Genomic DNA, 69,832 nt, shown 5'->3' on the forward strand with positions numbered 1-69,832 from the left:
CTGCACACCGTTGCTGGGAAGAGGCCGTTGTGGGGTGGAGGGGGAGGCAGGTCAGACTTTGAAGGGCTCAAAAAGTCAAAGCCAGATTCTGTCACTCTCGAGGGCCAGACTAGGGCAGGGCTGCTTTCCACACAGGGCCCACAATGCTGTGACCTGTCTGACCCTGTGCTGGCAGGGCCCCGGCTGCCTGGGGCTGGAGATGCAAGCCCGGTAAGAGGGGCTGGCAGGGCACCGTGGGCACCTCCCCTCCCCCAAGCAGGAACCAGAGAAGTGGGAGTGCCACGGCAGTTGTTTCCTGGAGGGCCTGAAGCAGCCACATCCCCCATTTCCTGAAAGTGAGACAGGAGGCCCCAGAGCCAAAACCGAGTCTCTCAAGAAGCCCCCCATCCTTTAGCCTCTTTGCTGGGCACACAGGTGGTGGTGGTGGTTTAGCCGCTAAGTCATGTCTGACTCTTTGCGACCCCATGGACTGTAGCCTGCCAGGTTCCTCTGTCCGTGGGATTCTCCAGGCAAGAGTACTGGAGTGGGTTGCCATTCCCTTCTCCAGGGGGTCTTCCCAACCCAGGAATAGAACCTGGGTCTCCTGCATTGCAGGCAGATTCTTTACCAACTGAGCAACAGGCAACCAGGTGGATGAGTTAAAGCTTAGTTGGCAGTTCAAGGCCCTTTAAGGAGTGGGTGCACTTTCTCGCTCATGCTTTCCTTAAGCCTGTGCCGCAGAGTATCTTGCCGGAGAACTGGCCTCTCTTAAGGAGCTAATGATTACACAGCACAATGTCTTACTCATGGAAATACTTTTCTGAGTCTCTATGTTAATGCTTATTGAGTCTTGCCTGGGAATCTATTTCTCAAGATTTGTATCCCTGATTACACAGCAACAGTATATATCTTGCCCAGAGACGTTGCCCAGAACTCCCTGGCTAATCTCGTACTGAAGTTATCTCAGGACATATGCCTTGCGAAAGGGTCTGGTGGAACTCTTACATCCTTGAGGCATGCTTCTTGCCTGTTCTCAGCAGCCAGTTGAGAGTATTTAGCTAGGCCGGTACTCTCCTACCCTCTTCTGATGTCTATGTCAGAAGCTTTTTCTGTCACTTTCACTTTAAATAAAATCTACACAAAGCTCTAGTGACTGAGACTGGCCCCAGAGTTAAATCTTCCGCTTCAGAGACCACAAAGGAGACCAGCAGCACTGTTCACCAAACACTTTAAGCTGTCACAGGTCACCTTTAAATCCAGCTACAAAAACTACCAGCCCTTCTCCTCCGGGCACAGGGCCCAGGCTCTAGTCGTGGCCTCAGCTGGACTCAGACACAGAGAGACTTCCCAACATGCTGTCCATTCACACCCTCCCTCAGCAAGCCTCCAGGGCACGGTCACTCCCCCTAGTCCCAGCCATATCTGTGCCCTTCTCTCCCACCCCCAATAGTGGTCCAAGGGCGAGCATGCCCACTGTACTCACACCCGCCCCCCCACCCCGAGGGCCCATACTTGGCACACCCATGGGTCCTGGCACCCCGGTTCCAGCTCTGATGCTGTTGAGGGCAGAACTCTCCCCTTCAGCACCCAGGGTGCACTCAGGTCTGGAGCGGGAGCGATCCTGTCTTTGACACCATCATGCCCCTCCCCTCACACCTGCCTGCCTGCCGGGGACATTCAGAGCTGAACCTTCTCCCCGAGGACAGCAGCCAGAAGACATAGCAGGCCCCAGTCCTGGGGGCACCCCGTGGTCCAGCATGAAGTGCAGCCCCAGACCCTGGACACCGCTCCCATGGAGACCAGTGAGAGGTGGAGTTAATAAGGGGCTTCTGCCAGCTTCACAGCCATGGCCAGAGAGCCATGGCCCTGACAGACTCCTGGGGCCATGCCGTGGGGACCAGCCACCAGAGGGCCAACAACAGCCCAGGCCTGCCTCCCGCCCACTGCCCCTACAGGCCTTTCTCCAGGTGAGAACACAGCTCCAGTGCGGGTGGACGCAAGATAGCTCTAATCTGCTCTCATTTCCAGAAGAGAAAGGACCAGTGCAGGCCGCCTTCGGCACCAGGAGGGTCACTGACAGTGACAGACTCTGTGTGCCCAGTGCAGGAGTGACCGTGGGGATCAGTGGGCAGGGCTCTCAAGGGGCTCCATGGCCGACCCCCCCACCCCCGGTCCCAGCTCGCCCACGGCCAGCCCTCAGGGTTTTGGCCGAGCCAGGAACCACAGTGGAACTGGGTGGGGCCACAGAGATTGACAACTTTACAAAAATCCCTGAGCAGAGCGGCCCCAGGGAAGTCGGGGGTCTCACTCTGAGCGTTCCCTGTCAGGGCACATGGGGTCAGGTCAGCTGGGAGCCTGAGGCGCTGAAAAAGACCCACCTGGGCTGAAGGTGGGGGGGCCTCCCCGGCGGTCACGGAGCAGGGCCCGGCCCAGCCGAGGGGCCGGCTCCCCAAGGCCTAGGGTGCAGGGAGCCCAGGGAAATGGGGCGGTGAGCCTCGGGAGGGGCAGGGAGCATGTGACCTCACAGGAACAAAGCAGATCAGGGGTCAGCAGACGGTCAAATCCTAGACCAGGGGCCTGAGGCAAGCAGGTGCTTGTGGGGTGGGGGGCAAGTATCTTCAGGAAGACAGACTTGCAGCTCCTGGGGGCTCCCTGGGGACGCTGGGTGGGTTTCCATGCCCCCCAGTGCAGGGCCAGCCCACTGTGACTATGCCGACTTCCATCTTGGGCCAGGGTGCCCTGGTCACCGTCTCCTCAGGTGAACCTGGTTTCCAGAGTCCGGGGACAGCGGGATGTGGGTGGACTTGGGATGGGAGTCAGGACGGAAAGGAGGCAGGGTGTGTTTTTGTATATAAGAAGCAGCAGAGGAGAAGCTGTGTTGCTGGGACTTGGAGCTCTGGGGCCAGCACACCCCGGTCGCCATGTCCTCAGGGGGCGTCTCCCTTGCAGCGCAGCCTGGGCCTCGGGCAGTTCCCTGGGTTCCATGAAGCCCCACTGCACCCTGAGCAGGGCAGGGTCCCAGTCCAGCGGGGTCCTGCCCTTGGGTCTGCCTGAGCCCCCGGAGGTGAGCCAGCTGAGGCCTGAGGGGAGGACAGGAGCTGGCTGGGCAAGAGAAGCAATGGGCAGAGCCCGGCGGGGCCGGGGTCTGTGCGGTGAGGTCAGGGGAGCCCCCAGGCCTGGCCTCCCGAGGGTTCATGTCTTGGGGGCAGCCGGGACTCCTTCCCTTGGTGATGCTTTTAATCCCTGGGGCCAGCGTGCCCCGGTCACCATCTCCTCAGGTGAGACAGCTCTCTGCCCGCTCTGTCCTGGGCTGGGGAAGAAGTGTCCAGAGGACCCTTGGTCTGTGGTGGACCCTCCGTTGTCCCTAGGGGGTCTGCGTCTGAGGCCATTTGCCTGTCTGCCCTGTTGAGGCGGGGCCTCTGCCTGTGGAACGCAGTCAGGCAGAGTGGGCTCTGTGGACCTGGGGGCCTGGCTTTGCCTGCGGGCAGAGGATGCCAGGCTGTGGGTTTTTGCACAGCCCCTAACGGGGCCCATAGCACTGTGACTATATCGATAACTGGGGCCAAGGAATCCTGGTCACCGTCTCCTCAGGTGAGTCCTCACCAGCCCTCTCTCCTCACTCTCTCTCAAAATTTTGGTGCACTTTGGGGGAAATCAAGGGTCTCTGGTCCAGAGGGCCTGGGGCAGCCGGGGGTCTGAGATGGGGAGGGCCCAGGGGCCCAGGCTTACAGCGGCGAGGAACAGAGGCTCCAGGCACCCTCTCCTCCTGAGCTCTGCAGACAGGCCTTTCTCTGGGGGCCTCAGGCACCCTTGGGCTCTGGACTCCCAAGGTCCCAGCTGTGTTGGCCTCATGAGGGCCACAGGTGAGGTGGTCTGGAGGTCCCAGCAGGCCACTAGCTCTTGCCCAGGGTCCCAGCATCAGTGTCACTATGTGACAACTGGTTCAAGCACTGAGTCAGGGGCCTCTGGGCACCATCTGCTCAGCTGAGACCTCACCACCCCACTTCACTGCGCCTGGGGAGACCCGGGGCACTCTGGAGGTCAAGAAAGGGGGCTGGGGAGAGGGTTCTGGTAAACAGGCAGAGCCAGACCTCCCCACCCCAAGGACTCCGCGCTGTGGGTACGAGGCAGCTCCGTTGGCGGGTCTGGCTTTCTGACTTGGGCAGGACTGAGGGGCTTCCATCGCTGTCTGGGGCAGGCGGCTGCTTGAGGCTGGACTTGGGAGTCTGTGGTTCACGGCCAGCTGGCCCAGGCAGGCAGCGGTCCGGGCCTCTGGGGGCCAGAATGGGGTGCAGCGTCCGGCGCAGGCAGGCGGGAGCGGGGCCAGCAAAGGGCCACAGACAAGCGGCTCTGACTGACGGTGTCCCGGCGGCGCCCGGAGAGGGGGTGGGTGCCGGGCCCCCGAGCCTGGCCGGGCCCCCGGACTTTTTGCTGGGCGAGGCTGGAGATGGCACCACTGTGATTACTACGGTATAGACGCCTGGGGCCAAGGGATCCTGGTCACCGTCTCCTCAGGTAAGAGCAGCCCATCCGGGGCCTTTGTTTTCTCTCCTGGTCGTGAGGTTTTTCTGATCATCACTGTCTGGTTCTCCGATGTGTCCGTGTCCCCCCCCCCCCCAGGCCTCAGGGGACTGGGCAGACTGGCCAGGAGGGGACCAGTCCCCCTAGGCATTTCAGTCTCTATTTTCTGATGCCTTTAAAAAATCAGAATCTCGCCGGCATTCAGAGGGGCTTGGGCGGGAAGGGCCACAGTAGGGGAGTCCCAGGACCCCTTGGCGGCAGTGCAGCTTGGGCTATGGTGGAAAGGAACTTGCTGCGGTCCTAGCCTCTATGGAGGAGCGCGTATGGATGACTTAGAACCTCAGGAATACCACACGCGGAGGGCACAGAGAATGCCCTCCTCGGACGAGGTGTGTTCTGCCCTAGACTGTATTTAAAATTCTTTATTGGGTAGGAAGAGAATTGTCTAGGTGAGGACGGGCAAGCAGTGTCCCGATCGTGGCAAGAGAGGGGTACCCCAGCCGCCCGAAAGGGAGAGCCTGGGGAGGTGACGGGCACTGGGCTTTGTGAGGCCACTCTAAGAGAAAGAAAAGCTGTTCACCAGAGGAGGTGTGCTTGCGAATACCAAGGCAGGGAATCTTCAGAGCAGCTCCCGATGGTCTGGAAAATTGCAGCTTTAAAAAGAGAGATGTTTAAAGTATTTTAAATTTTTATCATTTAATTAACAACCGTGAATCATGGCTTTGGAGAGTTGAAATCGGTGCAAGTTTGGCCGAAAAGTAATAACGAGTTTCCATCGGCCCTCAGCCCCAATTAAGGGCTGAGTTTTGAGAATAATAAATTCAGCTTATTTTTTTAATTTAATTGGTGGCCCCGAGTTAGTCAAGATGGCCACAGGCAGGACTGACCACCTGCAGCAGGTGGCAGGAAGCTGAGAGTCTATTTTTGGACTCAAGAAAACACAGTTGGTAAATTTATAGCTTCTGGTTCCCAAGAGGTGGTTTGCGGCTGGTTTTGCGCAGCCCTACAGAACCGAAAGTGTTCCACTGAGCACAACAACACCTGGTTAATTTGCATTTCTAAAATAAGGCGCAGATGCTGACAGAAACTGGAAGCTTCCTCTTTTAACTATTTGAATTTACTTAAGCTTTAGTTTATCAACTGCTAATTTATATTCATTTTCAAAGTAGATGTTTAAGAAATTAAATTGTCTTAGGTGCATTTTATCAATGCATTTGTACACTCTTTAATGAGCTGTTCCTTCAAGGTAGTTAAGCTGAGGCTGTGCATGCGCCGTGTACACTGTGAGTGTGCTCACAGTCTCAGCTGGCCGGCTCCCTCCTGGCGACGAAGCAGCTCTCTCAGTGCAGGTCCTTCACTGCAGAATGGTCAGGGCCGCCTTTCTGGTACCCACCTCAGGACAGACTTGGGGTGAAACGTAGGCATTCGTCATGAGTTACTCTGGCTACACTGCTAGCTGGGGGACTGAGAGGATGCCCCGTGGGGTGGGAGTCAGCAGGGTCCAGGACTGTGGAGGGACAGTCTCTGCTCTGAGTCCCCAGGCCCGCCGAGGCTGGGGGTCTCCTGGGACCACCCGCAGCTGGGGACGTGCAGGCCTGGCTTCTGCCGCCAGGCCAGCGCAGGTCATGAGTTAGCTCAGCAAAGGGATTCTGAGGAATCGGCCCAGGTCAGAGAGCACACGGGACGTGCCAGAGGCCAGGCGCCGGGCTGTGAGAGGCAGGAGCCGGTGCAGCCAGACTCACTGCCCCGGGATGTCTGTATGAGATGTTTTTGTTTCTACTTGAAAGGCAATCTGTTCTTACCTACTGCGTGCAAGGTTGGGGCGCTTCACACCCACAGGGACCACTTCCCGCATCCACACTTAAGTGGTCAACGCGGCTTTGGGGTTCAGATGGTTGCTGTGTGCTAGAGAGTATCCTCTTTCTCAGCAGAACTTTGTGATAAAGACAGAATTGGGAGCAGGTTCAGATAAGATGCATTTCCCATGGTTTTTAATGAGGACATTTGCCAGAGAGCAGTTAGTCACCAGGACTCTTTGAGACTCGGGGCAGGAACTTGGGCCCATGGTGTGTGCCCAAGCCAGCCAGGCCCCAGGGACATGTGCCCAGGCTCTCCTCTCCCAGAGAAGCAGCGCTGCCCACTCAGCAGAGACGGGGCCTCTGTCTGAGGGTGGCAAACGTGCCTTGGCCTGTTGGATGCAGTAGGGAAGCTAAAGTCACCAGCAAGCTTTTTACCCAGAGTGGAGGGTGGCGGTGACGGACAGCTGGGAGAAGGGCCAGAAGGGCTGGGAGAAGGGCTGGGGTGGGAACGGAGGCATCGGGCACCCAGGGGAAGGGGCACGTGAGCTCCCAGGAGGAGAGGGGGAAGAGGCTGGGAGGGACGAGCCCAGCTGTGCAGTGTCCACAGACCAGAGGCTTTAACCGAGGCCACGGGTCCATGGTCCTTTTGCATCAGAACCACTGGGCTTTCAGGTCTGTGAGGGCAGCCCTGGGCCACCCAGAGCAGGTTTGAGCTGTGCTGAGCTGTGCTGAGCTGGGCCAACCGGGTGAGCTGGGCTGAACTGAGCAGGTGAGCTGGGCTGAGCTGAGCAGGTGAGCTGGGCTGAGCTGTGCTGAGCTGGGCTGAGCTGAGCTGAGCTGGGCTGGGCTGAGCTGGAATGAGCTGGGCTGAGCTGGGCTGGGTTGAGCAGGACTGAGCCAGGTTGAGCTGGGCTGAGCTGAGCTGGGCTGGGTTGAGCTGGGCTGGGTTGAGCTGAGCTGGGCTGGGCTGAGCTGAGCTGGGCTGGGTTGAGCTGAGCTGGGCTGGGCTGGGTTGGGCTGGGCTGGGCTGAGCTGAGCTGGGTGGAGTGGGTGAGCTGAGCTGAGCTGGGTTGAGCTGGGCTGGGCTGGGCTGAGCTGAGCTGAGCTGAGCTGGGTGGAGTGGGTGAGCTGAGCTGGGCTGGGTTGAGCTGAGCTGGGCTGGGCTGGGTTGGGCTGGGCTGGGCTGAGCTGGGTTGAGCTGAGCTGGGTGGAGTGGGTGAGCTGAGCTGAGCTGAGCTGAGCTGGGTTGAGCTGAGCTGGGCTGGGTTGAGCTGGGCTGAGCTGAGCTGGGCTGAGCTGAGCTGGGCTGAGCTGGGCTGGGTTGAGCTGGGCTGAGCTGGGCTGGGCTGAGCTGAGCTGGGTGGAGTGGGTGAGCTGAGCTGAGCTGAGCTGGGCTGGGTTGAGCTGGGCTGGGCTGAGCTGGGCTGAGCTGAGCTGGGTGGAGTGGGTGAGCTGAGCTGAGCTGAGCTGGGCTGAGCTGAGCTGGGCTGGGTTGAGCTGAGCTGAGCTGAGCTGGGCTGAGCTGAGCTGGGCTGAGCTGGGCTGAGCTGGGCTGGGTTGAGCTGGGTGGAGTGGGTGAGCTGAGCTGAGCTGAGCTGAGCTGGGTTGAGCTGAGCTGGGCTGGGTTGAGCTGGGCTGAGCTGAGCTGGGGTGAGCTGAGCTGGGCTGAGCTGAGCTGGGCTGAGCTGGGCTGAGCTGGGCTGAGCTGGGCTGGGTTGAGCTGGGCTGAGCTGGGCTGAGCTGGGCTGAGCTGAGCTGGGTGGAGTGGGTGAGCTGAGCTGAGCTGAGCTGGGCTGGGTTGAGCTGGGCTGGGCTGAGCTGGGCTGAGCTGAGCTGGGTGGAGTGGGTGAGCTGAGCTGAGCTGAGCTGAGCTGGGCTGAGCTGAGCTGGGCTGGGTTGAGCTGGGCTGAGCTGAGCTGGGCTGGGCTGAGCTGGGCTGAGCTGGGCTGAGCTGGGCTGGGTTGAGCTGGGCTGAGCTGAGCTGGGCTGAGCTGAGCTGGGCTGAGCTGGGCTGAGCTGGGCTGGGCTGAGCTGGGCTGGGCTGAGCTGGGCTGGGCTGAGCTGGGCTGAGCTGGGCTGGGCTGAGCTGGGCTGAGCTGAGCTGGGCTGAGCTGGGCTGAGCTGAGCTGGGCTGGGCTGAGCTGGGCTGAGCTGAGCTGGGTTGAGCTGGGCTGAGCTGGGCTGAGCTGGGCTGAGCTGGGCTGGGTTGAGCTGGGCTGAGCTGGGCTGAGCTGAGCTGAGCTGGGCTGAGCTGGGCTGGGTTGAGCTGGGCTGAGCTGAGCTGGGCTGAGCTGGGCTGAGCTGGGCTGAGCTGGGCTGGGTTGAGCTGGGCTGAGCTGGGCTGAGCTGGGCTGAGCTGGGCTGGGTTGAGCTGGGTTGAGCTGGGCTGAGCTGAGCTGAGCTGGGCTGAGCTGGGCTGAGCTGGGCTGGGTTGAGCTGGGCTGAGCTGGGCTGGGTTGAGCTGGGCTGGGCTGGGCTGGGTTGAGCTGGGCTGAGCTGAGCTGGGCTGAGCTGGGCTGGGCTGGGCTGGGCTGAGCTGGGCTGAGCTGAGCTGGGCTGAGCTGGGCTGAGCTGGGCTGGGTTGAGCTGGGCTGGGCTGAGCTGGACTGAGCTGAGCTGAGCTGGGCTGGGTTGAGCTGGGCTGGGCTGAGCTGGGCTGAGCTGAGCTGGGTGGAATGGGTGAGCTGAGCTGGGCTGAGCTGAGCTGGGTGGAGTGGGTGAGCTGAGCTGATCTGGGCTGGGTTGAGCTGGGCTGAGCTGAGCTGGGCTGAGCTGAGCTAGGCTGAGCTGAGCTGAGCTGGGCTGAGCTGAGCTGGGCTGAGCTGGGCTGAGCTGGGCTGAGCTGAGCTGGGCTGAGCTGGGCTGAGCTGGGCTGGGTTGAGCTGGGCTGGGCTGAGCTGGACTGAGCTGAGCTGAGCTGGGCTGGGTTGAGCTGGGCTGGGCTGAGCTGGGCTGAGCTGAGCTGGGTGGAATGGGTGAGCTGAGCTGGGCTGAGCTGAGCTGGGTGGAGTGGGTGAGCTGAGCTGATCTGGGCTGGGTTGAGCTGGGCTGAGCTGAGCTGGGCTGAGCTGAGCTAGGCTGAGCTGAGCTGAGCTGGCCTGAGCTGAGCTGGGCTGAGCTGGGTTGAGCTGAGCTGAGCTGGGCTGGGTTGAGCTGGGCTGAGCTGAGCTGGGCTAGACTGGACTGGACTGGGCTGGGCTTGGCTGAACTGGGCTGAGCTGAGCTGGGTGGAGTGGGTGAGCTGAGCTGAGCTGGGCTGGGTGGAGTGGGTGAGCTGAGCTGAGCTGGGCTGAGTTGAGCTGAGCTGGGCTGGGCTGAGCTGGGCTGGGTTTGGCTGAACTGGGCTGAGCTGAGCTGCGTGGAGTGGGTGAGCTGAGCTGAGCTGGGCTGGGCTGAGCTGAGCTGGGCTGTGCTGAGCTGAGCTGGGCTGAGCTGGGCTGGGCTGAGCTGGGCTGAGCTGAGCTGGGCTGAGCTGAGCTGGGCTGGGATGGGCTGGGCTGGGCTGAGCTGAGCTGGGTGGAGTGGGTGAGCTGAGCTGAGCTGGGCTGAGTTGAGCTGAGCTGGGCTGTGCTGAGCTGAGCTGGGCTGAGCTGGGCTGGGCTGAGCTGGGCTGAGCTGAGCTGGGCTGAGCTGAGCTGGGCTGGGCTGAGCTGGGCTGGGATGGGCTGAGCTGGGCTGAGCTGAGCTGGGTGGAGTGGGTGAGCTGAGCTGAGCTGAGCTGGGGTGAGCTGGACTGGGCTGAGCTGGGTGGAGTGGGTGAGCTGGGCTGAGCTGTGCTGAGGTGGGCTGGACAGACTGGGTGAGCTGAGCTGGGCTGAGCTGGGCTGAGCTGGGTCAGGCTGAGCTGAGCTGGGCTGGACTGAGCTGAGGTGAGCTGAGCTGGGTGGAGTGGGTGAGCTGGGCTAAGCTGGGATGAGCTGAGCTGAGCTGGGATGAGCTGGGATGAGCTGGGGTGAGCTGGGCTGGGCTGGGTGGAGTGGGTGAACTGGGCTGAGCTGAGTTGAGCTGGGCAGAGTGGGTGAGCTAGGCTGAGCTGGGCTGAGCTGAGCTGAGCTGAACTGGGCTGGACTGAGCTGAGCTGAGCTGAGTGGAGTGGGTGAGCTGGGCTGAGCTGGGCTGAGCTGGGCTGGACTGAGCTGAGCTGAGCTGAGCTGAGCTGAGCTGAGCTGAGCTGGACTGAGCTGAGCTGAGCTGGGCTGGGCTGGACTGAGCTGAGCTGAGCTGAGCTGAGCTGAGCTGAGCTGGGTGGAGTGGGTGAGCTGGGCTCAGCTGGGTTGAGCTGGGCTGAGCTGAGCTGAGCTGAGCTGAGCTGGGCTGAGCTGGGATGAGCTGGGCTCAGCTGGGATGAGCTGGGCTGAGCTGGGCTGAGCTGTGGTGAACTGGGCTGGCTGAGCTGGGCTGAGCTGAGCTGGGCTGAGCTGGGTGAAGTGGATGAGCTGGGCTGAGCTGTGTTGACCTGGGCAGAGTGGATGAGCTAGGCTGAGCTGGGTTGAGCTGAGCTGAGCTGGGCTGGGTTGAGCTGGGCTGAGTTGAGCTGAGCTGAGCTGGGCTGAACTGGGCTTAGCTGGCTGAGAAAGTGATCTAGCCTGAGAGGGTGGAGCTGAGCTGAGCTGAGCTGAGCTGGGTGGAGTGGCTGAGCTGGGCTCAGCTGGGTTGAGCTGGGCTGAGCTGAGCTGAGCTGAGCTGAGCTGGGCTGAGCTGGGATGAGCTGGGCTCAGCTGGGATGAGCTGGGCTGAGCTGGGCTGAGCTGTGGTGAACTGGGCTGGCTGAGCTGGGCTGAGTTGAGCTGAGCTGAGCTGGGCTGAACTGGGCTTAGCTGGCTGAGCAAGTGATCTAGCCTGAGAGGGTGGAGCTGAGCTGAGCTGAGCTGAGCTGGGTGGAGTGGCTGAGCTGGGCTCAGCTGGGTTGAGCTGGGCTGAGCTGAGCTGAGCTGAGCTGAGCTGGGCTGAGCTGGGATGAGCTGGGCTCAGCTGGGATGAGCTGGGCTGAGCTGGGCTGAGCTGTGGTGAACTGGGCTGGCTGAGCTGGGCTGAGCTGAGCTGGGCTGAGCTGGGTGAAGTGGATGAGCTGGGCTGAGCTGTGTTGACCTGGGCAGAGTGGATGAGCTAGGCTGAGCTGGGTTGAGCTGAGCTGAGCTGGGCTGGGTTGAGCTGGGCTGAGTTGAGCTGAGCTGAGCTGGGCTGAACTGGGCTTAGCTGGCTGAGCAAGTGATCTAGCCTGAGAGGGTGGAGCTGAGCTGAGCTGAACTGACCTGGGTTGAGCTGGCCTAATGGGCTGATCTGGATTGAACTGGGCTGAACTGGGCTGAACTGGGCTGAACTGAGCTGAGCTGGGCTGAGCTGGTCTGGGCTAGCCTAGGCTGAACTGAGGTATGCTGGGTTAACCATGGTAGGCTGAGACAGGGCCAACAGAAGTGGACCCACTGGGCTGGCTTGACTTGGGCAAATTGTTGAGATGCAAAGCAGTTAACCTCCACTGAGGCTGGTGGGTCTAGCTGGACTGAGCTGACCCCACTGGACTGTCCTGGTCAACAGTGGGCTGACCTCAGTGATCTGGTTGTGCTGAAGACTAGGGGCCTGAGTGTGTATCAGTATCATTGACGACCCCAGAACCCCGGGCCAGGCCCCAAGTGGCTGAGCCGGGGGCAGTGACGGTGGGCTGGCAGCTATGTGCCCTCTGCTCCGCTGTCCCAGAAAGAAGGTGGAGTGGCCTGCACCCCCAACCAGCAGGACGCCTCTCACCCCCCTCTTCTCTTGTGTCCTCTCTCGGGTCCCCAGCAAGTGAATCTCACCCGAAAGTCTTCCCTCTGGTGTCCTGTGTGAGCTCCCCGTCTGACGAGAACACTGTGGCCCTGGGCTGCCTGGCCCAGGACTTCGTGCCCAATTCTGTCAGCTTCTCCTGGAAGTTCAAGAACAACAGCACGGTCAGCAGTGAGAAATTCCTGACCTTCCCCGAAGTCCTGAGGGACGGCTTGTGGTCGGCCTCCTCTCAGGTGGTCCTGCCCTCCCCAAGCATCTTTCAAGAGCCGGATGACTACCTGGTGTGTGAAGTCCAGCACCCCAAGGGAGGAAAGACCGTCAAGACTGTGAGGGTGACCGCTGCAAGTGAGTCGGGCTCGTCCCGTGGTTGGGGGGGAGGGGGAGGGTTCAGGCCCCGCTGACCCCTTGTCCTTCTCTACAGAGGTGGAAGTGTTGCCCCCCGTCGTGAGTGTCTTTGTCCCACCTCGCAACAGCCTCTCTGGTAACGGCAATAGCAAGTCCAGCCTCATCTGCCAGGCCACTGACTTCAGCCCCAAACAGATCTCCTTGTCCTGGTTTCGTGACGGCAGGCGAATGGTGACTGGCATTTCTGAAGGCCAGGTGGAGACTGTACAGTCCTCACCCGTAACATTCAGGGCCTACAGCGTGCTGACCATCACGGAGAGTGACTGGCTCAGCCAGAGCGTGTACACCTGCCAGGTGGAGCACAACAAGGAAACCTTCCAGAAGAATGCATCCTCTTCATGTGATTCTAGTGAGTGCAGCCCTGGTGGGTGGGGACGCTCATGCTCAGGTCTGCAGACACTGCCCCAGATATGCCAGCTGCTTCCTGAGCCTTGGCTTCCCAGAGCGGCCAAGGGCAGGAGGGGCTGTGCAAGGCGACTGGGGGCCGGCGCCCCTCCAGCGGGGCCCCAGGCTCACAGGGGACTCAGCCAAGTGGCCCCTGCTCTTTGGGCGCACCTCTTCCTTCACCTGATTTCACTCCAACCAACTCTCTCCCACCTCCAGCACAAACATCTCCCATCGGGGTCTTCACCATCCCCGCATCCTTCGCTGACATCTTCCTCACGAAGTCAGCCAAGCTTTCCTGCCTGGTCACAAACCTGGCCTCCTATGATGGTCTGAATATCAGCTGGTCCCGCCAGAACGGCAAAGCCCTAGAGACCCACACCTATTTTGAGAGGCACCTCAACGACACCTTCAGCGCCAGGGGCGAGGCCTCCGTCTGCTCGGAGGACTGGGAGTCCGGAGAGGAGTTCACGTGCACGGTGGCCCACTTGGACCTGCCCTTCCCAGAAAAGCACACCATCTCCAAGCCCAAAGGTAGGCCCGACTCTGCCCCTGCCCTCCACCCCGGACTCTCCCATGGCTTCCAGGGTCTGAGGACAGCAGGCAGGGCCCGGAGAGGACCTGCTCTCCCCGATCTCACCACTGCGACCCCCCCCCACCACAGATGTCACCATGAAGCCGCCGTCCGTGTATGTGCTGCCTCCAACGCGGGAACAGCTGAGCCTGCGGGAGTCAGCCTCCGTCACCTGCCTGGTGAAGGGCTTCGCACCTGCAGACGTGTTCGTCCAGTGGCTGCAGAAGGGGGAGCCCGTGACCAAGAGCAAGTACGTGACCAGCAGCCCAGCGCCCGAGCCCCAGGACCCCAGCGTGTACTTCGTGCACAGCATCCTGACAGTGACCGAAGAGGACTGGAGCAAAGGGGAGACCTACACCTGCGTCGTGGGCCACGAGGCCCTGCCCCACATGGTCACCGAGCGGACCGTGGACAAGTCCACCGGTAAACCCACCCTGTATAACGTGTCTCTGGTCATGTCTGACACGGCCAGCACCTGCTACTGATGCCTGGCTGCCTGCTCAGGCCGGGTCAGAGCCCCCAGGTGACTGCCGCTGTGTGTGTGCATGAGTGCAAACTAACCATGTCGATGCGTGAGATGTTGCATTTTATAAAAATTAGAAATAAAAAGATCCATTCAAAAGATGCTGGTTGTGAGTGAGCAAAGCTCTCCCTGCTGGGTCCATGGCTGTCTGCCCTCACCTTGCAGACCACCCTCCACCATCCTCACCCCTGCCTCCCCACTCGCTTCCGACCCATGCCTGGGAGCCCCGGTGCTCCTTGCAGGATGCTCACAGCAGGCTGAGCCCATGCTCGCTGCAGTTTGAGTCACTTCCATGGCCACACTGGGGGCACACGGGTGTGCAACACACACATGCACACAGTCACACGCATACACGCAGAGAGATGCATGTGCATACACGCATGCACGGACATGGAAACATGCACTCACATGGACATAGACATGGGCACACGTGACACAGACATGTATGTGATGGACCTGGGTGAGCAGGCGCACACACAGACATGGACACATGAAAGTGTGGACACACAGACACAGATGTACACGTGCACCCACACGCACGTGCACAGTCACAGGCACTCATAGGCACATGCCCGTGGGCGCTCACACACACAGACACACATGCATGCATGAGGACACGTTATAGACATGTAGACACACACGCACAGATGTACACATGCTCGTGCACACATGTGAATACACTGCAAACACCCAGGTTCACACACTCCCAGCCCTTGCACACCCGCGGTCACTCACCACCCTGTCCGGCGGAGTCCCTCTGCCCCATGCCCATGCTCTGCCTGTCCCTCTGTCTCAGCTTGGAGGTGCATCTGGGGGCCGGCCTAGCCTGGACTCCTGCGCAGACCCCAGCCCCAGCCCCAGAGCAGGGTGCGCAGAGGGCCACTCTGGGCCTGGCCAGAGGCAGCTCCTCAAGGAAACTCCCGGCCCATGTCCAGCAGGTCTGCTTCTCCCAGTCCAGGCCCTTGTGAAGGTGGCAGGGCCCCAGCTCTCCCCTTTCCCTGTTAAGAGACAGAGTCAGGCACATCCTGGCAGAGCAGGCCATGCCTGGGAGGCCCTCCATGGAATAGGCAGCTGCAGGGCTACATGTGAACCTGGAGTGGTGGGCACTGAACCGACGGGCGAGTGGGTCTCCTCTGCCAACCACACCAGTGCCCCTTCGGGCTGACTCCCAACCTCCCCTACACTCCTGACTCTTTAGGGACCAAGGGCCCATCAGGGAAGCAGCTGCAGACCTAGGTAACTGTCCTCAGCCTTTGTCCCAGCGCCACTCTCCCTGGGCCTCAGACGTCTATCCGACCTCCTGATCCCACAGCTATGAGTCCTGCAGTCCTGGCCCCAGCCAGGGCCGCACATGGCCTCTCTCATAAGTGCCTTGGCTCCAAGACAGAGAGAGACGGAGGCTAAACGGATGGGCCCCTTGTCACAGGCAGCTATCTGCCCCCAGGGCTTGTCCTCACTGGCCAGGGAGCCCACCCCAAACCACCAGAGAAAGGATGCCCCACTACCACTGTCAGCCCCAAGTGGCCCTGCGTCCTCCAGAGGAGTGGAGGACACTGGGGCCACTCCCCCACCTCCAGCGCGGCGAGATCCCACCCTTGTGCATACGTGTGTGCTCTGTCCTGCTCTCTGCCACCCCAGCGCTCCTAGGGCCAGGCGCTCAGGGTCACTGCTTGGCTCAGCTCAGCCACACTCTGCCCCTGCTGGCCGTGGAATTGGGTGGCCGAGACGCTGCCTGACAAGGCCTGGAGCTCCCAGCCACCCCGGGGGCGCCAGGGAGGCAGGCACACACCCGCTCACCTGCCTGTTCGCTTCTGCCTTCCCCCGGCCCTTCGGGCGGGTCAGCGCAGCTGAAGGGGGCCAGGGTGCGCTCTGCGGGCAGCTCGGCCGCGCTGACCCCTGTGCCCTGTCTCCTGCAGAGGGGGAGGTGAGCGCTGAGGAGGAAGGCTTCGAGAACCTCAACACCATGGCCTCCACCTTCATCGTGCTCTTCCTGCTGAGTCTGTTCTACAGCACCACAGTCACCCTGTTCAAGGTAGGCTGCCTGCCCGGGGAGGGCGCGAACCCGCCGAGTCCCAGGCTGCAGGCCCCCGGCACCCCTAACCCACTCACTCTGCCTCTGCTGCCTGCAGGTGAAGTGACGGCCAGCCAAGAGCACGGGGCGCCAGAGACGGGACAAGAGGGGCTGCCTTGGAGCCGGGGCCCTGGCCTGTGCGGCGTGTCTGCTTGTACTGAAATCTTCCCCGCGTCCTCTCCAGCTTCGAGCTGTAAGAAACTGGCTTTTCTCGGTGCAGCTGAGTGCCATGGCCAAGCCTGGAGCCCACAGTCATATGCTCCACCCGGCCCTGCTTTGCAATGTTGCATTTGTGGCCTTGAAATAAACAAGTATACTTTATCTTATGAAACCGTTTCCTCGTGAAGGTTTTTTTTTTTTACCCCAAGCCACGCTCCTATGTGCTGCATATCCTGAGCACTGAACCATTACTGATGGGAAAGGGATGTGTGTCTCCTCCCAGGCCAGTGGCGATGCACCAGGGTGGCGTCTTGGGGCTGGTCCGGACAGAGGAAGATGGCCGAGTGGCAGAGGATCCCCAGGCTGGTCTCCCAAGGTGGCCTGCGCTGGGGCTGCTGTGTGCATCCGTGAGGACCCTGCCACAAGCCCCACTGACACCCTGTCCCTCTCTGCCATCATTCCTGGCATCCCAACCACGCGAGGGCTTGTCCAACCTTGGGTGCGCATGGTGTGCACAGGAGGGATTCGAGAGGAGGGCTGGTGCATGTGCAGCCACACTGCGCCCTGCAGGAGTGCGAGACCTCACCTGCTGGGCAGCAGACGGTGACTGGAGGGTGAAAGGAGGTCTCAGGTGAAGCTGTAGGGAGGGTGCAGGACTGGCGAAGCACGGAGGAAAGGCCTTGAAAGAGAGGGCAGCTGGCGGCGAGGCAGGGGAGCAGGGAATTAGCCTGCGGAGATAAGCTGCGTGGGTCCAGGTGGGAGCTGACAGGGGCAGTGGCACGCTCAGGCCCCTGGGAGGTCCAGGTTAGCTATGGCAGCAACGGCCAGGGTGGGGTGGGCGGTGGGACAGGAGAGGAGACCCTGGAGGCCAGAGGAGGGAGCCGGGTGAGGGTGACCTGGCTCTCCAGGGAGGTGATTTCAGGGGCTGGAGGGGGACTGGGGCTTCCCAGGATGCCTCTCCTGGGGCTGCCAGGGTCCTGACAGTGACTCTCCCAGGGAGTGGAGGTGGACTTGGTTCCCAGAGAAGGCCACCTCCTGGCAGTAGGCTCCCGGAAGGCATTTCTGATTAAACAGTGTCCTTTGCAGCCCAGCCCATCAGGCAGGGGAACGTTCAGTGAGGGACTCCACGGCATACAGGGCGCCTCCAGCGGGGAGCGGGGGGGGGCAGGGGGCGACAGGGCAGGGGCTCTCACGCAGGCCGAGGGGCTCAGGCCAGGACCTGTGGGGGTGTCTGAGGGCTGTGACAACAAAGAAGCACAGGCCAGGCGCGAACAGCAGGAGCTGGCTCTCTCCCAGTGTGGTGGAGGGACCCAAGGTCAAGGTGTCAGCAGGGCTGTCTCCTTCTGGGGCCCCGCGGGGAGTCCGTTCCCTGCTCCTGGCAGTTGTCAGCACCTGTTTGAATGTATTTCACTCAGAGTCTATCAACTGCTCACTTATATTCATTTTCAAAGTAAATGTTTAAATTGTCTTAGGTGCATTTTATCAATGCATTTGTACACTCTTTAATGAGCTGTTCCTTCAAGGTAGTTAAGCTGAGGCTGTGCATGCGCCGTGTACACTGTGAGTGTGCTCACAGTCTCAGCTGGCCGGCTCCCTCCTGGCGACGAAGCAGCTCTCTCAGTGCAGGTCCTTCACTGCAGAATGGTCAGGGCCGCCTTTCTGGTACCCACCTCAGGACAGACTTGGGGTGAAACGTGGGCATTCGTCATGAGTTACTCTGGCTACACTGCTAGCTGGGGGACTGAGAGGATGCCCCGTGGGGTGGGAGTCAGCAGGGTCCAGGACTGTGGAGGGACAGTCTCTGCTCTGAGTCCCCAGGCCCGCCGAGGCTGGGGGTCTCCTGGGACCGCCTGCAGCTGGGGACGTGCAGGCCTGGCTTCTGCCGCCAGGCCAGCTCAGGTCATGAGTTAGCTCAGCAAAGGGATTCTGAGGAATCGGCCCAGTTCAGAGAGCACACGGGACGTGCCAGAGGCCAGGCGCCGGGCTGTGAGAGGCAGGAGCCGGTGCAGCCAGACTCACTGCCCCGGGATGTCTGAACAACCCCCCTCAGCTTAACATCTGGTTACGTCTTGATAAGCCCAACATAAGTTGAAAGAAGTTTGAAATTCCATTTAATGCGCTTCGCAGGCCACACGCCAGGGCTTGTCCTCATCTGCCTTAAAAGGCTCAGAACACTCACACTAACTGGCACTAGGGCAAAACCATCTAACTCAAGCCTTCTTGTTGCTCCCTTGCTCAGTCGTGTCCAACTCTCTGAGACCCCATGGACTGCAGCATGCCAGGGCCTCCCTGTCCATCACCAACTCCCGGAGCTTGCTCAAACTCATGTCCATTGAGTCGGTGATGCCATCCAACCGTCTCATCCTCTGTCGTCCCCTTCTCCTCCTGACCTCAATCTTTCTCAGCATCAGGTTCTTTTCAAATGAGACAGCTCTTCACATCTGGCAGCCAAAATATTGGAGCTTCAGCATCAGTCCTTCCAATGAATATTCAGGACTGACTTCTTTTAGGGATTGACGGGTTGGGTCTCCTTGCAGTCCAAAGGACTCTCAAGAGTCTTCTCCAGCACCACAGTTCAAAAGCACTGATTCCTCAGCACTCAATCTTCTTTATGGTCCAACTGTCACAACCATACATGACTACTAGAAAAACCATAGCTTTGACTAGACAGAATTTGTCAGCAAAGTGATGTTTCTATTCTTTAATATGCTGTCTAGGTTTGTCATAGCTTTTCTTCCAAGGAGCAAGTGTATTTTAATTTCATGGCTGCAGTCACAGTCCACAGTGATTTTGGAGCACAAGAAAATAAAGTCTGTCACTGTTTCCATTTCTTCCCCATCTATTTACCCTGAACTGATGGGACTGGATGCCATGGTCTTAGATTTTTGAATGATGAGTTTTAAGCCAGCTTTTTGACTCTCCTCTTTCACCTTCATTAAGAGGCTCTTTAGTTCCTCTCTGCATTCTGCCGTTAGAGTGGTGTCATCTGCATATCTGAATTGTCAGTATTTCTCCTGGCAATCTAGATTCCAGTTTGTGAGTCATCCAGCTGGGAATTTCATATGATGTACTCTGCATATAAGTTAAATAAGCAGGGTGACAATATATAGCCTCGACATACTCCTTTCCTGGTTTTGAACCAGTTCATTGTTCAATGGCCAGTTCTAACAGTTGCTTTTTTAGTTTCTCAGGGGCCAGGTAAGGTAAGTCTGTCATTCCCATCTCTTTAAGAATTTTCCACAGTATGTTGTGATCCACATAGTCAATGGTTTTTACGTAGTCAGTGAAACAGAAGTCGACGCTTTTCTGGAATTCTTTTGCTTTTTTTTCTATGATCCAGTGGATATTGGCAGTTTGATCTCTGGTTCCTCTGCCTTTTCTAAATCCAGCTTGTACATGTGGAAGTTCTCAAGCCTAGTTTATTAATGGAAAGTGCAGACCGTCTGGTGTAATTTACTGAATACTGAATGCAAAATAACCAGAGTGGTTGTCAGGCTCCAGCGTGGCCGCGAGTGTGAGTGGCTCACTGTCCTGAGCACTGGAGGTCTGGGCTGCAGCCGCTGCACTGCCCAGCTCCCACAGCAAAGGACAGACTGTGTATTGCCAGGTGGGAAATATCAACATTCGAACTCGAAGTGTGGTTTCTCCTGATGTGTGTTGCTTTCACAGTACGATAAAGTCAAAGAGTAAAACACTGAGTCATGAGTCAGGGACCTTCTGTATGAGATGTTTTTGTTTTTACATCAAGGGGAATCAGTCTTCAACCCCTACTCTGTGAGACATGAGGTCTATTTGTCTGAATTCCTCAAGGGACCACTGCCCAGTCCGCTCAGCTTGACTTTCCCTAAAGAAAGTGGCCAGGGTTGCTCCCCTTCCTTACTGTCTGGATGGCTCAGGCGCTTCACACCCACAGGGACCACTTCCTCATCCACACTTAAGCGGTCAACACAGCTTTGGGGTTCAGATGGTTGCTGTGTGCTAGAGAGTATCCTCTTTCTCAGCAGAACTTTGTGATAAAGACAGAATTGGGAGCAGGTTCAGATAAGATGCATTTCCCGTGGTTTTTAATGAGGACATTTGCCAGAGAGAAGTTAGTCACCAGGACTCTTTGAGACTCGGGGCAGGAACTCGGGCCCATGGTGTGTGCCCAAGCCAGCCAGGCCCCAGGGACATGTGCCCAGGCTCTCCTCTCCCAGAGAAGCAGCGCTGCCCACTCAGCAGAGACGGGGCCTCCGTCTGAGGGTGGCAAACGTGCCTTGGCCTGTTAGATGCCGTAGGGAAGCTAAAGTCACCAGCAAGCTTTTTACCCAAAGTGGAGGGTGGCGGTGACGGACAGCTGGGAGAAGGGCCAGAAGGGCTGGGAGAAGGGCTGGGGTGGGAACGGAGGCATCGGGCACCCAGGGGAAGGGGTGCGTGGGCTCCCAGGAGGAGAAGGGGAAGAGGCTGGGAGGGACGAGCCCAGCTGTGCAGTGTCCACAGACCAGAGGCTTTAACCGAGGCCACAGGTCCAGGATCCTACCCTTTTGCATCAGAACCACTGGGCTTTCAGGTCTGTGAGGGCAGCCCTGGGCCACCCAGAGCAGGCTTGAGCTGTGCTGAGCTGTACTGAGCTGGGCCAACTGGGTGAGCTGGACTGAGCTGAGCCAGGTTGAGCTGGGCTGAGCTGGGCTGAGCTGGGTTAAGCTGAACTGAGTAGGGTTGATCGGGGCTGAGCTGAACTGGTTTGAGCTGGGTTGTGCTTGGCTGAGTTGGGTTATCCATGGTGGGCTGAGACAAGTCCAGCAGAAATGTACTGCCTGGAGTTGACTTGGGCAAACTGATGATATGCTTTGGGTCTGTTTAACCTCTGCTGAGTATGGTGGGTCTAGCTGGACTGAGCTGACCCCGCTGGACTGTCCTGGTCAACAGTGGGCTGATCTCAGTGAACTAGTTGAGCTGAGGACTGGGGGCCTGAGTGTATATCAGTCTCATTGATGACCCCAGACCCTGGGGCCAGGCCCCAAGTGGCTGAGCCGGGGGCAGTGACGGTGGGCTGGCAGGGCTGAGTGTGCCCTCTGCTCCGCTGTCCCAGAAAGAAGGTGGAGTGGCCTGCACCCCCAACCAGCAGGACGCCTCTCACCCCCCTCTTCTCTTGTGTCCTCTCTCGGGTCCCCAGCAAGTGAATCTCACCTGAAAGTCTTCCCTCTGGTGTCCTGTGAGAGCTCCCCGTCTGACAAGAACACTGTGGCCCTGGGCTGCCTGGCCCAGGACTTCGTGCCCAATTCTGTCAGCTTCTCCTGGAAGTTCAAGAACAACACCATGGTCAGCAGTGAGACCTTCCCCGAAGTCCTGAGGGACGGCTTGTGGTTGGCCTCCTCTCAGGTGGTCCTGCCCTCCCCAAGAGTCCCCCCGGGGTCAAAGGACTACCTGGAGTGCAAAGTCCAGCACCCCAAGGATAAAAGTATCATCAAGACTGTGGTGGTGTCCCCCAGAGGTGAGCCAGGTTCCGCCCATGGCCAGGGGTGGGAGTGGGACCAGGGTAGCCCACCCTACAGCCTCCTGTGGCCCCCCACCCTTCCTGTCTACCTTGCAGCCCCTCACCCAGGGCACAGCACATTCTGACCCTCACCTGCTCCCTGCTCCTCTGGTTTCAGCGTCGACCCTGACCCCGACCCCGACCACGTTAGCGCCTTCTATGACACCCAGGTCAGAGGGCTCCAACAAAGTCGTCAACACTCAGAGCAGCCCAGGTGAGCAGCCCCATCCAAGCACACCTGTCTGCCCGTGCCTTCACTGCCACCTTCAGGCAGCCCTCTACGACATCTCTGCTGAGTCCTTAAGTCACACCCTGAGCCAGGAAGCTGGGGCACTGCTCAGAGGCATTGGCTGCAGGCCAGGCCCAAGTTGAGCGCTGGCAGACGCCCCCTCAGGCCCCTGTGTGGCCCTCAGCCCCTCGTGAATGGGGGAGGTGCCCAGATCACACTGGGAGGTTTGCAGTGAGAGGGAGGCCCACAGGCCAGCCCTGGGCTCACCTGGTCCAGCCCGCGTGCAGAACTGAGACCCTCACGGAAATGGTGCCATCTGCAGGGCCGCCCTCACCCCTACCTGCACCTGGCTCCAGCCTCTCCGTGTGCCTGGCGCCCAGCTGTGGGGTGCCCAGAGTCACCCCTCACCCTGGGTATCCTCCTGGCCCAGAGCAGCAGCTGCAGGAGGGAGCTGGGCAGTTCCCTCACTGGCCCCCAGGCCACTGGCAACCCTCCAAGAGGGGACCGTGGCTGTGATGTCTCCCTGGGCAGCCCCCCGCCCAGCCTGTGAGCCATAATGCCCACAGTCCCAGGCAGAACCTGCCACCACTGTGCATGACCCCTGGGTGTGGGGTAACCCGGTCAGGCACACGGGGCAGGGGCGATCAGGAGAGAGGTGGGCCCTGCAGATTAGAGGGTCACCTCGGTGGGGTGGGGGGGCACTGTGCACAGCCCAGTGCTCCCCAAGCATTGGCGGTCAGCCCTGACCAGACTGCTGCGGCCACGTCGCCCATCCAGCAGTCCTGGGGACAGGGGCCGAGCTCCGTGACCACAGGCCGTGCCCTCCTACTCCGGTGCTGGACTGCCCTCCCATGGGGAGTGACCCTCCTGGGGCCTAAGGCCTGCTGACCGCACAAGCCCAGCCCTCTGCTCGGGGCATGGCCCCTGACCCAGACACGGTGCAGCTCAAGCACGGCCTGAGGCCAGATGCACCACGAAGCTGGATCCCTGCCGCCCGGGCTGGCCTGTCCAGCTTAGAGGGACGGACCGGGAGGAGGGACAGACAGAAGCACTGTGTGGAAGCACAGCTTCAAATATCTACTTCCTGGGCCTTTATAGAAAAAGTTGGCTGACCCCTGGCTGTCACAAATCTATGGCCAGTCGCTTGCTAGTCCTTCTCACCGTAAGCTGTCCTGGCGATGGTCATGAGAACAGTCCCCGAGCACTTAGCGTAGATACTCACAACCAGCAAGTGGACAGCCAGGGTCCCACCGGGACCAGAGCACAGCTGTAGACGCTGGCAGAGGCGACCCCTAGATGACGGGAAGGCCGGCAGGCCACCGCTGGGGCTGCGGATGTGGGGAGGCCATGGCCCCAGCCATCTGCGGCGCCCGGAGGAGACCCTGACTCCCCCATTCTCCACAGTGCTGTCCACCAGCCACGGCCAGCCAGAAGCCCAGACACCGGCGTGTCCAAAGGACCCCTGCAGAGGTCAGTCCCTTGGGACAGAGTGGGGGAGAAGGGCGGAGTGTTTTCAGGGGCACTGGTAACAGCCTGCCTGCAAGCGAGACCCCGGCTCAGTGGTGGGCAGACCCCTGCCCACTGCACTTCTGGAAGCAACAAAGGCCAGGGGTCCCTGGAGAGAGGGCGGGCCTGGGGTCACTGGCCAGCCCTCAACCCCGCCGTTCCCCCACCGAGACCCTCACACCTCTCCTCCCCCTCTCCGCAGAGAGTCGGAACCACACCCAGGCCCCTCGCGTCCACCTGCTGCCCCCAACCCCACGGGGTCTCTGGCTCCTGGACAAGGCCGAGTTCACCTGCCTGGCCACAGGGGAGGCCCCGCTGCATGCCCGCTTCTCCTGGGAGGTGAACGGGCAGCCCCACAGCGGGGCCGTGGATGAGGGGCCCACCCAGGACCGCAATGGCTCCTGGAGCCAGAGCAGCCGCCTGGTCCTGCCCAGGTCCCTGTGGGCTTCGGGCTCCACCATCACCTGCACACTGAGCAGCCCCGGCCTGCGGTCGCCGGTGACCCTGATGGCACAGAGAGAACGTGGTGAGGGCAGCCGCGGGCCCCGAAGCATCCCAGCCACCTCCTTCCCCCAGGGGACCCCTGGGCTGCGGCGCCCAGCCCCTGGAGCCCTAGCTAAAGAGCATAACATGGCTTCTCCCTGCAGCTGCCTCAGTGCCCAGCAATCTGACCCTCCGCACTCTGACCACGCCTGGCCCCTTCTCCCCTGCCTGGCTCCTGTGCGAGGTATCCGGCTTCTCACCCGTGGATGTCCTCCTCACATGGCTGAAGGGCCAGCAAGAGATGGAGCCTTCCCAGTTTGCAACGGCGCGCCCCACAGCCCAGGATGGGCATGCCTCGTTCCACACCTGGAGCGCCCTGCGTGTCTCCAGGCCCCTGGACGACGCGGGGGCCGCCTACACCTGTGTGGTCAGCCACGAGGCCTCCCGGACGCTCCTCAACGGCAGCTGCAGCCTGGACGCTGGTGGTGAGTCAGACAGGCCTGGGGCGGCCAGGACACGGGGTGGGGAGCAGGGGGACAGCCCTAAGGCACTGGGCAGTGGGGGTGCGGCCGCTGAGTGTCGGGGGCCCCAGGGCTCTGGAAGCCCGACAGCTGCCCTGCTGGCCCCGGACACACGTCCACACGCCACACACCGGTCCAGAAAGGGCAGGAGGTGTTGCCCGCCCCCCACGATCCAAGCAGTCATTTCCCACCAAGATACGCCCGCCACTGGGCGCAAAGCAGGGGCCTCCCCCGGGCTGGGAGTGAGGGCAGGCACCCTCAACAGCTGCCCTCTGGGGACGTCCAAGACTCCCCGGCTCCCAAGCCCTCCGCCCTTCTGGGAGCCCAGTCAGCACCTGGGAGGCCACATATGCTGGACTTGGGCGCCCAGAAGGTTCTGATCCGCAAGCACCCACAGTGGCCCCTGACCACAGGCCTCCTGGAGGAACACAGGGGCAGATGCCACAGAGGAGGGGGTCTGGGGGCCCAGGGCTCGCCCTCCCCTCTGAGGTGTCCTCCCCCAACGCCGCAGCACGCAGCCCAGCCCCTCAAGACCACAGTGGACACGCCGGTCAGGGAGGCGGCAGGACACACAGGCTGGCAGGCATCCAGGAGGCCCAATGCGGGGACCAGCAGGGAAGGTGTCTGATGGGGGCCCGAGGCAGTGGGCGCTGGGAGAGGAAGGCTAGGCTCGCCCAAGGTCCGGGACCTAGCCTGCAGGCCTGAGATGCTGTGGGCCCCACGCCGAGCGGGGAGGGTGTGCAGACCACAGCCCCGGCCCCGACACCTCGAGAGAGAGCAAGGCCTGGCAGGCAGCGCCATGAAGGCCATGCAGGGTGCCACTGGTGGGCAGGGGGGCCGCCTCAGCATACCCACACCCACCTGTACCACGCACACCCCTGCAGGCCTTGTCCTGCAGACCCAGCCCGTCCCCGCCCCCACCATCACCCCCACTACGCATGCCCCTGCGGGTCTCGTCCTATTGACCCAGCCTGCCCCACGCCCCGGACCAGCCACCTGACATAGCCCAGGCACTGCGCGGCCTCGAGTCACAAGACACTCTGGACCGGCCTCCCCCAGAGCGTTGACCCAAACCTCCCACTTTCCTGAGGGGCCAAAGCTATGTCCAGCAGCCAGGGCCATGCTCTGTACAGGGCGAGTGGCAGAGGCTGCTGGAGGCCTGCTCAGACCCCAGGCCCCTGGAGAGGCAGGGGAGAAGCCCCACTCCAGGGGACCACAGCCAGCACCAGCCCCACCCCAGAGACTGACCAACCACTGGGCCTTCCCTGGTGGGCCCTCCTCCAGACCAGAGGAGGACGGCCAGAGCCGCCCCCTGTAAGGCAGCCTGGCCCTCCACAGCCCAGACGGCAGGAGGAGCTGGGCCTCACTGGGCTGGCTGCCACCGTTCTAGCACTGCTGTCTGAGGGGTCTGCTGCTTTCCTTGAAGGACCCCCATGCCCCCCTCACCCTGCCCCATCCACCTGCATCTGAAGGCCACCCTGCCCTCTCGGTTCCAGGCCCAGCCCACCGCCATGCCCTCTTCTCAAAGGAGGCCACTCGCAGCTCAGCCCAGGCCTGCAGCTGTGGTCATCATTCCACAAAATAGCAGCTGGAAGGCTCCCCCGGAGGCCCCTGGCCTCTGCTTGCTGGTCCTGCTCTGGGGTCCCAGGCTTCTCAACCACGGGCCCCATCTCCTGAGAGCCTGCGTCAGCCCAGCACCCCAGATTGCAGCCAGAGCCCTCCGCCCTCCATCATCACAGAAGCCAAGCCACGCCCAAGTCCTGCGCCCCTCGGATTGGCCCCTTCTGTCCACAGACCCCACCCCAGTCCTCCTGTCCCTGCCGGTCTCACGGCCGAGGGCTGTCCCCTTCAGCCCACCCTCCTCTCAGCTGCCAAAGTGACCTTCAAACACCCGTCAAACACCCGTCAGAACTAAGTGGAAGTTCTGCTTCCACTTAGGATGTAGAAGCTAGTAGGCCAGCCACTAACACGGTAACAAAAGGTCAATGCCAAATAAACCATAAAAATCATATTTATTTAAAGTCTCAGACAAGTCGAAGACTCAGTGTCCAACTGGCCCAAATTCCTAGGTCAGAAGAGGCTGCTGGCAGTTATCCTCATCCTCAACACAGGTGGAGAGGCCTGGGTGTCTGTGAGATGAGAGGGACGTGAGGGAACAAGCCGAGGTTTAGTTCCCACACAGGCTGGCCCGGGTTGTGGGTACAGACAAGCCCCCAAAAACTCCCCTGGACCCGCTGACCCTCCACCCAGGGATTCTGCTACGAGCAGCTTCTGAGAGCAGGCGGGGCCACAGCAGGAGAGGTCCAGGATCAGAGCCTTTCCCGCTGGGAGGAGGGGCCTGACCCCACTCCCACACCGGGAGCCAGTAGCCAAGGAATCTGCCGCCCAGCCCAGCTCAACTCCTAGTGAAAACACAGCTCCTCACCCTCCCTGCCCGACAGAGGAAAGTGTGCGCTCCCTCCACGGAAAGTAGACATGCGTCATCAGCTTCACGCTCACTTTCTGTCTGTGCACCATGTCCGGCATGCAATCAAAATTCCCTTGGCATGCAAAGAAGCAGAAAACCTTCACCCATAGTCAGAATGAAAACAGCAAATAAAGCTAGGCTGCAGGTGACCCAGATCTTGGAGCTGAAAACAGTTGCGATCGTGCTCTCGGCTTAAGCTCTGTGAGTGGCTTCTGTCACCTTGAGAAAAACGTCCTGCCCCACGGTTTCACCGGCTCTTCCCAAAGAGCTGCCCACCGGCACTTCCTGCCCCAGCGGAGACGGTTCAAGGGGTGTGACCTTTCTCTCCTGCGGTTCTTCTCAACTCCAACCTGAACTCTTTCCCAACTTCTCACCCTGGCAGCTCCTGCCTGTCATTCACACAAGCTCTCTTGTGTGTCTGGGACGACCTCCCTGACCTCCAGGGCTGGGCCATGTGCAGCCGGGACTCCTGCTCTTTACCCAAACAGAGCGCATCCAAGGGGTCTTGTCTTCGCATTTAGCTGCCTCACCGACCCCCAGACCACTCACCCCTGCATTTCATGTGTCTAGAACAGGTTTCTTCAGGTTCTCCATGGCAAAGCGCTGCTGCCTTAGAAAATTTTTCCAGTGAATCATGGACCCATGCCACTGTAGAACATGATATGAACTCATTAGTGGAAAACTGAGACAAATGGAAACCAAGATGCATTGGTATTTTGTCATTAGATTCCACAGAGGGCGAGCACACAGTTTCCATGCTCACTTCCTGTGCCATGACCAGTGGTTCCTGGACGGCAGCCCTGCAGACCCCACCTCCCACAGCTCTGTTCAGGCTCGAGGCAGAACCCCAGGGAATGAATGCTCCTGGAAAGAGCAGCTAGGAAGTCTGGGCTGAGTGAGCACTTCCTCCCTGTCCCGGGCCCTCCCACTGGACTGGAGCGCGGCTCCACACGAGGGTGTGGGGCTGGCCAGCCCATCCTGCCCCGGCCCCCACCCCACATCCAGCAGGACTGACTTCTGACGCACAGATTCAGCCCTGGCTTAAAGCCTCTATTCCCAGCCTCGGCCTGCCCTGGCCTCCTGTGCGGCCCCTCGGCCAACTCCCGCTGCAGCCCGCGAGGCTCCTGTCCACTCTCCTGACTCGGGGCCCTCGTGACGCCGTTCCTCCCGCTGGGATGCCGGCCCAGTCTCACACAGCTTCTGCGAGCGGCTGTCGCTGCAGCCTGCGGGGCGGGGCCCATGGATCCACCTCGGCGCTGGGGCCACCCACGCACCGTCTCAGGCCATCTGCCCCGCCGTGCTGTGTGCCCCGTCAGGCCCTCTGACCCCTCTCTGCCCCGTCTGTGCCCAGCAGGGAGAAGGTTGTTCACATGGGGCCCCAATGCCAGTGGTGCCATGTGGGGGGCTGTGGCTGTGCCCCTCGGGCAGACCCCCTCATGGTCAGTGGCCCGCCGCGTGCTGGGGTGGGCATGGACCAGGCCTCAACAACGCCCGCTCCCCCGCAGGTCAGGCCACCTGGCCACCCTGGAGCCTGGACGAGAGCAGCAATGATGGTGTGGACGTGGAGGATGCCAGCCCGCTCTGGCTCACCTTCCTGGCCCTCTTCCTCGTCACCGTGGTCTACGGTGGCTTCATCACCTTCATCAAGGCAGGTGGCCCGGGCAGGTGGCCTGGGCAGGTGGGGCCGCTTCCACGGCCAGGGTTTCTGAGGAAGCCGCCCCTGCCCACTCAGGCCTGGAGTAGGACAGGCGCTAGGACCCGCTTCCCAGGGCCACAGGGAGGCGGGGGTCCCAGCTCAGCTGGCCAGGGGCCCCGAATGTGGGGGCCCCGGCCCCTTCCTGACCCCGGGGCTCTTGCTGCAGGTGAAGTAGCCCTGGAGAGAAGACGCCGGGCTCCGCACAGACAGAACCTGGCCTCCACACCGCCTGCTGCTCCCGGAGGGCAGAGGAAGGAGCCCACGCTGGACCCCACCCTGTGGCCACACCCTCTGTCCACCACAGAGCCCAGCCCCCAGCCCAAGAGGAGGGCATCATGGTGCAGAGAGGGGGCCCCTGGCTGGCCCTGCAGCCCCAGAGCTGGTGGCCCTGGCTGCAGCCCCCTTGCCTCCCCACCCACCATCCGCCACATAAAGAGCTTTGATCCTTCCTCCTGCCTCCCGTTTCTGTGCCCCAGCCCTTGGATCTTCCAGGTGAGAGCACCCAGGAGGCCGAGAGCACACACCGATGTGTGTCCACATACCCAGGAGAGGTGGGCAGGGTCAGGCACGCAGCAGGGGGCTGCCTCGGGAGGAAGATGCCGAGTCTACTGCTCAAAAAGGACTGGGCACGCCAGACACGTGCGTCCACACCTGCACACACGGTGCACACACATGCAGCCCTCACACACAAGCATGTGTGCACCTGAAGGTGGGGCCACACCCTGCACACACAAGCACACACACATGCAGACACACGCCTGTGGGCACACATGCGGAGGTCTGCATGTCCGCACACACATGCACACACATGGATTCACTCTCACAGAGACATGAAAGCACGTGTGCCCATGCACCACTCAGGCGTGCGCACGCACACACACACACACACACGGGAGATGGCCCTAAGTGGTGGGAGTGGGAGAGGTTGGGCACATGGAGCCCCCGTCAGATGGGGAGAAGGCACCTTTCATGGAGGGCAGGGTGTGGAGTAAAGTGCTGCCCGAAGGGGCTTGGAGAAGACGCCGGCTCTGGTCAGCTCCTGGTCACTCCTGGCCCTCCTACCGCTGTCCAGAGTTCCCATGGCAGGCAAGGGTGTGGCCCTGGCCCGAGGCAGCCCCCAGGCAGGGAGGCCAGTGTGGCAGACACCCTTCCTTGGTGCTGGCCTCAGGCAGGTCCTGTCTGGCCTCCCCTCTCGAGCCAGGAGGAGGGCAGCCCGCCTCTGGCAGTCCCAGCTTCGGGCGCAGTGTCTCCCTCCTCTTGTCAGCTCCGGATGCCACACCATTGGTTCCCCTGCTCACCAGCTGGCTCTGGTTCCCCCTGCTCACTGGTTAACTCCCCCCGGTCACTGGTTATTTCTCCCTACTCATTGGTTAGTTCTCCCTGCTCACTGGGTGGTTCCTCTGCTCGCTGGTTGGTTCTGGTTCCCCCTGCTCACTAGCTGATTCCCCTGCTCACTGGTTGATTCCCCCTGGTCACTGGTTGGTTCCCCTGCTCACTGGTTAGATCGGTTAGTTCTCCCTGCTCACTGGTCGGTTCCCCTGCTCACTGGTCGGTTCCCCTGGTCACTGGTTGGTTCCCCTGCTCACTGGTTAGATCGGTTAGTTCTCCCTGCTCACTGGTCGGTTCCCCTGGTCACTGGTTGATTCTCCTGCTCACTGGTTGGTTCCCCCTGCCCACTGGTTGATTCTCCTGCTCACTGGTTAAATCTCCCTGCTCACTGGTCGGTTCCCCTGCTCACTGGTCGGTTCCCCTGGTCATTGGTAGGTTCCCCTGGTCACTGGTTGGTTCCCCTGCTCACTGGTTAGATCGGTTAGTTCTCCCTGCTCACTGGTTAAATCTCCCTGCTCACTGGTCGGTTCCCCTGCTCACTGGTCGGTTCCCCTGCTCACTGGTCGGTTCCCCTGCTCACTGGTCGGTTCCCCTGCTCACTGGTCGGTTCCCCTGCTCACTGGTCGGTTCCCCTGCTCACTGGTCGGTTCCCCTGGTCACTGGTCGGTTCCCCTGCTCACTGGTCGGTTCCCCTGCTCACTGGTCGGTTCCCCTGGTCACTGGTCAGTTCCCCTGGTCACTGGTCGGTTCCCCTGCTCACTGGTCGGTTCCCCTGCTCACTGGTCGGTTCCCCTGCTCACTGGTCGGTTCCCCTGCTCACTGGTTGGTTCCCCTGCTCACTGGTCGGTTCCCCTGCTCACTGGTCGGTTCCCCTGGTCACTGGTCGGTTCCCCTGCTCACTGCTCGGTTCCCCTGCTCACTGGTTGGTTCCCCTGCTCACTGGTCGGTTCCCCTGGTCACTGGTTGGTTCCCCTGGTCACTGGTCGGTTCCCCTGCTCACTGGTCGGTTCCCCTGCTCACTGGTTGGTTCCCCTGCTCACTGGTCGGTTCCCCTGCTCACTGGTCGGTTCCCCTGCTCACTGGTTGGTTCCCCTGCTCACTGATCGGTTCCCCTGCTCACTGGTTGGTTCCCCTGGTCACTGGTCGGTTCCCCTGCTCACTGCTCGGTTCCCCTGCTCACTGGTTGGTTCCCCTGCTCACTGGTCGGTTCCCCTGCTCACTGGTTGGTTCCCCTGGTCACTGGTCGGTTCCCCTGCTCACTGGTCGGTTCCCCTGCTCACTGGTCGGTTCCCCTGCTCACTGGTCGGTTCCCCTGCTCACTGGTCGGTTCCCCCTGCTCACTGGTTGGTTCCCCTGCTCACTGATCGGTTCCCCTGCTCACTGGTTGGTTCCCCTGCTCACTGGTCGGTTCCCCTGGTCACTGGTTAGTTCCCCTGCTCACTGGTCGGTTCCCCTGCTCACTGGTCGGTTCCCCTGCTCACTGGTTGGTTCCCCTGCTCACTGGTCGGTTCCCCTGCTCACTGGTCGGTTCCCCTGCTCACTGGTCGGTTCCCCTGCTCACTGGTTGGTTCCCCTGCTCACTGGTCGGTTCCCCTGCTCACTGGTCGGTTCCCCTGCTCACTGGTTGGTTCCCCTGCTCACTGATCGGTTCCCCTGCTCACTGGTTAGTTCCCCTGCTCACTGGTCGGTTCCCCTGGTCACTGGTTAGTTCCCCTGCTCACTGGTCGGTTCCCCTGCTCACTGGTCGGTTCCCCCTGGTCACTGGTCGGTTCCCCTGCTCAACGGTCGGTTCCCCTGCTCACTGGTTAGTTCCCCTGCTCACTGGTCGGTTCCCCTGGTCACTGGTTAGTTCCCCTGCTCACTGGTCGGTTCCCCTGCTCACTGGTCGGTTCCCCCTGGTCACTGGTCGGTTCCCCTGCTCAACGGTCGGTTCCCCTGCTCACTGGTTGGTTCCCCTGGTCACTGGTCGGTTCCCCTGCTCACTGGTCGGTTCCCCTGCTCACTGGTCGGTTCCCCTGCTCACTGATCGGTTCCCCTGCTCACTGGTTGGTTCCCCTGGTCACTGGTCGGTTCCCCTGCTCACTGGTCGGTTCCCCTGCTCACTGGTTGGTTCCCCTGCTCACTGATCGGTTCCCCTGCTCACTGGTTAGTTCCCCTGCTCACTGGTCGGTTCCCCTGGTCACTGGTTAGTTCCCCTGCTCACTGGTCGGTTCCCCTGCTCACTGGTCGGTTCCCCCTGGTCACTGGTCGGTTCCCCTGCTCACTGGTCGGTTCCCCTGCTCACTGGTCGGTTCCCCTGCTCACTGGTCGGTTCCCCTGCTCACTGATCGGTTCCCCTGCTCACTGGTCGGTTCCCCTGCTCACTGGTTGGTTCCCCTGGTCACTGGTCGGTTCCCCTGCTCACTGGTCGGTTCCCCTGCTCACTGGTTGGTTCCCCTGCTCACTGGTTGGTTCCCCTGCTCACTGGTTGGTTCCCCTGGTCACTGGTCGGTTCCCCTGCTCACTGGTTGGTTCCCCTGCTCACTGGTCGGTTCCCCTGCTCACTGGTCGGTTCCCCTGCTCACTGGTCGGTTCCCCTGCTCACTGGTTGGTTCCCCTGCTCACTGGTCGGTTCCCCTGCTCACTGGTTGGTTCCCCTGGTCACTGGTCGGTTCCCCTGCTCACTGCTCGGTTCCCCTGCTCACTGGTTGGTTCCCCTGCTCACTGGTCGGTTCCCCTGGTCACTGGTTAGTTCTCACTGATCATTGGTTGGTTCCCCCTGCCCACTGGTTGATTCTCCTGCTCACTGGTTAAATCTCCCTGCTCACTGGTCGGTTCCCCTGGTCATTGGTTGGTTCTCCTGCTCACTAGTTGGTTCCCCTGCTCACTGGTAGGTTCCCCTGGTCACTGGTTGATTCTCCTGCTCACTGGTTAGATCAGTTAGTTCTCCCTGCTCACTGGTCGGTTCCCCTGGTCATTGGTTGGTTCTCCTGCTCACTGGTTGATTCTCCTGCTCACTGGTTAGATCGGTTAGTTCTCCCTGCTCACTGGTCGGTTCCCCTGGTCACTAGTTGGTTCTGGTTCCTCTTACTCACTGGTTGGTTCCCCTGTTCACTAGCTGATTCTCCTGCTCACTGGTTGATTCCCCCTGGTCACTGGTTAGTTCTCACTGATCATTGGTTGGTTCCCCCTGCCCACTGGTTGATTCTCCTGCTCACTGGTTAAATCTCCCTGCTCACTGGTCGGTTCCCCTGGTCATTGGTCGGTTCCCCTGGTCCTGGTTGGTTCCCCTGCTCACTGGTAGGTTCCCCTGGTCACTGGTTGATTCTCCTGCTCACTGGTTAGATCAGTTAGTTCTCCCTGCTCACTGGTCGGTTCCCCTGGTCATTGGTTGGTTCTCCTGCTCACTGGTTGATTCCCCTGCTCACTGGTTGGTTCTGGTTCCTCTTACTCACTGGTTGGTTCCCCTGCTCACTAGTTGGTTCTGGTTCCTCTTACTCACTGGTTGGTTCCCCCTGGCCACTGGTTGGTCCCCCCTGGTACTGGTCTCCCCCTTGGCTCCCCCCAGCCCCCCCCCACACACACCTGGCATGTGGCCAGCAGCGCCTGTCCACCACTCCTGCTCGTCTCTCATCCCAGACGTGGACCTTACTCCGTGTGTCAGGCCAGGAGGTCAGCAACGCATCTCACTCCCAACATACCCAGCACCACAGTTCTGGAGAGCAGGCCGACCCACCCTAAGGACACTGGTCCTGATCCCACAGCTTCTGAGTAGGGGCTGAGCTGGGCTCCTGAGATAGGAGAGGGGCCTGGCACCTCGGCCTGGAGCCATCCCCAGGCCCTCACAGGAGGAGGCGGGGGGCTGGCAGAGCAGAAGGCCTATGAGGTGGATGCAGGACACAACCCTGCCGGCTCTGAGGATGCAGGAGGGGCTGTGCGCCGGGTTGCAGCTCTGGCAGGCGGAAGGACCAATGCAGACCCTCCTCAGGGTCTCTGGAGGGCAGGCAGCCTTTACCATGCTTGCCAAGGCCCAGCGAGACTGTTTCAGACTTGTGGCCTCCACACTGTGTAGGGAACAAATGTTTGCAATAATTTGCTGTGGCCACAAAAACAAAGACAGCAACTGTCTCTCCAGGCCAGCCCTTCCCACCCAGGGCCACTGTTGCTCTAGGCCGAGACCGCTGTTCCTCCAAGATGAGGCTCCTCACCCTCCAGGCGAGGCCACGTGTCCTTCGAGGCCCTCCGTCCTCCCGGGGCACAGGTGCAAACCCTGGGAACTGCTTCTCTTCCTTGTGGCAGCCCATCCCAGGAGAGGCGCAGACTTTGCCCTCTGCCTGTAACCTCCACCAGGAAGCCGCACTTGCCGCCGCGGCAGATCTGCTGCCCTGATGAGAGTGGCTGCCGTGTCTGTGGGTCTTCGGTGGCTTCCTCCAGGCGACCACCCACCCACTCCCTCCGTGCCATCTGCAGCCCCCTCCTTCCGGCAGTGAACGGCCCCGTCTCGAGATCTCGGATGAGGCCTCAGCTGGTCCACAGCCGGAAAGGGCCTCACTTTTATCAGAAATTCGCCTGCAGGTCCTGGGGTTCCTTGTGGCGCCCCCTCCCTGCCCCAGCCTCCTGTCCCGCCACCCCTGCCTGCTCCCTTCTCTGGCCAGGATCTCCCCGCTGGCTGTCCCTGTGAAGAGACCCCTTCCCAGGCTCCGGAGGCTCCGTCCCTCAGCCCACTATGTCCGACCAAATTAGAACAGTGACACGCCCTCGCCTTTCCCCTTCCCCACTGAGCTCTCTGCTCCCGCCCTTCCTGCACTTTCTTCGGGTCACATGCTCGTTACACCAGCGGGTTGTCTCTTTATCCCAGAAAGCTAACCCCAAGAGCACAGGGTCTCCCGATGCTCCGTGTGCAGCAGACGCCAGCAAGCACGCCTGGAGAGCCGGAGACCAGGGGCGCCCGGCACAGAACAGGACACAGGGTCCCTGCCTGACCAGACAGAGCGTCCCTGCAGTGACGGCCTTCCTCAGACCGCCCCCTTGCCCACTCTTCCCGGCTCAGTGAGGGACCACCTGCCAAGGGGGCCCCAAAGGACACCTCGAAGTTGTCTCCAGAGCTGGGGTGAGGCTGCTCCCCAGCCCACAGCCTGCAGGGTCTTTCCAACCCTACATTCATCTGACAACCCCCGCTCAAACCCCACCATGTGTTCCTGTGACATCAAAAATGGAATCAGGGCTTCCCTGGTGGCCCCACAGTTAAGAATCGGCCTTGCTTCAAAGGGGACACAGGCTCAACCCCTAGTCAGGGAACTAACATGCCATGCAGCAACTGAGCCCACAACACAAACAGAAAGTCCGTGGGCCACAGTGAAGACCCAAGGCAGCAAAATAAAAAAAATAAATAAAACAAGAGAATGAAGTCTAAATTTTCACATCTGGAGCCCCACGCTGGCCACGCCATCCTGCTCACAGCCGTCCACGCCTGTTGCCCACTTTCCACGTGTGTCCCCACCTCTGGGGGCCCTGGGGCTGCCTGCCCCAGCCTGGACAGCGGGACGGGTGGTTCCAGTGCCCGCAGCCGCTGAGGCCTGCATGAAGAGAGGAAGCAACGTCCTGCAGAGGGCTGAGGGCTCAGAGCCTCCAAGGAAGACTCCCTCATGGGCACCAGGTGGCCGCTCCCCAGGAGCACCTGTGTGGCCACACACCGCCCCCCGTGGCCCCCAGGCCCACACTCCTGGCCCCCCTTCCTGGGGGCTCAAGCCCAGGAGCCCCACCTGCAGGCCCTGGGAGGCCGGGAGGGCTGTGGGGCCCCAAGGCCCACAGATGTGACCCCCTGAGCCTGTGGGTGCCAGTCTTGGCCAGGGGGTCTGGACTTGAGCTCCTTTCTGTCCAGGAAACACTTTAAAATGCCTCAAAGCACAGCATGAAGTGGGCTGTCACCCACAGGCTCCCCACACCCGTCCTAGCACCAAGCTCCCCTGACCACAGCCGGCCCACACGTTCACCCAGTTCTTCAACAGGAAAGCTCATGAGCTGCCTGCCAGCAGACTTCCCCTTTCATCTGCCCGGAGGCCTATCTGCAGGAGACAGGTGCCCCGGGGCCTCTGCTCAGCAGGCAGTTTCCCTTCCCGGCACCACCGCAGCCCCAGGACTGGCTCTTGGCGGGGGCAGTTACACCCTCACTCTGCAGCCTGCCTGCCTGCACACCTTCCTCCCAGGCCACGAATGTCCGTTTCCAGCTGAGGCAGCAAACAGCACCCATCCGCCCTCCCTCACCTAAATCAAGGCCTGACAAGCCTGGTCCCAGGGTGTGGGAGTCACTTCCCAGCCACTTGCATGGGCTTCAACTGCCCACCCATCCCTTGGTGTTTGGGGGTATGGTCTCAGCCAGTCCTGCTCCCCAAGGCTTGTGGACCGAGGCCTCCCCAGATCTGGGCAGGAACATGCTTGCACACCCCAGCCAGGGCCCACGTCTACTCCTGGCCCACAGCCAGGCCCACGTTGTTGGGTTTATTCTGGATGACTTGTGGTGGGACAAGACCTCAAAAGAGAGCCAGAAGATGGAAGAGCAAAGAGTCGGGACCGCTGCTCTCACCGTCAGGACAAAAGCAAGGTCAGGACCAGCACCGATGCAAATCGAAACTCAGACCGAAGGAAATGATGGGAGACTATTTATGTTCTGCTGAGGCAAACAGGCGTTTTCTCAGAATGACACCACAGCCAGGAACTTTAAAAATAACATTGATAGATCTGCCTACAGACAGAAAAAATTTTAATCTATAGGGAGAAACTCACAGTAAGCAAAGTTAAATGCTATGAGAGACAGAGTGGCTGAAGTATGTAACCTGAAAAAGTCTTTATCAGTCAGTGTTCTTCAGAGAATAAATACCTGAGATAGACAGGTGAATGTAAATGTGTACATTGATATAAGGATATAGGGGAGAGAGATTTTTAAGCAACTGGGTCCTGTGACTGAGAAGGCTTGAAAATGGGCAGGCCGGCAGCCCAGAGACCAAGGGAAAAAGTGGTGCTACAGTTTGAGTCCAAAGGTATAATTCCCTCTTCCTTGGGGAACCAACTGATTAGATTAGGCCCACCCATGTGGAACAATCTGTTTTATTCAACATCTACTGATTTAAATGTTAATCACATTTTTCAAACACCTTCACCCTTTCGATTAGTGTTTGATCAAATATGTGGGTCCTGTGATCTAGTCAAGTTAATCCATAAAATTAACCATCACACAGTCCAACTAAATAAACGTTGAAATAAACCAAACAAATGGGACAAACTTCAAGTAAAAGTTTTCAGTGGAAGGTAGAGGGTGGGAGATCATCTCCAGTGGGTTGTAAACAACAAATAACCAGTAAAACACATGAAATTGTTAAAATTCACAAATAACCAAAGAAAATTGACTTTCAACAATGAACCACCCATGCGAATGGCAGCTATTCATGTAGGCCCACTGCATGCTAAGATGAAAACTCACATGGTGTGACCACATGTGGCACCACTATCTGACAGGGTACAAATGATACAATTAGAGATTAATCAATGCCTACGAAGGGCATGGCAGCCAGGCAAGTTCGGGCACCCCGGTGCCTGGCAAGGTCTTAGCAGAGGCAGGTTTTGCGCAGATCTGGGTGGCACATCCAGGCACAAGGACCAGAAGGGGTAAAGGTCGGAGGGAGAAACATCTTTGCAAGTACAAGGTGCTGTGGGAAGGCCAGCAGGGCCACGTGAACAGATAGGAGCCTGCAGAGGAGGGGTCAGAGCAGCCTGACCACGCAGGGCAGCACCAGTACACTTGAGCTTTAGACTGTTCCGAGGTGACAGGGAAGCCCCTGAAGGCGTCTGGGTGGGGCGGGTTTTCCAACCTTTCACTGGAAAGCAGGCTGTGCAAGAGGGAGGGTGAAAGTTCAGGCGCCCTCAGGATCTGTGCAGAAGTCCGGATGGGATTGTAGGAGGAGGCAGAGGGTGCGGAGGGAAAAGAAGCCCTCAGATCAGGTGTGAGCCTGGAGGTTGAGCCGAGGGTCTACAGAGAGAGGACTGCTCCCACTGGGGCTCCTGCGTCAGCATGAATGCAGTACCATTTGCTGAGTGCCAGGGTCAAAAATTCTCCTTTCAGTGATGTGGGTGTGAGCTGCCCATCAGAGGTCCAGGAAGGGATGCTGGGTGGGAGGCTGTGGGAGCCAGGACTTTGGGACTCAGGATGAAGTCAGAGGTGGAGGAGCTGGGCTAGGGCCCTTAGTTCACGGCAGAGTTGACACAAAGGGCTGCCTGGAGGTCACGGGGAGCAGGGGCAGGGGTGGAGGGGAGCCAGCGGGTTGAGGCAGCAGCCTGAGAGGGAAGGTGACAAGGCAAAGCCAGCCCATCCCTGCTCCCAGTGGGTCTGGTCAGAGGCTGAGGGTGTCCCAATGGGCTCCCAAGTGCAGTCTCTATAGCGAGGAGGCCAGGACACGGCTGGCCTGGGCTCAAGACCTGAGAGAAGGCTCTGTTGGCACTGCCTAGCCGCCCCGCTCTCACCAAACGCAGGGCTGGCCTGTAAAGGTCAACATCTGCTGGGCACGGGTAAACTGCCAAATATCAAGGCCGTGCTGCCAAGTTCTCGACAGCACTGCAAATGAGGAAGCTGTCTCAGACAAGGGGATAAAAAAAATACCCCTACATGACTCACGGGTCAAATCAAGAGCAAAATTAATTACTTAATAAATTGATATTGGCAGAAATTAAGAAGTCTGACCACACCAAGTTTTAGGATGTAGATCCACAGAATCTTTCAAGCATTGCTTCTGGGAAGTCAAATTGGAAAAGTCAGTTTGGAAGAAAGCTTACCATTAACTTCAAATGTTGCGTATTTTGCGTGAACCCTTGTGACATTCCAGGAAAGACATACAATGTATAGTTGGGCCAGATGGGGCTCTTTTAGGAGTGCTGGACCACTATGAGCAACACGGAGTAGAGGGTGTAAAGAACTAGACTCTGCACAACTGTGGGAGAAGCTAGGAGATAAAACATCTGCAGGTCCACTGTTGAGTCAGGGAAGTCACCAACCAAAGACCCTGAAGGCAGCTGACGACAAGGTCTGAGGGCTCTTGCCTCTGAAACAGGCAGAGGGTCTGAAGGTGCCACACTTCATCAGGGCCGGCAGTTGGAAAGGAAATCTGTCTAACATAACCATTTGGAATTCTTGGGTCTACTGAAGTCTTCAACTTCCAGATGAAGACCTGGTGGTACACTGTGATGAATTTTGGTCAAGTGCAGAAGCTAGCCAGTCCCCAGCTGTAGCCGCATGGTGGACAGCTGGACGTGGGCTCCTGGAATAACTTGCACACAGCTCAAAGGGGCAGGAGCTGGGCAAAAAGGATGCAGTCCTCCAAATACCAGAGATCTGTGCTGCACTTGCGACTTCCAGTTGCAGTGTGTGTGTGCACTTAGTCCTGCCCGACTCTTCGCAACCACGTGGGCTGTAGCCCATCAAGCATCTCTGTGCATGGGATTTCCCAGGCAAGAACACTGGGGTGGGTTGCCATTTCCTCCTCCAGGGGCTCTATCAACCCAGAGATCAAACCTGTGTCTCCTGCACGGCAGGCAGATTCTTTACTGCTGAGCCACAGGGGAAGCATAGAGGTGCTTATAAAGAGGGCGGCCTCTGTTGTTTTACCTTCCCCCACTGTTTTAAGTCTCTCATCCCTGGCTGAGTTGGCTTAAGGGGCTGGTGCCCTCTTTTCCCCAACCCTTACCTTTATTCTTCCTGTTTACCTTTTGGGAACCATTAAAGACTATGACATTCAAAGGCAACTATGTATTTAGGGAAAATTAGAAAGTGGACATACATGTCCAGGGATGGCACAGGCTCAGAAAACACCTGAGAGGATGGTAATTTACACCTGAGGATAGTCATTGGCACAGAGGAAGCCTGCAATAATAAAAAAGAAAAAACCCAAAACAATAAATCAAAACACTAACAAAAAATTTCAAACCCTGGAATGATAATAAAGGGATCTGATTTCCAGAGTTACCACATTATTATTTTTCAACTGTCAACCTTTCAACCAGAAAATTATAAGGCAAAGCAATAAACAGGAACGTATGGCCAACTCAAAGGAAAAAAAATTAATCAACAGAAAACATTTCTGAAAAAGATTTGATGGCAAATCTACTAAATAAAGTCTTTAAAATGGCCATCTTAAAGATGCTCAAAGAACTAAATGATTAGGTGGAGAAAGTCAAGAAAATGATGTCTAAACAAAATGAAAATGTCGATAAGGATCTAGAAAAACCAAAAAGAAGAAGCTCTGAGGAAGGAATGTAGAGAACAACTGAAATGCAAGACTCAAGACAGATTTGAGCAACGATTCTTTGAGGAAAAAGAATCATTGAACTAGACAATAGGATAATGGAATTACCAATTTCTGTATGAGGAACAGAAAGAACAAGATTGAAGAAAAGCAAACAGAAACGAAGAGACCTGCAGGAGACACTAAATGGACGAACACACACCATGGTAGTCCCAGAAGAAGACAGCGAGAGTATTTGAATAAAAGGACTGAAAACTTCTGAAACTTGATGGGAGGCATGAATATAAATGTCCAGGTAGCTCAATAAGCTCCAAGCTAAATGACCTCAGAGACTCATACCAATACACATTAAAATCAAATTTCAAAAACCAAAGGTAAACAGAGAATCTTGAAAGCAGTAAGACAGAAGCAACTTATCACATTTGAGGGCTTCTCATAAGGTTGTAAACATATTTCTCATCAAACACATTGGAGGTCAGAAGGCAATCAGCCAATATATGAGAAGTGTTCAAAGAAAAAGCCAGGCAGCCAAGAATTCTGTATCTAGCAAAACTGTCCTTCAATAGTGAGTAAGAAGTTAAGACATTCTCTGATAAAAATTGAGTGAGTTGATGACCATTTGACCTGTCTGCAAAAATGCCCAAGGGAGTCCTGCAGAGTACAGTGAAAGAACACTACACAGTAACTAGAAGCTGTATGAAGAAATAAAGATCCTGGAAAAGGTAAATACATGGACAATTGTGAAAATTTGTATTTTTATAACCAAAGTTTGTAACTCCAAATAGTAGTCGTAGTGTTAGTTGCCCAGTCATGTCTGACTCTTTGTGATCCCACAGACTGTAGCCTACCAGGCTCCTCTGCCCATGGGATTCTCCAGGCAAGAATACTGGAGTGGACTGCCATTCCCTCTCCAGAGGATCTTCCCGACCCAGGGATCAAACCCCAGTCTCCTGCATTGCAGGTTGATTCTTTACTGTTTGGGCTACAGAGAAGAATGTAACTTCACAAACTGTTTTCTATTTAATACATGATTTAGGACTAGTAAATTTTAATTAGTCTAAAAACTAATATTACTGCAACTTTGACTTATAATTCCATGTGCTCTTTATCATATAGTTTAAAGGAGTAATTGTTCCTAAACGAATACAATATCATATATCAATTATATCTCAGTAAGGCAGGAAAAAGAGAGACTAATACATTTAAAAGAATTCTTACATTGTGTGTTGAAATATGTAATGTACAAAGATGTGATTTTGTGACATCAACAATCAACTGAGGGGAAGAGGAGTTTTGCATGTTATCAAGGTTGTTGTTATTGATTGTTGTTGTTGTTCATTGTTGTTCAGTCATTCAGTGTATCCAGTTCTTTCTGACCCCATGGACTGTAGCACGCCATTCTTCCCTGTCTTGCACTATCTTCCAAAGATTGCTCAAACTCATGTCCACTGAGTCGCTGATGCCATCCAACCATCTCATCCTCTGTCAACCACTCTCCTCCTGCCCTCAATCTTTCCCAGCATCAGGGACTTTTCAAATGAGTCAGCTCTGCACATTAGGTGGGCAAAGTATTAAAGCTTCAACTTCAGCATCAGTCCTTTCGATGAATATTCAGGACTGATTTCCTTTAGGATTGACTGGTTTGAGCTCCTCGCTGTCCAAAGGACTATTGAGTCTTCTCTAGCACCACTGTTCAAAAGCATCAATTCTTAACTGCTCAGCCTTCTTTATGGTCTCACAGCTGTACATGAATACTATGGAAAAATCATAGCTTTGAATATACAGAACTTGTTGGCAAGGTGATGTCTCTGCTTTTTAATATGCTGTATAGGTTGGTCATAGCTTTTCTTCCAAGGTGCAAGCTTCTTTTAATTTCACTGCTGCAGTCACCATCTACAATGATTTTGGAGCCCGAGAAAATAAAGTCTGCCACTGTTTCTATTTTTACCCTGTCTATTTGCCAGGAAGTGACAGGACTGGATGCCATGATCTTAGATTTTGGAATGTTGAGTTTGGGGCCACTTTTTTCACTCTCCTCTTTAACTTCATCAAGAGGCTCTTTAGTTCCTCTTCTCTTTCTGCCATTAGGATGGTGTCATCTGCATATCTGAGGTTATTGATATTTCTCCCAGCAATCTTGATTCCAGCTTGTGCTTCATCCAGTCTGGCATTTTGCATGATGTACTCTGCATAAAAGTTAAATATTCAAGGTGATAATATACAGCTTTGATGTAATCTTTTCCCAGTTTGGAACCAGTCTGTTGTTCCATGTCTGATTATAACTGCTACTTCTTGACCTGCATACAGATTTCTCAGGAGGCAGGTAAGGTGGTCTGGTATTTCCATCTCTTGAAGAATTTTCCACAGTTTGTTGTGATCCACACAGTCAAAGGCTTTAGCATAGTCAATGAAGCAGAAGTAGATGTTTTTCTGGAATTCCCTTGCTTTTTCTATGATCCAATGGATGTTGGCAATTTGATCTCTGGTTCCTCTCCTTTTCTAAATCCCACTTGTACATCTGGAAGTTCTCAGTTCATGTGCTGTTGAAGACTAGCTAGAAGGTATTTGAGCATTACCTTGCTAGGATGTGAAATGAGTGCAATTGTGAAGTAGTTTGAATATTATTTAACATTTCCCTTCTTCATGATTGGAATGAAAATCAAACTTTTAAAGTCTTGTGGCCACTCTTGAGTTTTCCAAATTTGCTGGCATATTGAGTGCAGCACTTTCACGGCATCAACTTTTAGGATTTGAAATAGCTCAGCTAGTAATACCATCACCTCCACTAGCTTTGTTCCTAGTGATGTTTCGCATGGCCCGCTTGTCTTCATACTCCAGGATGTCTGGCTGCAGGAGAGCAATCACATCATTGTGATTGCTCAGGTCATAAGGACCTCTTTTGTGCAGTTATTCTGTGTATTCTTGCCACTTCTTCTTAATATCTTCTGCTTCTGTTAGGTCCATACCATTTCTGTTCTTTATTGTGACCATCTTTGCATGAAATGTTCCCTTGGTATCTCTAATTTTCTTGAAGAGATCTCTAGTCATTCCCATTCTATTGTTTTCCTCTGTTTCTTTGCATTGTTCACTTAAGAAGGCTTTCTTATCTCTCCTTGCTATTCTTTGGAACTCTGCATTCAAAGTTTCAGAGTTCCTTTGAGTTTTTTGGTGTCTCCTGCTGAGGCATGGATCAGCAGGGACCTGCCACCGGGACAGGAGCTCTGGTTGCAGCAGACCTTTGAGGCGCAGCAGCAATAGAGCCAATGAGCAGACAGCCCACAAACGGGAGAACAATTGCACCAAAGAAGTTCTTGCACTGTTGTCAAAGTGCCAGGGTCAACAGCAGATCTCCCAAACTGAGGATCCAGCAAAGAAACAGGACCCCCAGAGAATTTGAAGGCCAGTGGGATTTGATTATAGAACTTCCACAGGACTGGGGAAACAGACTCTTGGAGGGCACAAACAAAATCTTGTGAGCACCAGGACCCAGGAGAAAGAAGCAGTGACCCCACAAGAACCAGAGTCAGACTTGTCTATAAGTGTCCAGGAGTCTCTGGCAAAGGTGTGGGTTGACAGCGGCCTGCCACGGGGTCAAGGGCACTGAATACAACAATCCTGGGAGCCACAGGGTGTGCTGGCAAAAAACCTTTTGAAGGAGGTCACCATTATCACTATTACCCCTATCATTGTTGGGCCTCACACCAAACTACAAGAAGGGAAAACAGCCTCACCCATCAACAGAAAATTGGATGAAAGGTTTACTGAGCATCAGTCAGTCAGTCAGTTTGGTCACTCAGTCATGTCTGACTCTTTGCAACCCCATGGACTGCAGCACTCCAGGCTTCCCTGTCCATCACCAACTCCCAGAGCTTGCTCAAACTCATGTCCATTGAGTTGGTGATGCCGTACAAACATCTCATCCTGTGCCATGCCCTTCTCCTCTGGCCTTCAATCTTTCCCAGCATCAGGGTCTTTTCAAATGAGTCAGCTCTTCGCATCAGTTGGCCAAAGTATTGGAGCTTCAGCTTTAGCATCAGTCCTTCCAATGAACTTTCAGGACTGATATTCTTTAGGATGGACTGGTTGGATCTCCTCACAATCCAAGGGACTCTCAAGAGTCTTTTCCAACACCACAGTTCAAAAGCATCATTTCTTCAATGCTCAGCTTCCCTTATAGTCCAACTCTCACATCCATACATAACTACTGGAAAAACCATGGCTTTGACTAGAAGGACCTTTGTTGGCAAAGTAATGTGTGCTTTTTAATATACTGTCTAGGTTGGTCATAGCTTTTCTTCCAAGGAGCAAGTGTCTTTTAATTTCATGGCTGCAGTCACCATCTGCAGTGATTTTAGAGCCCAAGAAAATAAAATCTGCCACTGTTTCCACTTTTCCCCATCTATTTGCCATGAAGTGATGGGACTGGATGCCATGATCTTAGTTTTTTGAATATTGAGTTTTAAGCCAGCTTTTTCACTCTCTGCTTTCATGTTCATCAAGAGGCTCTTTAGTTCCTTTTCTCTTTCTGCCATAAGGGTGGTGTCATCTACATACCTGAGGTTATTGATGTTTCTCCCAGCCATCTTGATTATACCTTGTGCTTCATCCAGCCCTGAATTTCATATGATGTACTCTGCATGTAGGTTAAATAAGTAGGGTGACAATAGATAGCCTTGACGTACTCCTCTCCCAATTGGAACAAGAGCAAATTACTGAGCATGGCCCCACCCATCAGAGCAAGACTCAGATCCCCACAGCCAGTCCTTCCCATGAGGAAGCTTTCACAAGCCTCTTAGCCTTATCCATCAAAGGACAGACAGAATGTAAACCACAAAAACAGAAGACTAAACAAACTGATCACTTGGATCATAGCCTTGTCTAACTCAATGAAACTATGAGTCATGCATGTAGAGCCACCCAAGACAGATGGGTCATGGTGGAGAGTTCTGACAAAACGTGGTCCACTGGAGAAGGGAATGGCAAACCACTTCAGTATTCTTGCCTTGAGAACCCCATGAACAGTATGGAAAGGCAAAAAGATAGGATACTGAAAGATGAACTCCCCAGGTCGGTAGGTGCCCAATACGCTGCTGGAGGAGAGTGATAAAAACCCCGGAAAGAAGGAAGGGGCGGAGCCTCAGCGAAACCACACCCAGTGTGGCCGTGACTGCGATGGAAGCAAGGTCTGATGCTGTAAAGAGCATCACATAGGAAACCACAATATTAGGTCCATGAACCAAGGGAAGTTAGAAGTGGTCCAACAGGAGGTGGCAAGAGTGAACATTGACATTTTAGGCATTAGTGAACTAAAATAGACTGGAATGGGTGAATTTAATTCAGATTATCATTACATTTACTACTGTGGGCAAGAATCACCTAGAAGAAATGAAGTAGCCCTCATAGTCAACAAAAGAGTCTGAAATGCAGTACTTGGGTGCAATCTCAAAAATGACAAAATGATCTCTGTTTGCTTCCAAGGCAAACCATTCAATATACGGTAATCCAAGTCTATGCCCCAACGACTAATGCTGAAGAAGCCGAAGCTGAATGGTTCTATGAAGACCTACAAGAGCTACTAGAACTAACACCAAAACAGATGTCCTTTTCATCATAGGAAACTGGAATGCAAAAGTAGATAGTCAAGGGATAGAGTAATAGAGTAATAGACACATTTGACCTTGGAGTAAAATGAAGCAGGGAAAAGGCTAACAGAGTTTCGCCAAGAGAATGCACTGATCAAAGCAAACGCCCTCTTCCAACAACACGAGACGACTCTACACATGGACATTGCCAGATGTTCAATACCAAAATCAGATTTATTATAGTCTGTGCAACCAAAGATGGAGAAACTCTACACAGTCAGCAGAAACAAGACCAGGAGCTGACTGTGGCTCAGATCACAAACTCCTTATTGCCAAATTAGACTTAAATTGAAGAAAGTAGGGGAAACCACTAGACCATTCAGATATGACCTAAATCAAATCCCTTATGATTACACAGTGGGGTGACGAACACAGTCAAAGTGTTAGATCTGATAGAGTATGTGAAGAACTATGGATGGAGGTTCATAACATTGTACAGGAGGCAGTGATCAAAACCATCCCCAAGAAGAAATGCAAAAAGACAAAATGGTTGTCTGAGGAGGCCTTACAAATAGCTGGGGAAAGAAGAGAAGTGAAAGGCAAGGGAAAAAAAGGAAAGATATATCCATCTGAAAGCCGAGTTCCAAAGAATAGCAAGGAGGGATAAGAAAGTTTTCCCAAGTGATCAATGCAAAGAAAACAATAGAATGGGAAAGACTAGAGATCTCTTCAAGAAAATTAGAGATACCAAGGGAACATTTCATTCAAAGATGGGCACAATAAAGGACAGAAACAGTATGGACCTAACAGAAGCAGAAGATATTAAGAAGAGGTGGCAAGAATACACAGAAGAGCTGTACAAAAAAGATCTTAATGACGCAGACAACCGCAATGGTGGGATCACTCTCTTAGAGCCAGACATCCTAGAGTGTGAAGTCAAGTGGGCCTTAGGAAGGATCACATGAAAGAAGCTATTGGAGGTGATGGAATTCCAGCTGAACTAGTTCAAATCCTAAAAGATATGCAGTGAAAGTGCTGTGCTCAATATGCCAGAAAATTTGGAAGACTCAGCAGTGGCCACAGGACTGGAAAAGGTCAGTTTTCATTCCAATCCCACAGAAAGGCAATGCCAAAGAATATTCAAACTGCTGCACAATTTCACTCATCTCACATGCTAGCAAAGTAATGGTCAAAATTCTCCATGATAGGCTTCAACAGTATGTGGACCAGGAAATTCCAGATGTTTAAGCTGAATTTAGAAAAGGCAGAGGCACCAGAGATCAAGTTGCCAACATCCTTTGGATCACAGAAAAAGCACGGGAATTCCAGAAGAACATCTACTTCTGCTCACTGACTATGCTAAAGCCTTTGACTGTGTGGATCACAACAAACTGGAATATTCTTCAAGAGATGGAAATACCAGACCACCTTACCTGCCTTCTGAGAAGTTTGTATGCAGTTCAGGAAGCAACAGTTATAATCAGACATGGAACAACAGACTGGTTCCAAACTGGGAAAAGATTACATCAAAGCTGTATATTATCACCTTGAATATTTAACTTTTATGCAGAGTACATCATGCAAAATGCCAGACTGGATGAAGCACAAGCTGGAATCAAGATTGCCGGGAGAAATATCAATAACCTCAGATATGCAGATGACACCATCCTAATGGCAGAAAGAGAAGAGGAACTAAAGAGCCTCTTGATGAAAGTAAAAAAGGAGAGTGAAAAGGCTGGCTTAAACCTCAACCTTCAAAAAATGAAGACCATGGCATCATTCATGACAAATAGACGGGGATACACTGAAACAGGGGAGACTTTCTTTTCTCAGGCTCCAAAATCACTGCAGATGGTGATTGCAGCCATGAAATTAAAAGACACTTGCTCCTCAGATGAAAATCTGTGACCAACCTAGACAACATAATAAAAAGCAGAGACATTATTTTACCAACAAAAGTCCATGTAGTCAAAGCTATGGTTTTTCCAATCATCATGTAGGAATGTGAGAGTTGGACTATAAAGAAAGCTGAGTGCCGAAGAACTGATGCTTTTGAACTGTGGTGTTGGAGAAGACTCTTGAGAGTCCCTTGGACTGCAAGGAGATCCAAAACGTCCATCCTAAAGGAGATCAGTCCTGAAATTTCATTGGAAGGACTGATGCTAAAGCTGAAACTCCAATACTTTGGCCACCTGATGCAAAGAACTGACTCATTGGAAAAGACCCTGATGCTGGGAAAGATTGAAGGCAGGAGAAGGGGATGACAGAGGATGAGATGTTTGGATGGCATCACCAACTCGATGAACATGAGTTTGAGCAAGCTCTGGGAGTTGGTGATGGACAGGGATGGTTGGGGTGTTGCAGTCCATGGGGTTGCAAATAGTCGGACACGACTTAGCAGCTGGACTGAATTGCATTCAGATGAGTATATCTTTCCTTTTCTCCTTGCCTTTCACTTCTCTTCTTTTTTAAGCTATATGTAAGACTTCTTCAAACAATCATTTTGCCTTTTTGCATTTTTTTTTCTTGGGAATGGTTTTGATCACTGCCTCCTGTAGAATGTTATGAGCCTCCATTCATAGTTCTTTAGGCTTCCTGTCTATCTGATATAATTCCTTGAATCTGTTTTTCACTTCCATTGTATAATTATAAGGGATTTGATTTAGGTTAAACTAGTATAAATCAAGTTAGAGTGTTATTACTTAAAATATTAAGTGTGATCTCCCTGATAGCCACAAAGAAAATAGCTATAGAACATTAACAAAAGTAAATGAGAAAGAAACTTGAATGTTTTACTACAAAAAAAAATCTAAACACAAAAGAACATGGTAATGAAAGAAATGAAGCCTAAGAAAAAGCTGTAAGGCATACAGAAAACAAATAGCAAACTGACACAAGTAAGCCTCTCCTTATCAGTAATTACTTTACATGTAAATGATTAAACTCTCCAATCAAAAGACATAAAACTGCAGAATAGATAATTCCAATTATGTGCTATTTTTTTAAGTAAGAGACTAGAGCAAAAGACACAAATATATTAAAAGCATAAAGATGGAAAAAGATACTCTAGGCAAAAGAGAGCAGAGGTAGCTGAACTTAGATAAAATAAACTTTAAATTTGGAAAGTTTACAAAAGATGAAGAAGAATGTTGTATAGTAATAAAATATTCAATACAGGATGAATATATAACAATATAAACATTAACATAGTTTGTGACAGAAGCAAAGCACATGAAACGAAAACTGACAGAAATGAAAGGATAAATAAACACCTCTACAGTTAGTTAAAGAGATTTCAATATTTCACATTTGATGATGAACAATATTGCCACAAGGTAAGCAAGGAAACAGAGGATTTTATCAACTTGACTAACAAGTTTAACAGATCCTCAACACACTCTACCCAACAAGAGCATGCACATTCTTCTCTAGCGCGTGAGGGACATTTTCCAAGATAGGCCATATGTTAGGCTACAAATTAAGTCTCAATAGATTTTTTTAAAATAGATTTAATACAAAATAACTTCTTTGATCACAAATGGGTGAAGTTATAAATTATAACAGGAGTAGAACTGGAAAACAGTGTGGAGATTCCTTAAAAAAAACTGGAAATAGAACTTTCATGTGACCCAGTAATCCCACTGCTGGGCATACACCTCAAGGAAACCAGAACTAAAAGAGACACGTGTACCCCAGTGTTCACCATAGCATTATTTACAATAGCTAGGACATGGAAGCAACTTAGATGTCCATTGGCAGATGAATGGATAAGGAAGTTGTGGTACATACACACAATGGAATATTATTCAGCTATAAAAAGGAACACATTTGAGTCAGTTCTAATGAGGTAGATGAACCTGGAGCCTATTATACAGAGTGAAGTAAGTCAGGAAGAGAAAGACAAATGCTGTATATTAACTTATTTATATGGAATTTAGAAAGACAGTACTGACAATCCTACATGAAAGGCAGCAAAGGAAACACAGATGTAAAAACAGACTTTTGGACTCAGTGAGAGAAGGTGAGGGTGAGATGACTTGAGAGCATAGCACTGCAACATGCATGTTACCGTGTAGATGACCAGAGCAAGCTCGATGCAGGGAGCAGGGCACACATGCATGTTACCGTGTAGATGACCAGAGCAAGCTCGATGCAGGGAGCAGGGCACACATGCATGTTACCGTGTAGATGACCAGAGCAAGCTCGATGCGGGAAGCAGGGCACACATGCATGTTACCGTGTAGATGACCAGAGCAAGCTCGATGCAGGGAGCAGGGCACACATGCATGTTACTGTGTAGATGACCGGAGCAAGCTCGATGCAGGAAGCAGGGCACACATGCATGTTACCGTGTAGATGACCAGAGCAAGCTCGATGCAGGGAGCAGGGCACACATGCATGTTACCGTGGAGATGACCAGAGCAAGCTCGATGCGGGAAGCAGGGCACACATGCATGTTACCGTGTAGATGACCAGAGCAAGCTCGATGCAGGGAGCAGGGCACACATGCATGTTACTGTGTAGATGACCAGAGCAAGCTCGATGCAGGAAGCAGGGCACACATGCATGTTACCGTGTAGATGACCAGAGCAAGCTCGATGCAGGGAGCAGGGCACACATGCATGTTACCGTGGAGATGACCGGAGCAAGCTCGATGCAGGAAGCAGGGCACACATGCATGTTACCGTGTAGATGACCAGAGCAAGCTTGATGCAGGAAGCAGGGCACACATGCATGTTACCATGTAGATGACCAGAGCAAGCTCGATGCAGGGAGCAGGGCACACATGCATGTTACTGTGTAGATGACCAGAGCAAGCTCGATGCAGGAAGCAGGGCACACATGCATGTTACCGTGTAGATGACCAGAGCAAGCTCGATGCAGGGAGCAGGGCACACATGCATGTTACCGTGGAGATGACCGGAGCAAGCTCGATGCAGGAAGCAGGGCACACATGCATGTTACCGTGTAGATGACCAGAGCAAGCTTGATGCAGGAAGCAGGGCACACATGCATGTTACCGTGTAGATGACCGGAGCAAGCTCGATGCAGGGAGCAGGGCACACATGCATGTTACCGTGTAGATGACCGGAGCAAGCTCAATGCAGGGAGCAGGGCACACATGCATGTTACCGTGTAGATGACCAGAGCAAGCTCGATGCAGGGAGCAGGGCACACATGCATGTTACCGTGTAGATGACCAGAGCAAGCTCGATGCATGGAACAGGGCACACAGAGCCAGCGCTCCAGGACAACCCAAAGGGGTGAGGTGGGGAGGGAGACGGAAGTGGGGCTCGGGATGAGAGGAACATGTATCCGTTCAGTTCAGTCTGTCAGTCGTGTCCAACTCTGTGTGACCCCATGGACTGCAGCACTCCAAGCCTCCTGTCCATCACCAACTCCCGTAGTTTTACTCAAGCTCATGTCCATTGAGTCAGTGACGCCATCCCACCATCTCATCCTCTGTTGTCCCATTGGAGTTTCAGCTTCAGCATCAGTCCTTCCAATGAACACCCAGGACTGATCTCCTTTAGGATGGACTGGTTGGATCTCCTTGCAGTCCAAGGGACCCTCAAGAGTCTTCTCCAACACCATAGTTCAAAAGCATCAATTCTTCAGCACTCAGCTTTCTTTACAGTCCAACTGTCACACCTGTACATGACTACTGGAAAAACCATACCTTGACTAGATGGACCTTTGTTGGCAAAGTAATGTCTCTGCTTTTTAACATGCTATCTAGGTTGGTCATAGCTTTCCTTCCAAGGAGTAAGCATCTTTTAATTTCATGGCTTCAGTCACCATCTGCAGTGATTTTGGAGCCCCCAAAAATAAAGTCTGACACTGCTTCCACTGTTTCCCCATCTATTTCCCATGAAGTGATGGGTCCAGATGCTATGATCTTAGTTTTCCGAATGTTGAGCTTTAAGCCAACTGTTTCACTCTTCTCTTTCACTTTCATCAAGAGGCTCTTTAGTTCTCCTTCACTTTCTGTTACAAGGGTGGTGTCATCTGCATATGTATACCAGTGGACACATGTATACCTGTGGCCAATTCATGTTGATGTATGGCAAAAAACATCACAATATTGTAAAGTAATTATTCTCCAATTAAAATAAATTCATTGATTTAAGAAGCCAAAAAAAAAAGAGTAAAAATGAAGATACACAAACCTGCAGAACTTAAATAACACACTTTTAACCAATGGATCAAAAAAAAAGAAATCACAAGGAACACTAGAAAACACTTAAAAATGATTGAAAAACAAAATGTACCAAATAATATAGGATTCAGTAAAAATAGCATTAAGAGGGAAAATTATACACATAAATGCTTCTATTAAAAAACAAAAAAGCAACCTATCTATACAACTTAAGACACTTGAAAAGAAGAACACAATCCCTCAGTTAGAAGGAAGGAGATAATAAAAACTAGAGCAGAGAAAAATAAATAAGAAAATAGTAAGAACTCCTAAAACTAATACAATATTGTAAGTCAGCTATACTTGATAGATGGATGATAGAGAGAGAGAGAGAGATAAAAGTAGAAATTCAATACAGAAAATTTATGAAACCAGAAGTTTTTTCTTTGAAAAGATCAAAAAATATAACAAACCTTTAGCCACACAGACTAAGATAAGAGAGAAGATGTAAATTCCTAAAATCTGAATGAAAATGGGGACATTGCTACTGATTCTACAGAAATAAACAGGATTATAAGAGATTACTATGAACAACAATTCACCAACAAGTGGGATAACCTAGATGAAATGGAGAAATTCCTAGAAACACAAAACCTACCAAAACTACATTATGAAGAAGTAGAGTAGATCTATAACTAGTAAGAAAACTGAATCAGTAATCAAAAATAGCCTGACAAATAAAATTCTCCTGGATGTAATGGTTTCACTGGTGAACTCTACCAAACGTTTAAAGAAGAACTAATACCGACCCTCAAACTTTTCCAAAGTATTGAAGAGGAGGGGGCCCCTCCTCAGTCATTGTGTGAGGCAGCATAACCCTGATACTAAAGCCAGACAAACACATACAAGAAATCTATAGACGAATATCCCTTATGAACTAGGTAGGGAACGAGATCCCTGATGCCACAACTTAGAGTTCACATGCCGCAAGTAAAAGATCATGCCTGCCACAAATAGTCCAAGAAAATGAAAACTATAACTTGAAAAGATACATGCAGCCCAATGTTCATAGCAGCACTATTTACAATAAGCCAAGACATGGAAGCAACCTAAGTGTCCATCAACAGAGGAATGGATAAAGAAGATGTAGTATATACACAATGGAATATTACTCAGTCATAAAAAAAGAATGCAATTTTGCCATAGGGAGCAACATGGATGGATTATGTAAGTGAAATAAGTCATGGAGAAAAACAAATACTGTATGTTATCATTTTGCATGTGTAATCTAAAAGTTAAAACAAATAAATGACTATAACAAAAAAGAAACTGACTCACAGACACAGAAAACACTAGTGATTACCAGTGAGGAGAGAAGTGGAGGAGAGGCATGTCAGGAGCAGGGGATGAGAAAGTACAAACTACCATGTGTAAAATAACAAGCTACAAGGATATACTGTACAGCACAGGGAATAGAGCCAATATTTTACAGTAACTTTAAATAGAGCGTAGTCTATAAAAATACTGAATCTCTCTGTTTATACCTACACTAATACAGTATTGTAGACTAACTAGAGTTTAATTTAAATATATGTATATTTGGGCTTCCCTGGTGGCCCAGCTGGTAAAGAATCCTCCTGCAGTGCAGGAGACCTGGGCTTGATCCCTGGGTTGGGAAGATCCCCTGGAGAAGGGAAAGGCTGCCCACTCCAGTATTCTGGCCTAGAGAATTCCCATGGACTTCATGGGGTCTTAAAGAGTTGAACACAACTGAGCAACTTTCACTTCACTTCACATGTATATTTAATATATATATGCAAATTTCATATCAAAATAAGAGACCATCTTGTCAGTCCACCTATGTTCTTGGGATCAGCCAATTCTCTGTGGGGCACTCGTGGTCTGTGCACACATGACTCCAAGACTTTGGGCCATCAGGTTACGAAAATGGGCATGATTTATGCCCTAAAACATGAGGTTATGGGATGATGGCCCAGAGTGCTTTTGCAATCTGCAAACTACTTTCATAAGGCTACTTTGCTGCCTGTGATGCTGGCTTCTGTGCATCAGGCAGTGGCTGTTACTTGTCTGTGCCCAAGGCCGTCAAGGCAGCGGTCCCCGGAACTCCCTTGGTCCAGCCAGCTGTGTCAGCTGCTGTCCATGGTTCTGCTTTTGTGTTTCTGCACAACATAATGCTATTTTTAAACAGACTTTGTTCTTTTTAAATTGTTTTAACAGATGCATTGAACAAGAGGTATACTCCAGCTCCTCCTACATGTACCCACAGTTTCAGCTATTATTAATATCTTGAATCAATGTTCTTCATTTGCTGTAAATAAATAAATGCTTTTGAACTGTGGTGCTAGAGAAGATTCTTGAGTGTTCCTTGGACTGCAAGGAGATCAAACCATTCAATCCTAAAGGAAATCAATCCAAATATTCATTAAAAGGACTGATGCTGAAGTTCCAATGCTTTGGCCACCTGATGCAAGTGAAAGTGAAGTCGCTCAGTCATGTCCGACTCTTTGCGACCCCATGGATTGCAGCCTACCAGGCTTCTCCATCCATGGGATTTTCCCAGCAAGGGTACTGGAGTGGGTTGCCATTTCCTTCTCCAGGGGATCTTCCCAACCCAGGAACTGAACCCAGGTCTCCCACATTGCAGGCAGATATTTTACCCTCTGAAATCAGGAAAGTCCCTATGCAAAGAGTTGACTTATTGGAAAAGACCCTGATGCTGGGAAAGACTGAGGGCCAGAGGAGAAAGGGATGACAGGATGAGATGGTTGAATGGCATTACTGAATCAATGGACATGAGTTTGAGCAAACCCCAGGAGATGGTGATGGACAGGGAAACCTGGTTTGCTGCAGTCAAATGGGGTCACAAAGAGTCAGACACAGCTGAGCTACTGAGCAACAACAACAATTTTTTACAACAATTAGCCAAAATTAATATATCACCTAACTGAAGTCCATAGTTAGCATTGTGGTGCTACAGTAGTTACCTTAAATGTAGAATGCTTTGAGTTTTGACAAATGCACAATGCCATTTGCACCCAGAAGCCTGCAGGCTGCTGTCCACAGAACGACCTTGGTCAGATATGCTGTTTAAGCTGCTGCTCTTGTGGTCAACACTTCAGTATCACACAGTACAGTCTTACTGCCCTCATGATCCCCTACTTCACCCACACATTCCTCACCCCTCCCCTGCAAGCCCCTGGCAACCACTGATCTTTATTCTGTGTCTATAGATGTGTCTTTCTGAGTTGGAATCACAGAGCATGTAGCCTTCTCCAGCAATAGGCATGTAAGATTCCTCCATGTGTTTTCGTGCCTTGATGGCTTATTTATTTTTTATTAACTTCGTGATAGCTTCGTCTGTATATAATTGATATATAAAATACCTGCATATATTTAATGTATACATGACTTTGGACATATGCACACACCTGTGAAACCATCACTGCAGTCAAAGTACAGACACATCCACCACCTCTGAAAGTCTGCCTTTGGGCTTATTGTTTAGGAGACATGTGTGTGGGGACGTGTGTGTGTGATGCACAGTTAATATGGGATTGTCTCTCTAACAAATGTTGAGGTACACAGTGCAGTGTTATTAACTGCACGCACTGTGTCATATGGTGGATCCTAGGACTTAACTCATTTTGCATAACTGGAGCTACACCCACTGAAACAAAGGAATCAAAGAATGTCACTACAAAAATCAATAAACATGGGGACTTCCCTAGTGGTCAAGTGACTAAGACTCTGTGCTTCCAGTGTAGGGGGTGCAGGATCAATGCCTGGTCAGGGAACTAATCCTATATGCTGCTCCATGCGGCCAAAAAAAAAATCAGTGAAGCTAAGATAACAAGAAAAAAAAAAAGAAGAAGAAAGTAACTACAAGACAGGAAAAAAAACTATTAACAGCATGTACAATGACGTAAGGATCAATTCACCAAAAGCAGCTTGTTTCTTTCATTGCACAATACTTTTCCAGTATCTTGATGTACTACAATTGATTAATTCACTCACCTACTAAGGAATATCCTGATTGCTTCCAAGTTTGGGCAAATATGAATAAATATCCATAAACATTTATCACCTCTAAATATCTGTGTGCAGGTTCTGAGGAGGACATGAGTTTCAGCTCATTTGAATAAATATACAGGAGTGCGATTGCTGAGTAGTATGGTGAGGTCATATTTAGATTGTTGAGAAATTGCCAGACTATCTTCCAAACTGGCTGCACTGCTTTGCATCCCCTCCAAGAGTGGATGAGAGTTCCTATTGCTCTGCATCCTCACCAGTGCTTGGAAATGTCAGGTTCTCGTCCTCTGTTCCCAGACTCTTGCCGTTCTGAAGTCATGAAGCAGTGTGTCATTCTGAACTCTGCAGCGATGTGTCACTGTGGTTTAAACTGAGTCTCTGATGACAGGTGAGGTGGAGCATCCTGTCACACACTTAGGTGTGTCTGTGAGTCTTCTTTGGGGAGAGGTCTGCACAGATCTTTTGCTCATTTATAAGTCGGGGTGTTCGACTCTCTGTTGTTGAATTTTAACCATGCTCTGCCCATTTTGGAAATAAGCCCTTTATTAACCATGTGTTTTGTGTGTCTCTACCCCTTTTTGGCCCATCTTTTCATTTTCCCAACAGTGTCTTTCACAGGCAGACAAGTTTCAATTCAATCAAGTTCAACTAATGAATTTTTGATTTTCACCAACTGTGCATTTGGTGTTGGATCTAAAATTCATTGCCCAAAACAGAAAAAGAGACTCAGATTATACATCTGAACAGACTTGTGGACTCTGGGAGAAGGCGAAGGTGGGATGTTTCAAGAGAACAGCATTGAAACATGTATATTATCTAGGGTGAAACAGATCACCAGCCCAGGTTGGGTGCATAAGACAAGTGCTCGGGCCTGGTGCACTGGGAAGACCCAGAGGGATCGGGTGGAGAGGGAGGTGGGAGGGGGGACTGGGATGGGGAATACATGTAAATCCATGGCTAATTCATTTCAATGTATGACAAAAACTACTGTAATGATGTAAAGTAATTAGCCTCCAACTAATAAAAATAAATGGAAAAAATATATATATTAAAAAAAATAAAATAAAATAAAATTGACATCCAAAAAAAAAAAAAAATTCATTGCCCAAACCACAGTCACCTAGATATTCTGTTATTTGCTATGAAACTTTTCTAGCATATAAAAATGAAACTTAGCTTTATGCTTTGTATGTAGGTCAATGAGTTGATTTTGTGACAGCGTGAGCCTATGTTTTGTGCGGGCGGAGGTCACTAAGTTTCAGCACTGTCTGAAAAGACTGACCGCTTGAGCACTGGGCTTCCCAGTGGCTCAGCAATGAAGAATCCGCCTACAATGTAGTAAACACAGGAGATGCAGGTTTGATCCCTGGGTCAAGGAAATCCCCTGGAGGAGGGCATGGCAACCTGCCCCAGTATTCTTGTCTGGAGAATCCCATAGACAGAGGACCCTGGTGGGCCACAGTCTGTGGGATCTCAAAGAGTTGGACACAACTGCAGGGACTTAGCACAGCATGCAGCCCCATTAAGCCAACTTAGCTCCAGTCCAGCACTTGGAGGTAGACCTGGATGGGGAGAGGTCACCCCTCACCCGAATGCCTTAGCTGACTGTAGAATGTCCTGCCGCTGAAGGGGCTGTGCAATCAGATGGCTTGAATCATCCAGAGAAATATTATTTCTGAGAGAGTTCTGCATGCAAACTGATAAGAAGATGTAAGGGTGGAATTAAGTCACTCTGGGACATGCAAGATCTCCAAAAAGTTCACTCCAGACACCCTCTCTCAGGAAGCTAAAGCAGACAGCCCTTGGAGCAGAACCCTCCTCACTGGCTTCCCAGGGTCTGCAGTCCAAGCGTTCACACACGGTGCCCAATGCACAGCGAGGCCAGCCAAACTAAAACATCGGAGTTTGGAGCAGAGAGGGGTTTATTTCAGGGCCATGCGGGGGGAAGAGGTGGCTCACGCCCTAAGAGGCCCTGAACTCCCCGTTTCGGCAGCACAGGGGAGGCGTTGCAGGGGGTTGATCAGTTGCTCACGGTCCTCTGATTCGTGGATGGGGCGGCAGCACAGAGGTGTCACGGAGGTGAACACCCCGGCCCTGGGCTCCAGGAGGCGGTGACTCTGTGCTCATGATCATCATGTTTGCTTGGTGCTCGTGCTCAGGCCACTTTGAAATAAAAATTATTTTTGAGCTGCAGGCAATTAAAAAAGCAAACATAGGAATCTCCACTGCCCATCTTCTACGAGGAAGGGCAGGGCAATTCCTCAGAGCACAGCAGGGCTTTGTCAGCCGGAGGCCACTGGATGGTGTGCAGGGCAAGCCTGACTCATGTGTCCCACACCTGCCTTCCTGAGTGCCCTGCTCCAGGAGGTCAAAGTCCCCTTCCTCTGTCTTATCACTTGTCTAGAACTCCGATCCTTTGTCGAGGTCTGTGGAAGCCCAGTGCTGCCATGCTGCAGTACTCAACATGAGTGCCGTGTGTGTGTGTCTGCATGTGTGTGTGTGTGTGTGCTTACGTGTGCATGTCTTTGCACGTGTGTGTGCCTGTGTGTGCACATGTGCTCACATGCATGTGTGTGGACGTGTGTGAGTCTGTGTGTGTGCATGCATGCGTGCAAGCATGTTCCTAACCTTCTGGCTGTTCTCCTAGTTGATCTGTCCTGACGAGTCACAGGGCCCAGCCAGGGAACCCCGTGTGGGTGGGGCTCTTCCCACCCAAGAGCAAGCCCCTCCCCAGACCTGAAGGCCACTAGCAGTCTGTGGGAGGAGGCGGCCCTGGGCCCTGAACCAAGAGAGGGAGGCAGCCGCTTCCGCCTCCCTCGCCATTTCCCTCCAGCCGGTGCTTCCAACAAGCTGACCCGCCCACAGTCTGGGAGGAGGGGGTCAGAGACCACCTGAGCGGGGCAGCGAGCAGGCGGGGGAGGCAGGGAGGAGTCCAGAACCCGCCGCACCCTGCCCCAGGGAGATGCTGGGGTCTGGCCTGCAGCTGATTCCAGAGGGAACCACAGGCGGCCTGGTGGGATCTCCTGAGCAGACCAGAGCAGGCGTCAGCTCAGGAAGATGGCCCACTGCAGCCACAGGGGTAGACGCTGAAGGGGGTGGCCAGCCCTCCCTGAGCCCCTTCAGGGCTTTTAGAACCTTCTGTTTTATGGAGTCAGATGGATGTGATTCCATATGTTGCTTCCAGGTGACACTGGGGGTGACGTGTAAGGGGACCCGCAGGCCGTTCATAAAGCCAGGACAGGCCGAGGTTGCTCTGGGATCCAAGGGTGGTGAGGACAGCCTGGAACTTGGGTCAGGAGGCACCACACCACTGGTATAGTTGGCCAGAGAGATGGGGGTTCGGAGCGGAAAACACATGTTCTGTACACCTGGGGGTCACCCCTGGGGGAGTCACGTCCAGGGTCACACAGGTGTCTCTCATTGCGGGAAACACATGTTCTGTACACCTGGGGGTCACATCTGGGCGGCCACGCCCAGGGTCACACGGGGATCTCTCAGAGCGGGAAACACAAGTTCGTATACCTGGAGGTCACACCTGGGAGAGTCACATCCAGGGTCACATGGGGTCTCTAAGAGCCGTAAAAACACGTGTTCGTATACCTGGAGGCCACACACCTGGGGTGGTCACGTCCAGGGTTACATGGGGTCACTCAGAGAGGGAAACTCATGTTCTGAAGTGACCTGGGGGTCACTTCTGGGTGGTCACATCCAGGGTCACACAGGTGTCTCTCAGAGCGGGAAACACATGTTCGTATACCTGGAGGCCACACACCTGGGGTGGTCACGTCCAGGGTCACACCAGGGTCACAGCAGACAACTGCTGGGGTTCAGATAAATATCTGAGTTAAAGAGGAGGGCTACCCCCATGGGGTGCCTGGGAGGTTGGTTCTTGGGTGCTCTCACATACCAAAATCTACAGATTCTCGATTTCCTCATACAAAGTGGGGTGATGTTGGCATCTGACTTGTGCACACCCTCCCTTGTGTGACCCTTCAAGTAACCTCCAGGTTACTTGTAACACCCAGTGCAGTGTCATAGCTGTTAGGATGCCAGCAGCCAGCTGCAGCCAATTCAGACCTCCTTTTTGGAACTTTCTGGAATCCCCTTTTGAATATGCATTTTTAATCCACAGGTGATTGTACGAGAGGGTGCAGAGGGCCTGCTCTACTTGCTTGATCAACACAGACAGCCTTTCGATGGGTCTCCATTCTTTATTGAGTGGTCCCCCACCCCAACCAACTGCAGGGCAGGGTCTCAGCTTCTGTCTGATGAGGACCCAGGCCTGGCCAGGGTACCACAGGGGCTGCAGACGGTCAGGTCTCCCGGTGGTCACTCTACATGTATGGACCCCGCTGAGCACCACAGACTCCGCCAAGGCATACGGTGGTCGACAGGGGTCAACCCTGGAGGCAGAGGGCCGGATGCACGGGGGAATCTGTGCTCTAGGAGCAGGGAGTGCAGTTGGAGGAACCACTGGAGGCCTTCCACAGGGGCCTCATGAACATTCTCACTCACTACCCTCTGCACCAGGATGTGCCGAGGTATGAACTGACCAGAAGCCCGGCCTGACATAAGCATACACTCTGACCAGGGTTGCAGCCACTAGCAGGGGACATCCAGCACCCCCACAGGAAGCAGCCCAGGATGCAGCTCACTCCCTGTGGGCCAGACCTGCAGGACATCAGACCTCTATCTCTAGCAACAGCCCCAGAAGCCCTACCCCGCAGTGACATCCCCCCAGGGCCCAGGCTTCATCAATACCCCATGGCTTCCTGGGTTTTGTCCTCGCCTCCCACTGAGGACCAGGCAGAGAAAGCTGGACAGGATGTGGCCCAGCCATCACACTGGGGCCCACATCTTGTCAGCCATCCAGCTTCCCCAGCCCTGCAGCCCCCATCAGGACCCCTGAGGACCGCTTTTTCCTATAGAGAAGCTTTCCACACACAGAAAATATTTTAAGCTGCTAATAGACATGATTGCATGCTAAAACTATTCAGTTGTGTCAAAGTCTTTGAGACATTATGGACTGTAACCCACCAATTTCCTCTGTCCATGGGACTCTCCAGGCAAGAATACTGGAGTGGGTGGCCATGCCCTCCTGCAGGGGATCTTCCCGACCCGGCATCGAGCCCGTATCTCTTGTGTCTCCTGCACCGGCAGGTGAGTTGTTCACCTCTACTGCCACCTGGGAAGCCCCAACCTGCTAATGTACACGTTGTAGACTGAGAATGCGTTGCTTGCACACAGTTAACAAGTCGTCCAAGCACACAGAGGAAAGCCACTGAGCCGCCACTCCCCTGCGGCCCAAGCCCCACCCGGCCAGCTGGCAGCGGCTCGGAAGAAACAGCCTCTGCTTTTCCCCTTAAAACGTCCCCAGTGCTTCAGGAGACACGGACCTCATCACAGCGGCTCAGGGTCACAGTGATGAACAGCCCCAGAGCATCCTGGGAGCTGGGTACAAACAGGGACAGAGATGAAGCTGGCGGAGCAGCCTGGGCAGGGGAGGCAGTCGCCAGCGGACATGAGGGGAGATGGGGCAAGGGGGCAGCCCCCGAGCAGCCTCGTGGGCAGGGAGGTCCTGCTTGACCGCAGCCCGCACACTCGAGGAGGACCTCGCATGGCTGGTCACACAGCCGGGGCTGCAGGCAACCCTGGAGGGCACCCACAACCCACACGAAGAAAGCCTGGCTTCCCTTGGAGCTGAGTGGATGCTCCCACCCCCAGGGGCAAGCAGCCTCTGGACAGATGATCCGCAGCCTCCCCAGGGCTCCCCGGGGCCCCTGGGCCTCGCGACCAGCTCACCTGCCGGCACCCCGCCTCCTCTTGTTGTGATTCCATGAGCCTTTGATTTCCTGAGAGGCATCAGTCCCCACTGAAGGGCCTCGAGGGGCTTCTGTTTCCTGGGTTAAACCTGGATGTGCACAACAAGAACGAAAAGTCCTTCCAGAGACAGAGCCTGAGGGTGAGACAGGCACCATGCTCTGTCCTGGGAGCAGCAACCATTGGGATCTGGGATGGTGGGTGTGAGAGCCGGTACCCGGCAGCCACAGGGCATCCGGATGCTCCTCCTCAGCCAGGGTGGAGGTGCAGAAAAGACGGTTCAGAGGGGTCGGGTCATGCAGACGCCTCTGCAACAGGTTGAGTCAAGAGTGAGCCAGGTCCCAGACATGGTGGGGACTCACCGCTGGGCTGAGGGACACCTGAAACGCTGACTCCTCTGCTGTGACATCCCAGTTGGGACCCGGCCGCCAGGAACGCCTCAAAGCCTCTCTCTGCTCTCAGAGCTGCAAGGCGGCTTTTTCTCAAAGCAGACCCAGACTTCACCATGCAGGTTCACAATGTTTCAACACTAAGTAAACAGCCAGCCTCACCAAATCTCTCAGGTAAAAGGGTTTGTCTAGAAAGAATGGGACCTTGAGAACCGGGCTGTGCACAGTGTGTGGATTTGATAACACCCAGGCCTTGTGGACCCACAGCCCATTGTCACCTGTCACCAGCCAGAGCAGCTTAGCCCAGCTGCCTGGGGACAGAAATGTCCTGCAGGGATTCCCAAGAGGGACTGAGCCTCCTCACCAAGCCCACAACAGCAGGGCACCAGGAGGGAGAGATCAGCACCCTCAGTGCCCTGGATCACATGGCGGTTTGTCTCCCCAGAAACCTGGCCGACAGGTGAGTGGACCCCGCGGGCCTGACCCGCGAAGCCCAGATGTCCTCAGGCCTTTTTCCAGACCCATCATTTGTGCTGAGCTGAGCAGAAGTTACAGTTTATGTGGTTCGTGAGCAGTGCAGGCGCCTGTGACTGCAGCTTGTGGGGCCAGTGACCGGCGACCAGGACTTTGACACAGATCCACGGCCCCTCCCCACAGTGTGGGCCGGGCCGGGGGCAGGCCCGAAGAGGCACAGCAGGCAGGCTGCCCACCGGCCTGGAGGAGGGCACCCTGCCCCCCACACACGGCGTGTCTGGGGTGGGGGCTGTGGGGGCTCCTGAAATTCCAGACCCCAGCCTAACGCTGAAGCCGTCAGACGGCACAGCCACACACTGTCCAGGGCGGCTGAGGAGCCCAGAGGGCTCAGGTGAGGGGCCTGGGCCCTGGGCTGCAGTGCGGCAACAGGCGCGATACCTGCAGACGGTGAAGACCCGTGACGCTGGGGTTGCCACACTGTCCCCTGGGTCCCAGGGCCTCTCTCACCCACCTCCACACACATACCCACACCAGGCACCTCAGATGCATCTGGACTCCCCCAGGCCCTCTGAGAGAGAAAACACCCAGAAGAAAAGGGAACTTCAGGAAGCAAGTCGTGCCACCAGGTTTCAATCCACTTTGCAAGTTTGCAGGACTGGGGGAAGGGAGTTCACACCTCTGGGGGCCAAGTCACAAGTGCTAGGGAGCGTGGTTGCAGACACAGCGCACAGACTCCAGGAGCCACATGTGTCTGGGGCCAGAGCAGGGAAGGGGCCCGGAGCCCCAGGCTGCAGGGAAGCCCCCTCCACGGCCCCCACCATGGGTGAGTCGGGGCTCCAAGGATGAGCGAACACAGGAATGAGAGCCCTGCAGGGAGACCGGCCTCGGGACCCCCGGAGGGGCTGGAGCAGCCGAGCCGGGCCCGGGGGAGGCAGCTGCCCCTGGTCACGGTGTGGGACGAGTGCAGGGACGGAACCCGGGGATGGAACCTGGGTAGAGTGCACTGCACCAAGAGCGCTGCTGCCCGGGGCTGGGGAGCTCGGGGGGGCTGCCAGGCCGTCGAGGAGCAGGACGGGCTGGGGGACAGGCGGGGAGGGCTGTGCATGACCAGGTGCTCTGGAGGCCGGGGCTGGGCGGGCAGGACGACAAGCCAGGATGGAAGGAGAGTCTGATGTGAGGACGCAGGGAAGGGAGAGGACCCCAGGGCAGTGAAGGCTCCTGGACAGGCCCGTGGAGCCGGCGTGGGTCCCAGGGCAAGGCCATGGGCGGTGGCTGTGGGTCCCGACTGGGCTGGGGCCGAGCACAGTGGCAGAGCCAGGCACAGGGCTGCAGGCTGGCCGTGCTCTGTGTCCACAGCGGGCAGCACAAGGCTGAGCCCACAGCCCCCAGGATGCAGCGGGCTGACCAGAGCATGGAGCCCGAGGACCAGGAGCGGGAGCTGGGCAGAGGGCAGGTGACCAAAAACTGGAGGCAGCAAGGGGCCAGAGGAGGGCGTGGGTGGAGGGACAGAGAAGAGCGGAGGGCAAGGGCAGGACCTCCACTGGGAGGGGCCCAGGTGGACAGAGCGCCTCCAGGGGAGAGCTTCCCGGAGGCCGCGGGGCACCTGGCAAGTCCAGGGAGGAGAGCTGAGCCCAGGAAATAAAGGAGTGAGGACTGGAGCTGGGCAGGAGTGAGGAGTCCTGGAAGGGCCAGAGGGGCAGGGGAGGCTGAGATGACAGCCCTAGGGACAGGGGACAGCAAGGCAGCAGGTGAGCAGGGGCTGGGAGGTCAGGGGGAGCCCCTGAGATCTGGGGGAGCAGGTACAGCTTGTCAGGGAGCAGGGGCTGGGAGGATGGGGAGAGCCCCTGGAGATTTGGGGGAGCAGGTACAGCTTGTGAGGGTGAGCAGGGGCTGGGAGAGCAGGGGGATGCCCTGGTGCTTTGGGGGAGCAGGTAGAGCTTCGGTGGGTGAGTATGGGCCTGGGAGGACAGGGGGAATTCCCAAAGGTTTGGGGGAGCAGGTAGAGCTTCTGAGGGTGAGCAGGGGGCTGGGAGGACAGGGGGTACCTCAAAAGCTTTAGGAGAGCAGGTAGAGCTTCGGTGGGTAAGCATGGGCCAGGAGGACAGGGGGAGCCCTGGATATTTGGGGGAGCAGGTACAGCTTGTGAGGGTGAGCAGGAGGCTGGGAGGACAGGGGGTGTCCCTGGCGCTTTGGAGGAGCAGGTACAGCTTTTGAGAGTGAGCAGGGCCTGGGAGGACAGGGGGAGCAGGTAGAGCTTCTGAGGGTGAGCAGGGGGCTGGGAGGACAGGGGGAAACCCCAAAGCTTTGAGGGAGTAGCTACAGCTTGTGAGGGTGAGCAGGGGCTGGGAGGGCAGCGGGATGCCCTGGTGCTTTGGGGGAGCAGGTACAGGTTATGAGGGTGAGCAGGAGGCTGGGAGGTCAGGGGTTGCCCTGGACATCTGGGGGAGCAGGTACAGCTTGTGAAGGTGAGCAGGGGCTGGGAGGACAGGGGGAGCCCCTGAAGATTTGGGGGAGCAGGTAGAGCTTCTGAGGGTGAGCAGGGGGCTGGGAGGACAGGGGGTAACCCCAAAGCTTTGGGGGAGCAGGTAGAGCTTCTGAGGGTGAGCAGGGGCTGGGAGGGCAGCGGGATGCCCTGGTGCTTTGGGGGAGCAGGTACAGGTTATGAGGGTGAGCAGGAGGCTGGGAGGTCAGGGGTTGCCCTGGACATCTGGGGGAGCAGGTACAGCTTGTGAAGGTGAGCAGGGGCTGGGAGGACAGGGGGAGCCCCTGGAGATTTGGGGGAGCAGGTACAGCTTGTGAGGGTGAGCAGGGGCTGGGAGGACAGGGGGCAGCCCCTGGGGCTTTGGGGGAGCAGGTACAGCTTGTGAGGGTGAGCAGGGGCTGGGAGGACAGGGGGCAGCCCCTGGGGCTTTGGGGGAACAGGTACAGCTTGTGAGGGTGAGCAGGGGCTGGGAGGACAGGGGGAGCCCCTGGAGATCTGGGGGAGCAGGTACAGCTTGTGAGGGTGAGCAGGGAGCTGGGAGGACAGGGGGAGCCCCTGAAGATTTGGGGGAGCAGGTAGAGCTTCTGAGGGTGAGCAGGGGGCTGGGAGGACAGGGGGTAACCCCAAAGCTTTGGGGGAGCAGGTACAGCTTGTGAGGGTGAGCAGGGGCTGGGAGGGCAGCGGGATGCCCTGGTGCTTTGGGGGAGCAGGTACAGGTTATGAGGGTGAGCAGGAGGCTGGGAGGTCAGGGGTTGCCCTGGACATCTGGGGGAGCAGGTACAGCTTGTGAAGGTGAGCAGGGGCTGGGAGGACAGGGGGAGCCCCTGGAGATCTGGGGGAGCAGGTACAGCTTGTGAGGGTGAGCAGGGGCTGGGAGGACAGGGGGAGCCCCTGGAGATCTGGGGGAGCAGGTACAGCTTGTGAGGGTGAGCAGAGGCTGGGAGGGCAGGGGGATGCCCTGGTGCTTTGGGGGAGCAGGTACAGGTTATGAGGGTGAGCAGGAGGCTGGGAGGACAGGGGGTACCTCAAGAGCTTTAGGAGAGCAGGTAGAGCTTCGGTGTGTAAGCATGGGCCAGGAGGACAGGGGGAGCCCTGGATATTTGGGGGAGCAGGTACAGCTTGTGAGGGTGAGCAGGAGGCTGGGAGGGCAGGGGGTGTCCCTGGCACTTTGGAGGAGCAGGTACAGCTTTTGAGAGTGAGCAGGGCCTGGGAGGACAGGGGGAGCAGGTAGAGCTTCTGAGGGTGAGCAGGGGGCTGGGAGGACAGGGAGAAACCCCAAAGCTTTGGGGGAGCAGGTACAGCTTGTGAGGGTTAGCAGGGGGCCGAGAGGACAGGAGGAGCCCCTGAAGGTTTGGGGGAGCAGGTAGAGCTTCTGAGGGTGAGCAGGGGGCTGGGAGGACAGGGGGATGCCCTGGTGCTCTGGGGGAGCAGGTACAGGTTATGAGGGTGAGCAGGAGGCTGGGAGGGCAGGGGTGGCCCTGGAGATCTGGGGGAACAGGTACAGCTTGTGAGGGTGAGCAGGGGCTGGGAGGGCAGGAGGATGCCCTGGAGATCTGGGGGAGCAGGTACAGCTTGTGAGGCTGAGCAGGGAGCTGGGAGGACAGGGGGAGCCCCTGAATATTTGGGGGAGCAGGTAGAGCTTCTGAGGGTGAGCAGGGCCTGGGAGGACAGGAGGAGCCCCTGGAGATTTGGGGGTGCGGGCGCAGCTTGTGAGGGTGAGCAGGGCCTGGGAGGACAGGGAGGGCAACTGGAGATCTTGGGGAGCAGGTACAGCTTATGAGGGTGATCAGGAGCTGGGAGGACAGGAGGAGCCCCTGAAGATTTGGGGGAACAGGTAGAGCTTCTAAGGGTGAGCAGAGGGCTGGGAGAATAGGGAGCAACCCCAAAGCTTTGGGGGAGCAGGTACAGCTTGTGAGGGTGAGCAAGGGCCCAGGAGGACAGGGGCTTCCCCTGGTGCTTTGGGGGAGCAGGTAGAACTTTTGGGGGTGAACAGGCACCTGGGAGGGCCAAGAGAGGAAACAGAGCTTTGGGGGATCAGGTAGAGCTTGCAGGCATGAACAGAGGGCTGGGAGGGCAGGGGGAGTTCCCTGGTGCTTTGGGAGCAGGTGGAGCTTGTGGGTGTGAGCAGGGGGCTGAGAGGACAGGAGGAGCCCCCCAGAACTTTGGGGGATCAGGTAGAGATTGCAGGGGTGAGCAGGGGCCTGGGAGCGCAGGGGGATGCATGGAGCTCAGGCAGCAGGTAGAGCTTCTGGGGGTGAAAGGGGCAGGGAGGGCAGGGGACTCTCTAGGGTGTCTCAGGGGGAAGGTGGGATTGAGCAGGTGAGCCGGGCTCTGGGAATGAGTGGCTGGCTGATGAGTGCTGAGGTCGGAGGCAGAGGATCTGAGCTGAAGGGAGCCCTTTTGGTGGAGGGTCAGTGAGACAGCACAGCCAAGTGCAGAGGGGCCTGAAGGATGCTCTGGCCTGAAGTGGGAGGGCTTCCCCGATGAGAGCAGGTGGCCCCCATTCATAGGCCCAGGGTTCCCATTGTGTTGCAGCCATCTCTGGGGACTCAGGACGGATGGGGGTCAGCCAAGGTAAGGGGCAGCTGCCAAGACAGTGGGCAAGGCTGGGAGTACATGAGGCTCTTCCTCGAGGTCTCAGATGAGGCTGCAGGCCTGGGCGGAGCTAACCGGGGTCAAGGGACAGCCCAGTCAGACAGGCTGCAGGCCCGCAGAGCCACTCGCTGCTGGAGGTGCAGGCAGAACCCCCGCAAGGCCCCACAGTGCTGAGCGCAGGGTGCACCCAGCAAGGTCAGGGCCGGGAGGGGGTGGCAAGGAGGAGCTGGGTGGCCAGGAGCAGGGGCAGGGGCCGGGGAGCCCATCAGGGGAACCAGCTGAGGGATGGGGCCAGAGACACACCTTTGGGAGCCTGGCTGGACCAGGGTTGGGGGAGGACAGTCAAGGAGGAGACCTCAGGGACAGGGTCCAGGACCGGGGCGGGGACCTGAGCCCGGAGCGCCTGTGCGCGGAGCTGGCACAGAAGCCACGGGCCTGCAGGGCTGAGGCCGGGCTGGATGGGGGCCGAGGGCAGAGCAGGGTGGGCTGGATGGGCTCCTCCAGGCTGGGGGAGCAGGGGGCACGGGTCAGGCCAGGCACCCACCGGAGGGGAGCGGCCTCGGGGCTCTGATCCAGGAGCCCACATTCACCGAGCCCAGCTGTGTCCAGACACCCCAGCTGCCGCGCACAGAGCAGGGTGGCCAGACCACGCCGGCCGGTCGTCAGACTCTGGAAGCACATGGTGGCTGGTCTCAGCCGTGCCCCAGGCCTGGGCACCTGAGGTCCTGCCGGACCCAGCATTCACCCAGCCTCCTCTCTCACAGCCTCCACCACAGCCCCGAAAGTCTACCCTCTGGCCTCCAGCTGCGGGGACACGTCCAGCTCCACCGTGACCCTGGGCTGCCTGGTCTCCAGTTACATGCCCGAGCCAGTGACCGTGACCTGGAACTCAGGTGCCCTGACCAGCGGTGTGCGCACCTTCCCGGCTGTCCGGCAGTCCTCCGGGCTCTACTCTCTCAGCAGCATCGTGACCGTGCCCGCCAGCACCTCAGGATCCCAGACCTTCACCTGCAACGTAGCCCACCCGGCCAGCAGCACCAAGGTGGACAAGCCTGTCATTGCAAGGCCTCCAGTCCCGAAGACAACACCAGAGCCAATTACCCATCCTGTAAAAACCACACCCTACGGTATGTGAACCCAACACTCCTGCCTGCAGGGACCCCACCCCAGGGATGATGTGAGCCAGGCCCAGAGTGTCAGGGGAGGCCTGTCTGTCTTCCTCTCCTGAAGGGCTCTCAGGCTTGGGGAGGGGGTCCCCTGGAGTTCCCATGATGTCCAGGCTGCTGCAGGCGGGACGACGCCCACAGCCTTGGCCCCACAGAGGCGGGCCCTGGGCTCAGACCTGCCAAAACCTGTCCCTGCCCTAAGCCCAGCCCCTGGCTTCCTGCCCCTGGTAATCCCGTCTGCTCTCTCTGCAGATTGCAAATGCAAACAGGAACCCTGCCAGTGTTCCAAGTGCCCAGGTAAGTCAGCCGGCTTCGTCCTCTGTCGGACAGTGGCGGACAGCACCCAGGGGCAGCCGGGTGGAGAAGGCGTGCCCAGAGGAGGTCTTCCACATGCAGAACTCTGACCATGCCTTCTTGCCAGCCACAGAACCTCTGGGAGGACCGTCTGTCTTCATCTTCCCCCCGAAACCCAAGGACACCCTCACAATCTCTGGAACACCCGAGGTCACGTGTGTGGTGGTGGACGTGGGCCAGGATGACCCCGAGGTCAAGTTCTCCTGGTTCGTGGATGACGTGGAGGTGCACACGGCCAGGACAAAGCCGAAGGAGGAGCAGTTCAACAGCACCTACCGTGTGGTCAGCGCCCTGCCCATCCAGCACCAGGACTGGCTGCGGGGAAAAGAGTTCAAGTGCAAGGTCAACAACAAAGGCCTCCCGGCCCCCATCATGAGGACCATCTCCAGGAGCAAAGGTGGGCCAGGTGGACCGGCCTAGGAGGGTCCTGTGGGCCAATCAGAGTGACCGCTGTGCTAACAGCCTTTCCTGTCCCCACAGGGCAGGCCCTGGAGCCGCAGGTGTACGTCCTGGCCCCACCCCGGGAAGAGCTCAGCAAAAGCACGGTCAGCCTCACCTGCCTGATCACTGGCTTCTACCCAGAGGAGATAGA

The 69,832-nt window shown here is 55.5% G+C and overlaps 1 long non-coding RNA gene and 3 gene segments (V, D, J or C); 3 read left to right on the forward strand and 1 right to left on the reverse strand.

Moving 5' to 3' along the window:
- Positions 1-1,582: 1,582 nt before the first annotated feature.
- LOC110139672 (immunoglobulin heavy constant delta-like) lies at positions 1,583-29,041 on the forward strand. The segment is given in 8 exon segments: positions 1,583-1,946; positions 21,331-21,648; positions 21,809-21,904; positions 23,324-23,389; positions 23,628-23,951; positions 24,073-24,393; positions 28,402-28,544; positions 28,759-29,041. Coding segments are annotated over 8 exon segments (1,359 nt in total).
- LOC110139673 (Ig mu chain C region membrane-bound form-like) lies at positions 2,963-16,347 on the forward strand. The segment is given in 10 exon segments: positions 2,963-3,043; positions 3,516-3,570; positions 3,810-3,842; positions 4,336-4,494; positions 12,078-12,404; positions 12,481-12,813; positions 13,068-13,382; positions 13,513-13,845; positions 15,862-15,977; positions 16,075-16,347. Coding segments are annotated over 10 exon segments (1,761 nt in total).
- LOC139034208 (uncharacterized) lies at positions 26,425-27,817 on the reverse strand. Its single transcript, XR_011486635.1, has 2 exons — positions 27,446-27,817; positions 26,425-26,558 (listed from the first exon to the last, which is right to left on the reverse strand). It is a non-coding gene; the product is annotated as an uncharacterized lncRNA (long non-coding RNA).
- A 34,401-nt stretch (positions 29,042-63,442) lies between the features above and the next one.
- LOC110139671 (immunoglobulin heavy constant gamma 1-like) overlaps positions 63,443-69,832 on the forward strand; it is a 9,588-nt gene continuing 3,198 nt past the window's right edge. Inside the window, 5 exon segments of the C gene segment in view lie at positions 63,443-63,466; positions 68,485-68,847; positions 69,139-69,183; positions 69,308-69,637; positions 69,721-69,832. The exon segment at positions 69,721-69,832 is cut by the window's right edge and continues 209 nt beyond it. Of these exon segments, the coding sequence occupies positions 63,463-63,466; positions 68,485-68,847; positions 69,139-69,183; positions 69,308-69,637; positions 69,721-69,832 (854 nt within the window).

The sequence above is a fragment of the Odocoileus virginianus genome, unplaced genomic scaffold, assembly GCF_023699985.2.
Source record: "Odocoileus virginianus isolate 20LAN1187 ecotype Illinois unplaced genomic scaffold, Ovbor_1.2 Unplaced_Contig_44, whole genome shotgun sequence".
Lineage (NCBI taxonomy): Eukaryota > Metazoa > Chordata > Mammalia > Artiodactyla > Cervidae > Odocoileus > Odocoileus virginianus.